We start from the raw sequence: 54,646 nt of genomic DNA, 5'->3' as shown, positions 1-54,646 counted from the left end.
CATCAGGTGTATTTTCTGGCAGGCTACTGGCTATCTTCTGGCACCTAGTGCTACATTACAGATTCCTGCCTTCTTTTTTTTTTTAAGGTTCTTTCTACACTTCCATGCAAATTACAGTATGTACTTGCATACACTAGTTAGTTGCCTCCTCTTCTTTTTCTAGAAACCAGTTTTTATTTACTATTTGTATTTGGGCATTTCACTGCTTTACACCCGTGTTACTGAACGTGCTATACACTGCCACAAGATAGGGGGAGGACAAAACAGCAAACACATTTCACATCAATAACGTTAATCATAGCCATGTTAGTGAAGGCATATACTGCATCACAGCATCTAGTTCAAAAGAGGGATCACGTCAATGCAAAAATACTGACATTGTCACAGCCGAGTGTTAGAGAAGGGTCCATATTACTGCTTCAGAGCATCTACTTCTAACACTTCTCAATGGAAAAATTACATCATTGCCATTGTAAATTGGCAATACCAGTGTGCAGTGTGTTTGTGGAAGGGGAGGGATTCTGGACATATTGTCACGGACGTACCGAGACACACGGATGTTCCCGCGACAGGCGGCGGGAGATCTGTGAGACTGGCAACACGTGGTTTGATCTGACACTTTTTCCTTTTGGATGAAATAACGTCTGTGTTGTTTCTGGTACTTGCCACACCTTCTTTTCTCAGGTGTGGCTATTGTGGTCATTTTACTTTCTCTATTTAGTGCTGTTTCTCCCACTATGCTGTGCGGTTTATACTTGTGGACTTGTGATTAGCTTGTGTTTGGTTCTCGGCTGAGTTCCTGGTGCTACTAAAGCTTCTTTGAAGATAATTGTTTCCTTTCCCTTTTGCATTTTGTTTATATATTTGTGTGTGTTGCCTTTCCCTGTTGTTTGTCATTAGGCCTGAGGGAGACTCCTGTTTGTCCTTCCCTTTGGAGGAACAGGTAGACTCTGTCCGGACATTAGTTCCAGGGTCCTATAGGGTGAGATAGGATTCTAGGTATCCGGTGTATGAACTTGCCTACCTTTGGGGCCTGTTCATACTGGTAGTCTGCCAGAACTTGAGTTAGGGTTTTCTCTAGGACAGGGGTGCACAACGTTTACTGGTCAGGGGCCACATTGCCAGACTGAACCAATGACGAGGGCCAAAGTTAAAATTTAAAGCAGAATTTATGGCCGATTGAACATACAGTATTTACCATTAATGTCTGGTTACAGTTCCGGGACTCCCATCTAATGGGAAAACTACATGCTAGCAGCCACAAGACATACATGTCTGTTACCAGATGGAATGGTATCAAGGGCCGAATGTGGCCCCCCTGCCGCAGGTTGTGCACCAGTGCTCTAGGAGGTGTCCATCTCCCTTCCCTAGTTTCCACGCCATATTCCAGTATCATCTTTCCCTCCTATGCTTGGTGTGGTGTTTTCCTCTCACACATGAGCGTGACACATATAATTGCATCTCTGTCTTTAAATTTAAAACAAAATTTGCAATTTTGCTAGTACCATTCAATAATCTGTGTGCGCCAAATTTGTGACTTTTCATTTAGGAAACCCATGACATTTAATTTATGGGAAACCAATACCCTTTTATTTAGTCATACTCAAAATGTCTGGAAAGAGGAAGAGTGCAAAACAAAAGACCTACAATGTATCCTCCGAGAGGCAGCCCTCCGGCCACTGGTACTAGTGCCACTCTGCTTACAGGATGAATTGGGTCAGAAATGGTGCAGGTTTTTTTTTGTATGTATTATACTGGATTTTATATGTTTCAATAAAGATGTATTTGTTTTACAATATCAATGACATTTCTCTTTTTCCGAGTCGCACTTGCAGCTGCGGTTGTGGTGATAGGGAGAGTGGTAGGAACAGTGGCAGTCAGGGCAAATACAGGGCAGGGAATCTGGAGGGGGACCAAGGTGCCCACAATGAAATATCACAGTGATAAAAGTGGCAGGGAGGGTGAGGATTAGGATGATAATTGTGTGTTGGACAGGACCGAGAAGCCAGATGAGGGGGGACATCAGAAGAGGAGGGAGGTGGCAGCAGCAATAAAAAGTAGACAATGTATGGCCAAAACCTCCCAAAAAACTGTCAGGGCCCGATCTGCTTCTGTTGTGGTCAGTTCAGGAACTGCTGATGCCGTGATAATGTGGGCGAAGGCTCAAAACATGGCAGACCTAAGCCAAGCTCAGCTGACTCACTCTGTGCGAGCAACTCCCATATGGCGTTTATTTTCTCGTGCAAGATCTGCAGAATAAAATAAGTCTTGGGTGAGTGCTCCTTTCTTTTCATTATACTGAGCATCGTCTTGGAAGTGCAGTGGTATCACAATTCGCTCCCTTCGATGGAATGCAAGGGAGATGACTGGCAGTGTAATGAAGAGGCAGTAGCTCTCGCACCAGCTTCGCCTCCTCTCCAAACATCATTCCAGAAAATGCTTTGTGTAAGTCGAGATGCTTGTTATTCTTTCAGACCTTTAGTCATGATAATATATGCCTTATGACCAACATATTATCATCTCAGAGAGGGCTTTCAGCACAGCAGGCATCTTCACACACAGCCGACCTCTGTCCTCTGCAAGTCTGGAAAACATCACATTTGTCAAAATGCATGAGGCATGGTGCCATGAGGATTCTCACACGCCTCCAGTGTAGGCTATTTATCGCTGGCCACTGCTGCTCTCTGCCTATCCATCATGCCCCATGCTGTATGGCAGCTGCTACTTCCCCTATTACCACTACTAGGACACCTACACAGCCACATATCTCCTGCCTTGCCTGTCAGGTTCCATACTGTGCTGCTACTGCTGCCACTACTACTACCCCATACACTGCCATATTTCTCCTCCCTTGTCCATTCCACATCCACATTCTACTCTGGATGATCCCAAAAATGGAAATATTTTTGGGTGCCGGTTCAGAACAAATCACAGTTTCTTCCAATATATAAACATGGGAAGGCATTTGCCTCCAATAAGGAAACATTTTTGGAATATTTATTTTTAATTAAAAAAAACTGAAATCTGAAGGTGTAATGTATTATTAAAAAGGCTTTTTTTTTTAACACCACTGACCATGCAGTTTCCTATAGCTATAGATGTCAGTGTAACTCTGACATTAATTATTATTGCTGTCTTTGTGTTTAACCCTTTCTACCCCAGCCCGGTTTACACCTTCCTGCCCAGGGCATTTTTTGCAAATCCGACATGCTTCACTTTATGTGGTAACGCTTTTATTTATCCAAGCCATTCTGAGACTGTTTTCTCGTGACACATTGTACTTCATGACCGTCAGAAATTTCTATTTCTATCATTTTGTAAATGTCATTTTATTTTTTTATGACGTTAGAAGGCTTAGGTAGGATAAAAATTTTTGCAGGATGATGTGACAGTTTGATTAGTACTATTTTGGGGGGCATACACTTTTTTAATCGCTTGGTGTTGCAATTTTTGTGATGTAAGGTGACAAAAAATAGCTTTTTTGGCATTGTTTTTTTTTTTTTACGGTTTTCACCTTATAGGTTAGGTCATGTGGTATTTTTATTTTTATAGATCAGGTTGTTACAGACGCGGCAATACCTAATATTAATTTATTTCACTTTAGCACAATAATAGTAGTTTTGAAGCAAAAAAAAATCATATTTTAGTGTCTCCATTGTCTGAGAGTCATAGCTTTTTTATTTTTTGACCGATTGTCTTAGGTAGGATCTCATTTTTTGCGGGAAGAGGTGACGTTTTTATTAGTACCATTTTTGGGTACATATGATTTTTTGATCATTCATTTTCACACTTTATGGGGCAAGGTGACCAACAACAAAAAATGATGTTTTAATGTCTCCATAGTCTGAGAGTCATAGCTTTTAAATTTTTTGACAGATTGTCTTAGGTAGGATCTCATTTTTTGCGGGAACAGGTGACGGTTTGATTGGTACTATTTGGGGGGCATACGCCTTTTTTAACGCTTGGTGTTGCAATTTTTTGTTATGTAAGGTGACAAAAATGGCTTTTTTTTATTCAGTTTTTATTTTTTACGGTGCTCACCTGAGGGGTTAGGCCATGTGATATTTTTATAGAGCTGGTTGGTACGGTCGCGGAGATACCTAATATGTATACATTTTTTATTTATTTTACTTTAACACAATAATAGCATATTTGAAACAAAAAAATTATGTTTTAGTGTCTCATGTTCTGATAGCTATAGTTTTTAAAAATTTTTTGCGATTTTCTTAGTTAGGGTCTAATTTTTTGCGGGATGAGGTGACGTTTTATTGGCATCATTTTGTGGGATATACGCCTTTTTGATCGCTTGGTGTTGCACTTTTTGTGATGTAAGGTGACAAAAATTGCTATATTTATACAGCCGGTCGTTATGGATGCGGCGATACCTAATATGTGTGTTTTTTTTTTTATTATAAAATCAGGGGAAAAGGGGCGTTTTTTTTTATTTTTTTACTTGAAACTTTTTTTATTTTATTAAAAACACAGGTTTTATCTTTTTTCAACTTTATTTCTGACTTTAACTTTTGGGGATCTAATCCCCTCTGCAATGCATTACAATATATCTGTATTGTAATGCATTGCCTGTTAGTGTATTACACAGAGTAATACACTAACAGGTTGCCTAGGAGACGGGCCTGAGGCTGGGTCTCCTCTGCACCTGTAGAAGGCAGGTCCCGATGCCAGGCAAGGCATTGGGCAGCCTCTGCACGGCATCAGGCTGCCTTCTCACCCATCGGGTCCCCCCCACAGCAGCACGGGGACCCGATGGGCTCCTTCACCTGCAGAAAACCCCTTCTATGCCGCGGTCAGTGCTCACCGCGGCATAGAAGGGGTTATCACCGATGCCGACGCATACAGCAGGGGTCCGGCTAATGGGAACAGCCGGTCCCCTGCAGATGATTGGGCAGGCGCAGCTCCTGCACCCGCCCGAAAAGCGGGGCGTAATAGTACGGCGCTGGGCGGCAAGTTATATCCCGCTGCGCCGTACTGTTATACCGCTGGTCGGAAAAGGACCTGATATCAGTGACTGACAGCTATCTCTGTATACACACTTACACAGAGAATACTATCACTGATAACACCTCCCTGTGTACAGATATCAGTGACTGACAGCTATCTATGTATACACACTTACACAGAGAATACTATCACTGATAACACCCCCCTGTGTACAGATATCAGTGACTGACGGCTATCTATGTATACACACTTACACAGATAATACTATCACTGATATCACCTCCCCGTGTACAACTATCAGTGACTGACAGCTATCTATGTATACACACTTACACAGAGAATACTATCACTGATAACACCTCCCTGTGTACAGATATCAGTGACTGACAGCTATCTATGTATACACACTTACACAGAGAATACTATCACTGATAACACCTCCCTGTGTACAACTATCAGTGACTGACAGCTATCTATGTATACACACTTACACAGAGAATACTATCACTAATAACACCTCCCCGTGTACAACTATCAGTGACTGACAGCTATCTATGTATACACACTTACACAGAGAATACGATCACTGATAACACCTCCCTGTGTACAGATATCAGTGACTGACAGCTATCTATGTATACACACTTACACAGAGAATGCTATCACTGATAAAACCTCCCTGTGTACAGATATCAGTGACTGACGGCTATCTATGTATACACACTTACACAGAGAATACTATCACTGATAACACCCCCCTGTGTACAGATATCAGTGACTGACAGCTATCTATGTATACACACTTACACAGAGAATACTATCACTGATAACACCTCCCTGTGTACAGAGATCAGTGACTGACAGCTATCTCTGTATACACACTTACACAGAGAATACTATCACTGATATCACCTCCCTGTGTACAGATATCAGTGACTGACAGCTATCTCTGTATACACACTTACACAGAGAATACTATCACTGATATCACCTCCCCGTGTACAGCTATCAGTGACTGACAGCTGTCTATGTATACACACTTACACAGAGAATACTATCACTGATATCACCTCCCTGTGTACAGATATCAGTGACTGACAGCTATCTCTGTATACACACTTACACAGAGAATACTATCACTGATATCACCTCCCTGTGTACAGATATCAGTGACTGACAGCTATCTCTGTATACACACTTACACAGAGAATACTATTACTGATAACACCTCCCTGTGTACAGATATCAGTGACTGACAGCTATCTATGTATACACACTTACACAGAGAATACTATCACTGATAACACCTCCCTGTGTACAACTATCAGTGACTGACAGATATCTATGTATACACACTTACACAGAGATTACCATCACTGATAACACATCCCTGGGTAAAACTATCAGTGACTGACGGCTATCTATGTATACACACTTACACAGAGAATACTATCACTAATAACACCTCCCTGTGTACAGATATCAGTGACTGACAGCTATCTATGTATACACACTTACACAGAGAATGCTATCACTGATAAAACCTCCCTGTGTACAGATATCAGTGACTGACAGCTATCTATGTATACACACTTACACAGAGAATACTATCACTGATAACACCTCCCTGTGTACAGATATCAGTGACTGACAGCTATCTATGTATACACACTTACACAGAGAATACTATCACTGATAACACCTTCCTGTGTACAGCTATCAGTGACTGACAGCTATCTCTGTATACACACTTACACAGAGAATACTATCACTGATAACACCTCCCTGTGTACAGATATCAGTGACTGACAGCTATCTATGTATACACACTTACACAGAGAATACTATCACTGATAACACCTCCCTGTGTACAACTATCAGTGACTGACAGATATCTATGTATACACACTTACACAGAGATTACCATCACTGATAACACCTCCCTGTGTAAAACTATCAGTGACTGACGGCTATCTATGTATACACACTTACACAGAGAATACTATCACTAATAACACCTCCCTGTGTACAGATATCAGTGACTGACAGCTATCTATGTATACACACTTACACAGAGAATGCTATCACTGATAAAACCTCCCTGTGTACAGATATCAGTGACTGACGGCTATCTATGTATACACACTTACACAGAGAATACTATCACTGATAACACCTCCCTGTGTACAACTATCAGTGACTGACAGCTATCTATGTATACACACTTACACAGAGAATACTATCACTGATATCACCTCCCTGTGTAAAACTATCAGTGACTGACGGCTATCTATGTATACACACTTACACAGAGAATACTATCACTAATAACACCTCCCTGTGTACAGATATCAGTGACTGACAGCTATCTATGTATACACACTTACACAGATAATACTATCACTAATAACACCTCCCTGTGTACAGATATCAGTGACTGACAGCTATCTCTGTATACACACTTACACAGATAATACTATCACTAATAACACCTCCCTGTGTACAGATATCAGTGACTGACAGCTATCTCTGTATACACACTTACACAGATAATACTATCACTGATAACACCTCCCTGTGTACAGATATCAGTGACTGACAGATATCTATGTATACACACTTACACAGAGAATACTATCACTGATAACACCTCCCTGTGTACAACTATCAGTGACTGACAGCTATCTATGTATACACACTTACACAGAGAATACTATCACTGATATCACCTCCCTGTGTACAGCTATCAGTGACTGACAGCTATCTATGTATACACACTTACACAGAGAATACTATCACTCATAACACCTCCCTGTCTAAAACTATCAGTGACTGACGGCTATCTATGTATACACACTTACACAGAGAATACTATCACTGATAACACCTCCCTGTGTACAGATATCAGTGACTGACAGCTATCTCTGTATACACACTTACACAGAGAATACTATCACTGATAACACCTCCCTGTGTACAGATATCAGTGACTGACAGCTATCTATGTATACACATTTACACAGAGAATACTATCACTGATAACACCTCCCCGTGTACAGCTATCAGTGACTGACAGCTATCTATGTATACACATTTACACAGAGAATACTATCACTGATAACACCTCCCTGTGTACAACTATCAGTGACTGACAGCTATCTCTGTATACACACTTACACAGAGAATACTATCACTAATAACACCTGTATATAGCTATCAATCTCTTATAACACATCCTCCCTCTACTGATAGCTCTTCACTGGAGGTGAAAAAAGCAAATCTCAGCCAGGCAGGACTCTACTCTTTTTGATACCTGTGTCTATACCATTGGGCACCTACATTCAGGAGAGCAGACTGTGCACTGTAGGGAGTGGCTGTCTCAATTGCACTTCCATCCTCCCACCTACTCCACAGCCTGCTCTGATTAGGTGGTACATATAGTTGAATTTGCTTTTTCTGTCACTGGATGCTTGAATGCACATAGAGGTAATCAGTAACAGCACAGAATGTGCAGGGTCCGCCATCCTGAATGTAGATTCCCAATGGCATAGACAGAGGTATCTGTAGCGAAAGCCACTTCGCCACAGTGTTTTGGAGGGGGCTGTTTGGCCGCCTCCTGCACCAGGATTATGGCCCATACTAACTTTGAAGGAGAAGACAGACCGGCCGCACAGCTTAAATCTGTGGAACTGTTTTGGGCAGGAAAGCCATGCTTGCGGTCGGCCAAATGTGACTTCCATGGAATTCGGGAACCCCTGCTCGGATCTGGGTGATTTTTGGATATGTTGTTCACCCAGATCAGAGCTATCTATGGATGTATACATTATGGGGATATGTGGGGTTTTGGGGTGTTTTCTGTGTTTGGGGGAAAAATGTGTGTTTTCTGTCTGTGAGGGATTAAGTTAGCCCATTACGTTTGGTATTTGTACACTGCTCAAAAGAATAAAGGGAACACTTAAACAACACAATGTAACTCCAAGTCAATCGCACTTCTGTGAAATCAAACTGTCCACTTAGGAAGCAACACTGAGTGACAATCAATTTCACATGCTGTTGTGCAAATGGGATAGACAACAGGTGGAAATTATAGGCAATTAGCAAGACACCCCCAATAAAGGAGTGGTTCTGCAGGTGGTGACCACAGACCACTTCTCAGTTCCTATGCTTCCTGGCTGATGTTTTGGTCACTTTTTAATGCTGGCGGTGCTTTCACTCTAGTGGTAGCATGAGACGGAGTCTACAACCCACACAAGTGGCTCAGGTAGGGCAGCTTATCCAGGATGGCACATCAATGCGAGCTGTGGCAAGGTTTGCTGTGTCTGTCAGCGTACTGTCCAGAGCATGGAGGCGCTACCAGGAGACAGGCCAGTACATCAGGAGATGTGGAGGAGGCCGTAGGAGGACAACAACCCAGCAGCAGGACCGCTACCTCCGCCTTTGTGCAAGGAGGAACAGGAGGAGCACTGCCAGAGCCCTGCAAAATGACCTCCAGCAGGCCACAAATGTGCATGTGTCTGCTCAAACGGTCAGAAACAGACTCCATGAGGGTGATATGAGGGCCCGACGTCCACAGGTGGGGGTTTTGCTTACAGCCCAACACCGTGCAGGACGTTTGGCATTTGCCAGAGAACACCAAGATTGGCAAATTTGCCACTGGCGCCCTGTGCTCTTCACAGATGAAAGCAGGTTCACACTGAGCACATGTGACAGAGTCTTGAGACGCCGTAGAGAACGTTCTGCTGCCTGCAACATCCACCAGCATGACCGGTTTGGCATTGGGTCAGTAATGGTGTGGGGTGGCATTTCTTTGGAGGGCCGCACAGCCCTCCATGTGCTCGCCAGAGGTAGCCTGACTGCCATTAGGTACCGAGATGAGATCCTCAGACCCCTTCTAATGCAAGACAATGCTAGACCTCATGTGGCTGGAGTGTGTCAGCAGTTCCTGCAAGACGAAGGCATTGATGCTATGGACTGGAACGCCCGTTCCCCAGACCTGAATCCAATTGAGCACATCTGGGACATCATGTCTCGCTCTATCCACCAACGTCACGTTGCACCACAGACTGTCCAGGAGTTGGCAGATGCTTTAGTCCAGGTCTGGGAGGAGATCCCTCAGGAGACCGTCTGCCACCTCATCAGGAGCATGCACAGGCATTGTAGGGAGGTCATACAGGTACGTGGAGGCCCCACACACTACTGAGCCTCATTTTGACTTGTTTTAAGGACATTACATCAAAGTTGGATCAGCCTGTAGTGTGTTTTTCCACTTTAATTTTGAGTGTGACTCCAAATCCAGACCTCCATGGGTTGAAAAATTTGATTTCCATTTTATAATTTTTGTGTGATTTTGTTGTCAGCACCTTCAACTATGTAAAGAACAAAGTATTTCAGAAGAATATTTAATTAATTCAGATCTAGGATGTGTTATTTTTGTGTTCCCTTTATTTTTTTGAGCAGTGTATTTTGTTGATTGCGTCTCAGACAATGCCAGTGTGTTAGTTAATTGCGTCTCAGACAATGCTCATTGTATTTTGTTGATTGCGTTACAGACAGAGGGAAGGGGATTTTGTGTACAATTGCTGGGAAGGTTTCAATACTGTACATGCATGTGATTGGCTAAAATATAAACTGTCACAGTCTTTTACAAGGGCCCCAGGGGGAGTGTCCCGTGCTAGGAGACCTGCATAAAAGGCTGAAAAATAACCCATTAAAGTGTTCTGCTTAACCCTCAAGCGAAGTGTCGTCTCGTTATTGGGGGAATTGGACTGTATGCTGATTGCCAGGAGTGTAAGCCGATTGTATGCTTTTCCTGTTCAGCTGTTTCCAGCCTTCGTGTGGTTTCCCTTTGGGAGTATGGAGTATTCACGTGCCTGCAGTTCTGGAAATTAGTGTTTGCATTAACTGCCTGTCAATCTGAAAGGGGAATATCGTCTGAACGGAGTTGTGTGCTGAACGGTCTGTTACAATTCGTGGCAAGCGACGGGATCATTCTCACAGCCCAGAAGGACAGCTACAAGGCAACGCCAGTTCCTGGATTACAAATTGAGGGCAACGCTAGTACCCGTACAGCACCCCTATCTACAAAGGAACCAAAATCAGCAGAGCAAGCATGGAGCCCTGCTACACTCAAGAGGAGTTTGATAGAGAGGTTAATGGGGTGCTGTCTCTCTTGGGACCCAACCCCGCGGAAAATCTTGTATAGATCGTGAAGTGGAGGATCAGAGAGTACCTGCAGGCCATTGCAGCGGTAGACAGAGGGGAGATACCCCAGCGGCCGAGCAAGTTCCCGGGAGCTGAAGGTGCCGTCCTTACTCCCCAGCTGCAGTGTGAGTTACAGGGAGATGAAGGTGCCGTCCTTGCTTCTCAGAGGCAGTGTGAGTTACAGGGAGATGAAGGTGCCGTCCTTCCCCCAACAGCCGAGTATTGTATTGGGAGCAGAGACAACCGGTCTCTCTCTCCAGCGGCAGTGTGTACCCTTAGGAGAGGAGAAAGTTGGTCCCTCTCCACAGCAGCCAAGTGAGCTGAAGGTGCTGTCCTCGCTCCCCAGCGGCAGTGTGTCCTGCAGGGAGCAGAGATAGTTGGTCTCTCTCCCCAGCAGCCAAGTGAGTCCCAGGGAGCTGAAGGTACCGTCCTTGCTCCCCAGCGGCAGTGTGAGTTACAGGGAGCGAAAGGTGCCGTCCTTTATCCCCAGCGCCAGTGTGTATTCATGGGAGAAGAAACAGTCGGTCCTCTCCCCCAACAGGAACCAGAAGTTCCTGGATTACAAATTGAGGGCAACGCTAGTACCCGTACAGCACCCCTATCTACAAAGGAACCAAAATCAGCAGAGTAAGCATGGAGCCCTGCTACACTCAGGAGTTTGATAGAGAGGTTAATGGGGTGCTGTCTGTCTTGGGACCCAACCCCGCGGAAAACCTTGTATAGATCGTGAAGTGGAGGATCAGAGAGTACCTGCAGGCCATGGCAGCGGTAGACAGGAGGGAGATAACCCAGCGGCCGAGCAAGTTCCCGGGAGCTGAAGGTGCCGTCCTTTTTCCCCAGTGGCAGTGTGAGTTACAGGCGATTTTGTGTACAATTGCTGGGAAGGTTTCAATACTGTACATGCATGTGATTGGCTAAAATATAAACTGTCACAGTCTTTTACAAGGGCCCCAGGGGGAGTGTCCCATGCTAGGAGACCTGCATAAAAGGCTGAAAAATAACCCATTAAAGTGTTCTGCTTAACCCTCAAGCGAAGTGTCGTCTCGTTATTGGGGGAATTGGACTGTATGCTGATTGCCAGGAGTATAAGCCGATTGTATGCTTTTCCTGTTCAGCTGTTTCCAGCCTTCGTGTGTTTTCCCTTTGGGAGTATGGAGTATTCACGTGCCTGCAGTTCGGGAAATTGGTGCTTGCAGTAACTGCCTGTCAATCTGAACGGAGCTGTGTGCTGAACGGTCCGTTACAGTATCAAATAGAGTAGGCTGTGGAGTGAGACCACCTTGGTGCAGGTTGGCGGGCACAGATGTGTTTTGATTAAAATATATTGGCTAAGAATCTCAGATTTTATGTCAGAATGAGGTTTTCGTCTATATATAATGTTTGTATCTATTATGTGAGTGTTTTCAGTGATTTCTCCTCTTTAATGTAGCCATGTACATCCGTGTTTTCATTTATCTATTATGCAGGATGTTTTCATCTTTTCCAGTGATTTTTTTTTAATGAAGTATCTTGGATCAGAGTGGAGTTGTGATCTATATGAGGAGTCAGGGGGCATGGTGGACACTTCATTTGTATAAGGTGTCTAGGGTCATGGTAGACTATCTACAACAGGCATCCTCAAACTGCGGCCCTCCAGCTGTTGCAAAACTACAACTCCCAGCATGCCTGAACAGCCTACAGGTATCAGCCTGCAGCAGGGCATTGTGGGAGTTGTAGTTTTACAACAGCTGGAGGGCCGCAGTTTGAGGATGCCTGATCTACAAGAAGTCCCTTAGGTCATAAACTCTTTATCCACATGACATGTCTGGGGTCATGGTGGACTCTTCTTCTACAGTATACAAGGTGCCTTAATCTATACTATGAGTGGAGAGGAGTCAGGAGGTGACTGTATACTGAGGTCCCTGTAAGGTTATGGGAAGAATGACTCCTTATAACATTGTCTTCACTCAGCTCTCATGTTTGACATATTTGAAGAAGCCATTAAATGTAAACATCTATAGAAGTGGGAGTGACTGAGGCCTCAGGTGGTGTGGATTTTTTTTGTTTATTATTCTTCTATATGGGGCATCTTGGTGGAATCTTCATCTACATGAGGTGTCTATGTGTCATGGCCGACTCTTCTGGATCATGATGGACTCTTCATCTATGTGAGGTTCATGGGGCCATGCACTCTTCATCTATATGTGGTGTCTGGGGTTATGATGGCCTCTTCACCTATATGAGATGTCTAGGCTTACGGTGGACTCTAAATATATGAAGTTCTTGGTTTACCATGGATACATGGGGTCACGGTGGACTCTACCTCTGTAAGGTGTCTAGATCATGGTGGGCTCTTCATATCGATGAGGGGTCTTAAATAATGGTAGACTCCATCTATATGAGGCATCTGGGGTCACTAGGGACTAGGGTCATGATATACTCATATAAATTAGGTTTCTAGATTGATGGTGGACTCTTCATCTATATGAGATGCTAGAGTGCTGGTAGATTTTTCATGTATATAATGTGTCTGAAGTTATAGTGGACATTTAATCTTTAAGGTGTCTGGGGTCATTGTGAACTATTCAGCTACATGAGGTGTCAGAGATCACGATGGACACTTCACCTATATGGGGAGTCTAGAATCACTGTGGAGTCTTCACTGACAAAAGGATCTGGAGTCACAGTCCGTGTCTGGGGTAATGGTAGGCTTTTTATCTATACAAGGTGTCTGGGATCATGATGGACTCATCTATATAAGAGGCCTGGAGTCATGGTGGACTCATCTATATGAGGTGCCTGGGGTCATGATGGACTCATCTATATGAGGTGCCTGGGGTCATGATGGACTCATCTATATGAGGTGCCTGGGGTCATGATGGACTCATCTATATGAGGTGCCTGGGGTCATGATGGACTCAGCTATATGAGGTGCCTGGGGTCATGGTAGGCTTTTTATCTATATGAAGTACCTGGGGTCATGATGGACTCAGCTATATGAGATGCCTGAGGTCATGGTAGTTTTTTTTTTTAATCTATAGTCATGGTGGACTCTTCAATCATATGAGGTGTCTGGGTTCACAGTTTTCTCCTCATCTATATACAATATCTGAGCAAAGTTGATGGGTCTATGTCTCTGGTCTTCACCTCAGAAAGGAACATTTGCTGTATGGATGTTACAGAGGATTCTGTGTCCCTGATCTATGGTAGAGGGATTTAGGAGACTGCTGCATATTACAGGGTTACTTTCTGCTCCATCAAGCAATGGTCTTGTGTAAGTTGAGGCTACTGGTGGTGGTGTCCATCTCTGTTCCCTGAGTCTCTCTCCTCTTTGTTCCTCTCAGACAGAGCGGCAATGGCTACACAGCAGTTTTGGCTAGAATTGGGGTAACACTTGCTACACTGCTGAAATTACTGGATGACATCTGGGCACCTCTGTCACAAGTGATAATCTGCCTCGTGGCGGTAATCTATGGACTGATAGCGGCTCTCCTCCCCGAGATCCACAACATCCCTCTGCCAGATTTCTTCGGTGACGTAGAAGACAGCAATTCAGTGGGCGGCCGGTCAGGTGAGACACATGCATAATGGTTCACATGACCTATAGTATAAGAAGTGTCCATCCAGGGTACAGACCAGTCACCAGCCCCTCCCCCATGTAGGATAATGACCTGGGACACATGACCTGTAGTATGAGGATGTCCTTGAGATATCAGCCAATCACTGATCTGTGGCTTGTAATCAGTAAAACAGGCCATTGTCTAATCTTCCTCCATCCTCCGCCTAGTTCTACAGCAGCAGAAGTCCTTCTGATGGCCGGCCCCCGAGGACTGCGCTACTGTGAGAGGACCCCTCCCAGATTAGCAGCGTCATTCATGGATAGTAAATGGAAATAGATTCCTGTCTGGTTATAAACTCCAGTGTGTGTGTGTGTCATAAGACAAGTAAAACACAAGACTCTAGGGGGCACCATGTCCAACACAAGACTCTAGGGGGCACCATGTCCAACACAAGACTCCATGGGGGCAACGTGTCCAATACAAGACTCCATGGGGGCAACGTGTCCAATACAAGACTCCATGGGGGCAATGTGTCCAATACAAGACTACCCCTTCAGCTCTGTATTCAGGTCCACATTACATCAGTATATGTCTCTTCCACTTTTGTGAGGTTTTCTGGTGCATCAAGTAGAAAATCCATGTTACGTCCACATTCACATTTCGTTCAGAGTCGACTGCTTTATTATGTATTTACTGCGCCCATTGTGCACGTGACTGGTATTCTTCTGAGAGCATAGTCCACAATCAGCACACAACGTTTCAAGGGTCACAACCCCTTTGTCAAGCTCCTGGGAGCACTATAGAGGGGGGGGCATTAAAACTACTGGGAGCACTATAGGGGGGGGGGGATTAAAACTACTGGGAGCACTATAGGAGGGGGAATTATAACTACTGGGAGCACTATAGGAGGGGGAATTATAACTACTGGGAGCACTATAGGAGAGGGAATTATAACTACTGGGAGCACTATAGGAGGGGGAATATCGGCGTAACACTGGCGCCCTCTATTATCTATGAGCGTAACGCTGGCGCCATCCATTATCACTTTTACTGTAATGATGTTTTATACGGTTGAGAAGTTTCGGATTTTATGATTTTCATCATGTGATTTGCAATTTTATAAATGAGGTAATGTGATGACGGCTGAAACGGTGCATGCTGCCCTGCTGATTGCGGACTAGGCTCTCAAGGAGGCGCAATGAATGCATGATAGAACAAGCAGCTCTGACCTAAGTGTGAACATGGACGGAACATGGATGGAAGGTTTTTATGGTTTCTCTGTTTTCCATTGTTCTGTGCGGAAGAAAACCTCGTAAATAAAAGATGAAATATACGGACGTCATGTGACCTGAATACAGAACTGAAGGGACGGCCTGTAGAGGAATGGTGGAGCTCTGCGCTGTACAAGACCACGACACACAGCAGACTGCAGGGGGCGCCACATCCAAAACAAGACCACGACACACAGGAGACTGCAGGGGGCGCCACATCCAAAACAAGACCACGACACACAGGAGACTGCAGGGGGCGCCACATCTAAAACAAGACCACGACACACAGCAGACTGCAGGGGGCGCCACATCCAAAACAAGACCACGACACACAGGAGAATGCAGGGGTGCCACATCCAAAACAAGACCACGACACACAGCAGACTGCAGGGGGGCGCCACATCCAAAACAAGACCACGACACACAAAAGACTGCAGGGGGCGCCACATCCAAAACAAGACCACGACACACAGGAGACTGCAGGGGGCACCACATCCAAAACAAGACCACGACACACAGGAGAATGCAGGGGGCGCCACATCCAAAACAAGACCACGACACACAGCAGACTGCAGGGGGGCGCCACATCCAAAACAAGACCACGACACACAGGAGACTGCAGGGGGCGCCACATCCAAAACAAGACCACGACACACAGCAGACTGCAGGGGACGCCACATCCAAAACAAGACCACGACACACAGGAGAATGCAGGGGGCGCTACACCCAAAACAAGACCACGACACACAGCAGACTGCAGGGGGGCGCCACATCCAAAACAAGACCACGACACACAGGAGACTGCAGGGGTGTCACATCCAAAACAAGACCACGACACACAGGAGAATGCAGGGGGCGCCACATCCAAAACAAGACCACGACAACACAGCAGACTGCAGGGGGGGCGCCACATCCAAAACAAGACCACGACACACAGGAGAATGCAGGGGGCGCCACATCCAAAACAAGACCACGACACACAGGAGACTGCAGGGGTGCCACAGCCAAAACAAGACCACGACACACAGGAGAATGCAGGGGGCGCCACATCCAAAACAAGACCACGACACACAGCAGACTGCAGGGGGGCGCCACATCCAAAACAAGACCACGACACACAGGAGACTGCAGGGTGTCACATCCAAAACAAGACCACGACACACAGGAGACTGCAGGGGTGCCACATCCAAAACAAGACCACGACACACAGGAGAATGCAGGGGGCGCCACATCCAAAACAAGACCACGACACACAGCAGACTGCAGGGGACGCCACATCCAAAACAAGACCACAACACACAGGAGACTGCAGGGGTGTCACATCCAAAACAAGACCACGACACACAGGAGACTGCAGGGGTGCCACATCCAAAACAAGACCACGACACACAGGAGAATGCAGGGGGCGCCACATCCAAAACAAGACCACGACACACAGCAGACTGCAGGGGGGCGCCACATCCAAAACAAGACCACGACACACAGGAGACTGCAGGGGGCGCCACATCCAAAACAAGACCACGACACACAGGAGACTGCAGGGGTGTCACATCCAAAACAAGACCACGACACACAGCAGACTGCAGGGGGCGCCACATCCAAAACAAGACCACGACACACAGGAGACTGCAGGGGGCACCAGATATAAAACAAGACCACGACACACAGGAGAATGCAGAGGACGCTACATCCAAAACAAGACCATGACACACAGGAGAATGCAGGGGGCGCTACACCCAAAACAAGACCACGACACACAGGAGACTGCGGGGGGCACTACAATGAGTACGAGACCGTTACATACAGGGATAGTGGAGAACTTTACTGTGTCTCAGAGCGGGACGTCCGGTCTCCCCGTTACAGGTGATACAAGTGATATATGAGTTATTATACGACATGTGCAAGTCGCAGTGTGGCTCCAGCAGGGGGAGCTCCTGTGCATATATATGAACTATAACTGAGGCACCGTCCACACCTCGTGCCTCCCCTGAATGCAGGTTAACCCCCTCCTCTCCAGGGGCTGCTGTCATCCGGCAGATAAGTTCAGGGAAGACGACAAGTGACATGAGCGCTGCCGATACTCCCACTATTATTCCATGAGGATCCACAGCCACCGATAGACTAACAGGTTCCCAGGGTGCACTGCATTCCAGCAGAGAAGGGTTAACAAGGAGGAACGGCAACTTCCAGAAAGATCTGTAAAATATCCAGAAAAGAGACATCACCATCTGTGACCACATTATACAATAACAGTGACATCATCACTCTCCAACTACTGGAGTGTTATACACCGCTCTCCAGATATCAATTATATTATACAGGAGGTGACATCACCAGTCTCCAGATATCAGTTATATTATACAGGAGGTGACATCACCGCTCTCCGGATATCAATTATATTATACAGGAGGTGACATCACCAGTCTCCAGATATCAGTTATATTATACAGGAGGTGACATCACCAGTCTCAAGATATCAGTTATATTATACAGGAGGTGACATCACCGCTCTCCAGATATCAGTTATATTATACAGGAGGTGACATCACCGCTCTCCTGATATCAGTTATATTATACAGGAGGTGACATCACCGCTCTCCGGATATCAGTTATATTATACAGGAGGTGACATCACCGCCCTCCGATATCAGTTATATTATACAGGGGGTGACATCACCGCTCTCCAGATATCAGTTTATATTATACAGGAGGTGACATCACCGCTCTCCAGATATCAGTTATACTATACAGGAGGTGACATCACCGCTCTCCAGATATCAGTTATACTATACAGGAGGTGACATCCACCCGCCCTCCAGATATCAGTTATATTATACAGGAGGGTGACATCACGCTCTCCAGATATCAGTTATATTATACAGGAGGTGACATCACCGCTCTCCAGATATCAGTTATATTATACAGGAAGTGACATCACCGCTCTCCAGGAATGGTCAGATGCCGTTACCTTATCACTTCTCGACCCGCGTCTCGTTTCCTATCAGAGGGTCGTACAGGTAACAGCCCACGGCCCCGATATTCACACCTGTGAGCAGAGGACAGAGTTCCAGCTGAAGTGGGAGTTGTAAGTTCTCGCCCAGATTTCTGCTGATTTAGTAGATGTACTGGGGCCCACACTGGACCAGTAAGCTGTGGTGGGCCGACATCTGCCTGGACACAGCGTACCGACACTCACCTTTCGGTCCAAAGAGATGCCCGTAGCAGGGGATATGGCAGTAAGGGAGGCCATCGTGCTACAAGGAGAGAAGCGAGCGTCAGATGGGGCGTCACTGAGCACCTGCGACGCTACACGTACCGCCAGCCATAACTAATAGGGGAGGTCGGCGGGGAGACGCCCCTCCCGGCGGGTTGCCCTCATGCATCGGCTGATACCAGAGAACAGCAGCCATTTTATAAAAAACAGGCTATAATCACCTCAGCATGGCCGCCCGCAGTCAGGGGTCTTGTTGCAGCGCTGACAACGGAGACCGGGCGATGCCAGTTCCTGCCAGTGACATCACCTTCTCAGCTGCAAAGACAAGCAGCCGTCAGGCACCGGGCGAATCTGGAACCACAACTCCCATCATACCCACACTCACCAAAGTAGACTGGCTCGCGGCAGCCTTGACACAGCGCCGTCTCCCCGCGAATGTACGTGTGTGCTCACAAACTGCAGGAAACGGAGAAGAGGAGAGTAACACTACTGTCAATCACTGCGCGCTGATAACAGAGGGCAATACATTACACCGCACGTGCAGAATGTGGGTGACCCCAGGAGTGGCCCAACCCCCCCCCCCCTCCCCCCGGGTGGGTCACCTCTGGGGTGCTCTGTCAAGTGAGAAGTTGGTGTGGGTATACCCAGAGGGTAGAGGTGGTCTCTCCGGAGCTCGCAGAGCCGTGTCATAGATGTAGGAGCCGGCGCCACCGATGTTCACACCTGGAGAAGACAACGACACCAGATCAGTGATGACGCGAGGCCCGATCCTGCGCCTCATACAGAGCCAGCGACCCATTAATATAGACGAGGGGGTGTAACTTAATGGTGAGAGGACCCCCTGCCCTTCTTCACACCAGCTTCTACTGGGATGTCAACATGCCCGATTCACCCCCCCCCCCCACCCATAATGGCAACGGCGCACAGCCCGCATACAGCGAGCGTGCCCGGGGTGCACAGCCCGCATAACGCTCAGGGGGCCCGGATTTCAGCTCTGAGCACAGGTCAGGGGGCCCGGCTTTCCGGAGGTATGAGGGTGGGAATACAGTCTCTGTGAGTGAAGGGAATTCCAGAGGCGCAGCAGAGTGGAGAATGTCAGGGGGACCGTCTATTATAAGCCGTGACCCTCCTTTACTTTGTGGTAGATAAGGTCACATTCTTTCCAGGCTACGGCAGAGTCAGGGGCTGATAACAAGGCTTGACCGGGGGCCACGAAAACTAAGCCTGACCTGAGGCATGGGCGCTAAAGAGATCACCCCCCCCACACACACACTGTTACATGCCTGGTAACTGCAGGCGCTACAGAAGAAAATAGCAGCAGAGACTGCACGGAACTTACCTTTAGGACCAAAGAGAACAGCATAGCAGGGTTTATGACAGTATGGCCGCCCATCGTGCTGGAGAAAAGACAAAAAACATTATATTCAGAGCCCAGGACACGGGAGAGGAGAGGAGAGCCAGAGCCCAGGACACGGGAGAGGAGAGGAGAGCCAGAGCCCAGGACACGGGAGAGGAGAGGAGAGCCAGAGCCCAGGACACGGGAGAGGAGAGGAGAGCCAGAGCCCAGGACACGGGAGAGGAGAGGAGAGCCAGAGCCCAGGACACGGGAGAGGAGAGGAGAGCCAGAGCCCAGGACACGGGAGAGGAGAGGAGAGCCAGAGCCCAGGACACGGGAGAGGAGAGGAGAGCCAGAGCCCAGGACACGGGAGAGGAGAGGAGAGCCAGAGCCCAGGACACGGGAGAGGAGAGGAGAGCCAGAGCCCAGGACAGGGGAGAGGAGAGCCAGAGCCCAGGACACGGGAGAGGAGAGGAGAGCCAGAGCCCAGGACACGGGAGAGGAGAGGAGAGCCAGAGCCCAGGACACGGGAGGAGAGGAGAGCCAGAGCCCAGGACACGGGAGGAGAGGAGAGCCAGAGCCCAGGACACGGGAGGAGGGAGAGCCAGAGCCCAGGACACGGGAGGAGAGGAGAGCCAGAGCCCAGGACACGGGAGGAGAGGAGAGCCAGAGCCCAGGACACGGGAGGAGAGGAGAGCCAGAGCCCAGGACACGGGAGGAGAGGAGAGCCAGAGCCCAGGAACGGGAGGAGAGGAGAGCCAGAGCCCAGGACACGGGAGGAGAGGAGAGCCAGAGCCCAGGACACGGGAGGAGAGGAGAGCCAGAGCCCAGGACACGGGAGGAGAGGAGAGCCAGAGCCCAGGACATGGGAGGAGAGGAGAGCCAGAGCCCAGGACACTGGAGGGGATGAGGAGAGGAGAGCCCAGGACACTGGAGGGGAGGAGAGGAGAGCCAGAGCCCAGGACACGGGAGGAGAGGAGAGCCAGAGCACAGGACACGGGAGGAGAGGAGAGCCAGAGCCCAGGACACGGGAGGAGAGGAGAGCCAGAGCCCAGGACACGGGAGGAGAGGAGAGGAGAGGAGAGCCAGAGCCCAGGACACGGGAGGAGAGGAGAGGAGAGCCAGAGCCCAGGACACGGGGGAGAGCACAGTACAGAGCCCACGGGGGAGTACACAGTTTGACTGACTGGGGGGGCAGCGGGTTGTTGCCTGCACATTCCTGACGTGGTTGCGCTCCTAGGCTTCATTACACCAGACAATGTCACGGGCGCACAGAGAATCAGGTCACTGGCAGCAGAATGATGGGGGGGGAATGATACCAAATGAGAGGCTGCTGACAGCGCGCAGCCTTGTGGGACACATCTGCACGGAGGGACAAGACACTGTCCTCAACTCCAGAATAGGGAGTATCTATCTCCAGAGGTCTGTGCCACATGGGCCCCCAGCCCTGGCATCCCATCCCCGGCAGCGGACATTCTCCCACATTCCTGCGGCCGGAGGGGGGGGGGGGGGGGGGCGGTTATTTTAAGTTCCTTCCTGAGTTGTCAGACTTCTACATTAATCAGGAATTTCCTGCATCAAGAGGAGCTCCGCTGCCAACAAGTCCTCACTGTTCTCCCCCAGCCCCCGACATCTCCACAGATGCAGCAGAGCTGAATAGCTCATTATAACGTAGTAGGTGTTACCTGCGCTCCCTCTACTCCACCGTCCGCACATCTCCTAGTCATCTTCCTGACATCCAGGGCTCCTAGACCGTACATGGTGCGCAGGAAGGGGTTAAACCATCCAATCCTTCTTTCCTTCATGAATTGCTCCGACCCATCACAGAAATCTGCACACCCCCCCCTTATACTCTGCACCCCCCCTTCTAATCTGCACCCCCCCCCCCTTCTAATCTGCATACGCCCCCCCTTCTAATCTGCATACGCCCCCCCTTCTAATCTGCATACGCCCCCCCCTTCTAATCTGCATACGCCCCCCCCTTCTAATCTGCATACGCCCCCTTCTAATCTGCATACGCCCCCCTTTCTAATCTGCATACGCCCCCCCTCTAATCTGCATACGCCCCCCCTCTAATCTGCATACGCCCCCCCCTTCTAATCTGCATACGCCCCCCTTCTAATCTGCATACGCCCCCCCTTCTAATCTGCATACGCCCCCCCCCTTCTAATCTGCATACGCCCCCCCCCTTCTAATCTGCATACGCCCCCCCTTCTAATCTGCATACGCCCCCCCCCTTCTAATCTGCATATGCCCCCCCCCCCCTTCTAATCAGAATTCCAATCCGGCTGCCACAAACTACACTGAAAACCGAAAAACTGCCCAAGCAAAGAAGCGACTTCGACTCAGAGGGAGCAAAACAGGCCTAAAATGTGCTATCTGCACTGTGGAGGAGATGACATATGGTATCTTCACTGCCCCTCACCAGTCATAGATTACCTGCAGTCCTATGTAAAACCACAGATAACACCGTGATAGCTCTCTGAGTACAGATAATGTAGTAGATGTCACCTGCAGTCCTATGTAACACCACAGATAACACAGTGATAGCTCTCTGAGTATAGATAATGTAGTAGATGTCACTGCAGTCCTATGTAACACCACAGATAACACAGTGATACCTCTCTGAGTACAGATAATGTAGTAGATGTCACCTGCAGTCCTATGTAACACCACAGATAACACAGTGATATCTGAGTACAGATAATGTAGTAGATGTCACCTGCAGTCCTATGTAACACCACAGATAACACAGAGATAACTATCTGAGTACAGATAATGTAGTAGATGTCACCTGCAGTCCTATGTAACCAGCACAGATAACACAGTGATAACTCTCTGAGTACAGATAATGTGTAGATGTCACCTGCAGTCCAATGTAACACCACAGATAACACAGTGATAGCTCTCTGAGTACAGATAATGTAGTATATGTCACCAGCAGTCCTATGTAACACCACAGATAACACAGTGATAGCTCTCTGAGTACAGATAATGTAGTAGATGTCACCTGCAGTCCTATGTAACACCACAGATAACACAGTGATAACTCTCTGAATCAATAATGTAGTAGATGTCACTGCAGAGATCCTATGTAACACAGTGAATACTGAGTACGCAGATAATGTAGTAGATGCACCGTGCAGTGCCTATGTAACACCACAGACTAAGCACAGTAGATATTCTCTGATACTAGATAATGTAGTAATTCACCTGGCAGTCCTCTGTAACACCACAGTTAACACAGTAATAGCTCTCTGAGTACAGATAATATAGTAGATGTCACCTGCAGTCCTATGTAACACCACAGATAACACAGTGATAACAGATAATGTAGGAGATGTCACCTGCAGTCCTATGTAACACCACAGATAACACAGTGGTAACAGATAATGTAGGAGTTGTCACCTGCAGTCCTATGTAACACCACAGATAACACAGTGGTCCTATGTAACACCACAGATAACACAGTGATAACTCTCTGAGTACAGATAATGTAGTAGATGTCACCTGCAGTCCTATGTAACACCACAGATAACACAGTGATAACTCTCTGAGTACAGATAATGTAGTAGATGTCACCTGCAGTCCTATGTAACACCACAGATAACACAGTGATAACTGAGTACAGATAATGTAGGAGATGTCACCTGCAGTCCTATGTAACACTACAGATAACACAGTGATAACTCTCTGAGTACAGATAATATAGTAGATGTCACCTGCAGTCTATGTAACACCACAGATAACACAGTGATATCTGAGTACAGATAATGTTAGTAGATGTCACCTGCAGTCCTATGTAACACCACAGATAACACAGTGATAACTCTCTGAGTACAGATAATGTAGTAGATGTCACCTGCAGTCCTAATGTAACAACCACAGATAAACACAGTGATAACTCTCTGAGTACAGATAATGTAGTAGATGTCACCTGCAGGTCCTATGTAACCCACAGATAACACAGTGATAACTGAGTACAGATAATGTAGGAGATGTCACCTGCAGTCCTAAGTAACACCACAGATAACACAGTGGTAACAGGATAATGTAGGAGATGTCACCTGCAGTCCTATGAACACCACAATAACACAGTGGAAACTCTCCTGAGTACAGATAATGTAGTAGATGTCACCTGCAGTCCTATGTAAACACCCACAGATAACACAGTGGTAACTCTCTGAGTACAGATAATCATAGTAGATGTCACCTGCAGTCCTATGTAACACCACAGATAACACAGTGATATCTGAGTACAGATAATGTAGTAGATGTCACCTGCAGTCCTATGTAAGACCACAGATAACACAGTGATAACTCTCTGAGTACAGATAATGTAGTAGATGTCACCTGCAGTCCTATGTAACACCACAGATAACACAGTGGTAACTCTCTGAGTACAGATAATGTAGTAATGTCACCTGCAGTCCTATGTAACACCAGGGATCTAGCCTTTGTCTTGGATCTGCAGCTCTTATTTGTCTCAGGGATAACGATCCTCCATTGTGTGGGTGCACAGGTTTCCACATGTATGATGGAGGGGGAGGAGACATCAGATGGGCCCCTGTACTCAGCCTGAAGGGGGGGTGGAGACATCAGAGGGGCCCCTGTACTCAGCCTGAAGGGGGGTGGAGACATCAGAGGGGCCCCTGTACTCAGCCTGAAGGGGGGGTGGAGACATCAGAGGGGCCCCTGTACTCAGCCTGAAGGGGGTGGAGACATCAGAGGGGCCCCTGTACTCAGCCTGAAGGGGGGGGTGGAGACATCAGATGGGCCCCTGTACTCAGCCTGAAGGGGGGGTGGAGACATCAGATGGGCCCCTGTACTCAGCCTGAAGGGGGGGTGGAGACATCAGAGGGGCTCCTGCACTCAGCCTGAAGGGGGGTGGAGACATCAGAGGGGCCCCTGTATTCAGCCTGAAGGGGGTGGAGACATCAGAGGGGCCCCTGAACTCAGCCTGAAGGGGGTGGAGACATCAGAGGGGCTCCTGCACTCAGCCTGAAGGGGGGGTGGAGACATCAGAGGGGCCCCTGTACTCAGCCTGAAGGGGGGGTGGAGACATCAGAGGGGCCCCTGAACTCAGCCTGAAGGGGGGGTGGAGACATCAGAGGGGCCCCTGAACTCAGCCTGAAGGGGGGGTGGAGACATCAGATGGGCCCCTGTACTCACCTGAAGGGGGGGTGGAGACATCAGATGGGCCCCTGTACTCAGCCTGAAGGGGGGGTGGAGACATCAGAGGGGCCCCTGTACTCAGCCTGAAGGGGGGTGGAGACATCAGATGGGCCCCTGTACTCAGCCTGAAGGGGGGGTGGAGACATCAGAGGGGCTCCTGCACTCAGCCTGAAGGGGGGTGGAGACATCAGAGGGGCCCCTGTATTCAGCCTGGAGGGGGTGGAGACATCAGAGGGGCCCCTGAACTCAGCCTGAAGGGGTGGAGACATCAGAGGGGCTCCTGCACTCAGCCTGAAGGGGGGGTGGAGACATCAGAGGGGCCCCTGTACTCAGCCTGAAGGGGGGGTGGAGACATCAGAGGGGCCCCTGAACTCAGCCTGAAGGGGGGGGTGGAGACATCAGAGGGGCCCCTGAACTCAGCCTGAAGGGGGGTGGAGACATCAGATGGGCCCCTGTACTCAGCCTGAAGGGGGTGGAGACATCAGAGGGGCCCCTGTACTCAGAAGGGGGGTGGAGACATCAGAGGGGCCCCTGTACTCAGCCTGAAGGGGTCATACAGTCAGTGTAGTCCGATTGGGCCCTGAGAAGCTCTTACCTCGGCGTGGCCCCCAGCTGACAGGATCTTACTGCAGAGTTCACATTTCAGGCAGAATCGGTGCCAGTTTTTCCCCAGCGAGCTGACCTTCTCGGCTGAAAACAGAGAGCAGAGGCTGATCAGACAGCGGGGTGAGGCCGACACTTGGGGTCCGGCTGTTGCAGAATGGAGACAGCTCATTTGACGGGAAATGCAAGTGGGTGGGGTCTGTAGACAACATGCTGTTAAAAGTAGGAGGGGCCACACCATGTGGGAGGAGCTGAGGGAGCATACCTTATGGTGAGGAAATAAAGGACCCACCCCCAAGGAGCGAGCACTGCCACCAGCACAGTTTTGTGAGGCGAGTGGTCTAATGAAGCAAAAGAAACCGCAGCCAGGTGACCGTAGCTTCAGAAGAACTGTCATCACCACCTCCACCCAAGCGGTGACTATGGACCAGAACTGCTCTGAATCTACTACACTGAAGAGCTGATATAGAGCGTTATAATGTCCCCGTAATATCATCATCAGGGGGGGGGGGGGCAGGGTTCAGCAGTGGAGAGGAGAAGTGGTGGTGAAATGCAGTGGCCAGGTTTGGGGTGGCCCCAGAGCTACGCTGGATCCCCCAGACACCGAATAAGGTGTCACCACGTGTTTCTGATCTCTGGAAGGGACGGTAAGACGTGGTGCACCCCAACGGGAATCAAGTCCAGAGAGTCGGGGTCGGCAGTAACCTGTCTGATCAGCGCCTTGATCTGCCACACCCGTGAGGTGGGATCATCTCGGCAGAGGAGAAGCGCTCCCTGACCCAGATCTAGACCGATGTGAACAGTATCTGAGAGTAACGGGTCTGTTGTGTCTGTAGGAAATGTGTCACATCTTTGAGTTCAGCTCCTGCAAAATGGGAGCAAAACCGAAAGTGTTGAGTTTATATTTTTGTTTCGTGCATTAGCACAGACCCGTCAGGAGCGGGGAGAGGACCTCTTTAAGGACACGGCCATTTTTAGCAAATCTGACCAGTGTCACTTTATGTGGTGACAACTTTAAAACACTGACTTATCCCGGCCGTTCTGAGACGGTTTTCTCGTCACGTATTGTACTTCATGACAGCGGTAAAATGGAGTCAAAATATTTCATAAAAAAAAAAAATTACAAAAAAATTGGGAAAAATTTGCAAATGCCTCCAAAAATAGTTATTACTTTACATTCCCCATATGTCTACTTCGTGTTTGGATCATTTTGAAAATGAAATAAAAAAAAATTGGGACGTTAGAAAATTTCCAAAACCCAATCTTTCCAGGACCAGTTCAGGTCTGAAGTCACTTTGCTTACATAATAGAAACCACATATAAATGACCCCGCTTTAGAAACTACACCCCTCAAGGCATTCAAAAATGAGAATTAAACGAAAATGGGAATAACATTTAACTTTTTTTTTTTTTATGTAGATTTGACATTTTAATCTATTTTTTATGCAACACATTAAGGGTTAACAGCCAAACAAAACTCCAAATCTATGACCCTGAATCTGGAGATTACAGAAACGCCCCGTGATGTCTGGGCGCACGGCAGGCTTCAGAGAGGAAGGAGCGCCACATGGCGTTAGCAGAGCTATGTCGCATATGAAGACACCCTGAGGTGGCCCTACAATGGAAACCCCCAAAAAGTGACCGTGGCGGCGTACACACTGGGCAAACACGCATGCGCGTGACTTCGACTCGGCCGCAATACTAGCATCTCTCGCGAGACGCGGTCGTGCGCCGCACCGAACTCCCACGAGCTGCACAGTTCGGGTGGTGGAGAATGGCAGCCATGTTTGTTACGGTCTCTCAGCTGCGACACTAAATTGCATTTCTCGCGGGAGTTCCTGCGGCGCATGACCGCGTCTCGCGAGAGATGCTAGTATTGCAGCGGAGTCGAAGTGTTTGCCCAGTGTGCACGCCGCGGCGGTCCAGTCGTCCATTTACCAGGTGAGAATGTTCTTTGATTTATTCATTTATCATTGACGGGTCTTTAATGCGTTTTTATGGTAATATCGGAAATACCCGTTTTTATATATTATATGAATCGTGTAGATTTGAATCAGTCGCTGGATTATTTATTGTATTCATTGTATCAGTATTGATGTAAACGAACACATTATATATGTATCACCTTGTTACACGTTTGTAGTGCTGACCCCGAATAAATCAGCGTTTTATACGCCACGTTGGAGCGCTGCCGTGCGCTTCTCCACACACAGTAAACGGAGCAGAGCGGATGTTACAGATCAGCGCTCAGCAGCAAAACCTGCAGGCGAGCGCAAGCGGATTAGGTCCGGATGCGTTCAGTGAAAAATGAGCGATTTTGCAAGCAAGGGCATTCCGTTTTGTCTGTGATCGCGTTCAGTTGTTTCGTGTTTTTTTTTCCGCGCGGGTGCAATGAGTTTTCACGCGCATGATAAAAAACTGAAGGTTTACAAACAACATCTCTTAGCAACCATCCGTGAAAAACACATTGCATCCGCACTTGCTTGCAGATGCGATTTTCACGCAGCCCCATTCACTTCTATAGGGCCTGCGTTGCGTGAAAAAATCGCAGAATACAGAACACGCTGCGATTTTCACGCAACGCAAAAGTGATGTGTGAAAACCAAAGCACATGTACACAGCCCCATTGAAATGAACGGGTCCGAATTCCGTGCGGGCGCAATGCGTCCGCATCACACATTGCACCCGCGCAGAATACTCGCTCGTGTGAAAGGGGCCTTACACTACCTAAAATTGAGTTCTAAATTTATTTATTTTTTTACACAAAAAAAAAAAAAAAAAAAAAGCACCACAAAAGCGACCAGGGGACGCCAAACTGGCAGGGGACGCCAAACACTGGAGTCCCCTCCCTGACCTCGGAGGAGACCGGTGCTGACTAGTTCAGCACCGTCACCTCCCTATGACCCCCCTCCAGCTTCCTTCTGTTTCTGCCGCTGCGATGTGCCGGTCTTCATTGACCGGCCAATCACAGCGCTTGGAGCTGCAGGGGGGCGAAAAGACATCATGCTGCCCTTACCCGGCATAGATGCCTGCCAGTAAAAGCAGCCATAGAGCCACGATTCCCCCGCGATCCTGCCAGATCACCCGGCGGGCCTTGCGCCGTACATGTACGGCGCTGGTCCTTCAGTCAGGTCCATCTGCGCCGTACATGTATGGCGCGGGCCCTTAACGGAGAAGAAGTGGTGGTGAAGGACCTGTGATGTCATGTGATCAGAGCAGGAGGGGGCAGAGCTCAGCAATGGAGAGAAGTGGTGGTGAAGGACCTGTGATGTCATGTGATCAGAGCAGGAGGGGGCAGAGCTCAGCAATGGAGAGAAGTGGTGGTGAAGGACCTGTGATGTCATGTGATCAGTGGAGGAGGGGGCAGAGCTCAGCAATGGAGAGAAGTGGTGGTGAAGGACCTGTGATGTCATGTGATCAGAGCAGGAGGGGGCAGAGCTCAGCAATGGAGAGGAGAAGTGGTGGTGAAGGACCTGTGATGTCATGTGATCAGTGCAGGAGGGGGCAGAGCTCAGCAATGGAGAGAAGTGGTGGTGAAGGACCTGTGATATCATGTGATCAGTGGAGGAGGGGGCAGAGCTCAGCAATGGAGAGGAGAAGTGGTGGTGAAGGACCTGTGATGTCATGTGATCAGTGCAGGAGGGAGCAGAGCTCAGCAATGGAGAGGAGAAGTGGTGGTGAAGGACCTGTGATGTCATGTGATCAGTGCAGGAGGGGGCAGAGCTCAGCAATGGAGAGAAGTGGTGGTGAAGGACCTGTGATGTCATGTGATCAGTGGAGGAGGGGGCAGAGCTCAGCAATGGAGGAAGTGGTGGTGAAGGACCTGTGATGTCATGTGATCAGTGCACAAGGGGGCAAAGCTCAGCAATGGAGAGAAGTGGTGGTGAAGGACCTGTGATGTCATGTGATCAGTGCAGGAGGGGGCAGAGCTCAGCAATGGAGAGAAGTGGTGGTGAAGGACCTGTGATGTCATGTGATCAGTGGAGGAGGGGGCAGAGCTCAGCAATGGAGAGAAGTGGTGGTGAAGGACCTGTGATTTCATGTGATCAGTGGAGGAGGGGGCAGAGCTCAGCAATGGAGAGGAGAAGTGGTGGTGAAGGACCTGTGATGTCATGTGATCAGTGCAGGAGGGGGCAGAGCTCAGCAATGGAGAGGAGAAGTGGTGGTGAAGGACCTGTGATGTCATGTGATCAGTGCAGGGGGGGGCAGAGCTCAGCAATGGAGAGGAGAAGTGGTGGTGAAGGACCTGTGATGTCATGTGATCAGTGGAGGAGGGGGCAGAGCTCAGCAATGGAGAGAAGTGGTGGTGAAGGACCTGTGATGTCATGTGATCAGTGGAGGAGAGGGCAGAGCTCAGCAATGGAGAGAAGAAGTGGTGGTGAAGGACCTGTGATGTCATGTGATCAGTGCAGGAGGGGGCAGAGCTCAGCAATGGAGAGGAGAAGTGGTGGTGAAGGACCTGTGATGTCATGTGATCAGTGCAGGGGGGGGCAGAGCTCAGCAATGGAGAGGAGAAGTGGTGGTGAAGGACCTGTGATGTCATGTGATCAGTGCAGGAGGGGGCAGAGCTCAGCAATGGAGAGAAGAAGTGGTGGTGAAGGACCTGTGATGTCATGTGATCAGTGCAGGGGGGGGCAGAGCTCAGCAATGGAGAGGAGAAGTGGTGGTGAAGGACCTGTGATGTCATGTGATCAGTGCAGGGGGGGGCAGAGCTCAGCAATGGAGAGGAGAAGTGGTGGTGAAGGACCTGTGATGTCATGTGATCAGTGCAGGAGGAGGCAGAGCTCAGCAATGGAGAGAAGAAGTGGTGGTGAAGGACCTGTGATGTCATGTGATCAGTGCAGGAGGGGGCAGAGCTCAGCAATGGAGAGGAGAAGTGGTGGTGAAGGACCTGTGATGATGTCATGTGACATGAGAAGAAAGTGGAGTAGAACTTTGAGAACCAGAGAAATGCTGGGAGTTGTAGTTCTCTCATCTTAAAGGGTTTCTACCTCCACATTTGGACCTATTTAGCTGTCAGACACTAGCGATCCGCTCTACCTAACCATGCTATTCTAATCCCTTTCTCTGCAGAGGTTACCCTATAAAAACATAGTTTTATTGCTATGCAAATGAGCCTCTAGGTGCTATGGGGGCGTCTTTATAGCACCTAGAGGCTCCGTCCACTCACCATTTCTGCCGCCCAGTGCGCTCCAGCCCGCCGCACTCCTCTAGATTGACAGCCTACTCGCGCCTGCGCCGTGTGCTTCTGTATTCGGGGCAGTGACTGTCTCCCTGCGCCGGCATCTTCACTGCACCTGCGCTGATTACGGTGCAGGGAGCAGTCCAACGGTCACTGCGCCTGCGTCGAACACAGAAGGACACGGCGCAGGCTTGAGTAAGCTGTCAATCTAGAGGAGAGGGACGGGCTGGAGCGCGCTGGGCGTCGGACATGGTGAGTGGACAGAGCCTCTAGGTGCTGAAGAGACGCCCCCATAGCACCTAGAGGCTCATTTGCATAGCAATAAAACTACGTTTTTTAGGGTAACGGCTGCAGAGAAAGGGATGACAATAGCACGGTGAGGTAGAGCAGACGCCAGCAGATCACTGGTGTCCGAGAGAAAGGGGTGACAATAGCACGGTGAGGTAGAGCAGACGCCAGCAGATCACTAGTGTCCGAGAGAAAGGGTGACAATAGCACGGTGCGGTAGAGCAGACGCCAGCAGATCACTAGTGTCCGACAGCTAATTAGGTCAAAGTGTGGAGGTAGAAACCCTCTAAGTCCCCTCCCTGCCTAGAGGAAGACCGGACGATCTGTGGAAGGGGCTGGGCCATTCTAGTTTCTGGGGGCTCCACAGGACGGATTATAACTGCAGGGGGCATTACTACTGGGGGCACTATAGGGGGCTTATTACTACAGTCAGCATTACTACTGGGGGCACTATAGGGGGCTTATTACTACAGTCAGCATTACTACTGGGGGCACTATAGGGGGCTTATTACTACAGTCAGCATTACTACTGGGGGCACTATAGGGGGCTTATTACTACAGTCAGCATTACTACTGGGGGCACTATAGGGGGCTTATTACTACTGGGAGCATTACTATTGTGCAGACCAAGGAGGTGGGGGCACTGTTACTATTGGGGGGCTATCTGTAAGACACTATTATTCCTGCAGGATAGTATTTGGGGGCGTTGCGGAGCACAGTGGGCACGGTATTGGGGGTCGCAGTGGGATAACACCGTAAAAAAAAAAAGTCAAAGTCAAAACGGATCCGTCCTGACTTACACTGAAAGTCAATGGGGGACGGATCTGTTTACAATTGCACCAGATTGTGTCAGTGAAAGTCCCCATGGACTTACATTGTGTGTCAGGACGGATCCGTTTGGCTCCGCATCGCCAGGCGGACATCACAACGCTGCAGGCAGTGTCAGCCTCCAGAGCGGAACGGAGGCTGAACGGAGGCATTCTGAGCGGATCCTTATCCATTCAGGATGCACTGGGGCTGAGCCCTGAACGGATCGGACAGGCGGACCCAGAATCGCCAGTGTGAGAGTAGCCGGACCCTCACAGAGATGAGGCTGGCAGTGGTCATGGTGGTCTGGGCTGTATGGAGAAGGTCTACATCGGAGGGGACACGGACATCGCTGGATGGGAGAGGCACGCGGCGCTGAACGCTCCATTATGTCTTATCGCACTGCATGTAACGTCCATCTCAGCGGTCTGTAGCCGTAGGGGGGGGGGGGGGGCGGACGCCATTTTACTTTCACCTCAGGCAGCAGAAAAGCTAGAATCGGCCCCGGAGTCAGCGAGATGGAGGCGGCAGAAGAGAGTCTCCTCCCTGTGAGCGGCTAAGTGTTAAGCTGATTGGTGGAGCAGGAAGCCCCGCCCACTGCGGCTCCACCAATCAGCTGTGTGACGATACATCAGTGAGCGGATTACTACACGGACGGCGGATTTATGGAGAGGTGCGCGCCCGACTGCAGCGACTTTATATAGCGCCAAGATGTTCTGCAGCGCCTTACAGTCACAGCAAACCTCCGCCATAGAATCTGGTGATGGCCGTCAGATGGTGTGGATATGGGGGGTGGGGGCCTCCATACACAGTCCCCCTATATATCCCCCCCCATACACAGTCCCCTAATCCCCCCCATACACAGTCCCCCTATATCCTCCCATACACAGTCCCCCTATTATCCCCATACACAGTCCCCCTATATCCTCCCATACACAGTCCCCCTATATCCCCCCCATACACAGTCCCCCTATATCCTCCCATACACAGTCCCCCTATATCCCCCCCCATACACAGTCCCCCTATATCCCCCCCCATACACAGTCCCCCTATATCCCCCCCATACACAGTCCCCCTATATCCCCCCTATACACATTCCCCTATATCCCCCCCCATACACAGTCCCCCTATATATCCCCCCCCATACACAGTCCCCCTATATCCCCCCCATACACAGTCCCCCTATATCCCCCCTATACACATTCCCCTATATCCCCCCCCATACACAGTCCCCCTATATATCCCCCCCCATACACAGTCCCCCTATATCCTCCCATACACAGTCCCCCTATATCCTCCCATACACAGTCCCCCTATATCCCCCCCATACACAGTCCCCCCTATATCCTCCCATACACAGTCCCCCTATATCCCCCCCCCATACACAGTCCCCCTATATCCCCCCCCATACACAGTCCCCCTATTCCCCCCATACACAGTCCCCCTATATCCCCCCTATACCATTCCCTATATCCCCCCCCATACACAGTCCCCCTATATATCCCCCCCCATACACAGTCCCCCTATCCCCCCCATACACAGTCCCCCTATATCCCCCCCATACACAGTCCCCCCCCCCCATACACAGTCCCCCTATATCCCCCCCATACACAGTCCCCCTATATCCCCCCCATACAGTCCCCCCCATACACAGTCCCCCTATATCCCCCCCCATACACAGTCCCCCCCATACACAGTCCCCCTATATCCCCCCCATACACAGTCCCCCCCATACACAGTCCCCCTATATCCCCCCCTATACACAGTCCCCCTATACCCCCCCCATACACAGTCCCCCTATAATCCCCCCCCCTTACACAGTCCCCCTATATCCCCCCCCCTTACACAGTCCCCCTATATCCCCCCCCTTACACAGTCCCCCTATATCCCCCCCCCTTACACAGTCCCCCTATATCCCCCCCTTACACAGTCCCCCTATATCCCCCCCCTTACACAGTCCCCCTATATCCTCCCATACACAGTCCCCCTATATCCTCCCATACACAGTCCCCCTATATCCTCCCATACACAGTCCCCCTATATCCCCCCCCCATACACAGTCCCCCTATATCCTCCCATACACAGTCCCCCTATATCCCCCCCCCATACACAGTCCCCCTATATCCCCCCCCATACACAGTCCCCCTATATCCCCCCCATACACAGTCCCCCTATATCCCCCCTATACACATTCCCCTATATCCCCCCCCATACACAGTCCCCCTATATATCCCCCCCCCCTTACACAGTCCCCCTATATCCCCCCCACACCCCGTCCCCCTATATCCCCCCCATACACAGTCCCCCCCCCCCCCATACACAGTCCCCCTAATATCCCCCCATACCAGTCCCCCCCCCCCATACACCAGTCCCCCTATAATATCCCCCCCATACAGTCCCCCAATACACAGTCCCCCTATATCCCCCCCATACAGTCCCCCCCCCCATACACAGTCCCCCTAATATCCCCCCCATACACATTCCCCCCTATACCCCCCCCATACACAGTCCCCCCTATCCCCCCCCCCTCCTACAACAGTTCCCCCCCTATATCCCCCCCCCCTTACACAGTCCCCCCTATATCTCCCCCCCCTTACACAGTACCCCTATATCCCCCCCCCTTACCAGTCCCCCTATATCCCCCCCCTTACAACAGTCCCCCTATAATCCCCCCCTTACACAGTCCCCCTATATCCCCCCCCCTTACACAGTCCCCCTATATCCCCCCCATACACAGTCCCCCTATATCCCCCCCATACACAGTCCCCCTATATCCCCCCCCATACACAGTCCCCCTATATCCCCCCCATACACAGTCCCCCTATATCCCCCCCCCATACACAGTCCCCCTATATCCCCCCCCCCATACACAGTCCCCCTATACACAGTCCCCCTATATCCCCCCCATACACAGTCCCCCTATATCCCCCCCATACACAGTCCCCCTATATCCCCCACATACACAGTCCCCCTATATCCCCCCCCCATACACAGTCCCCCTATATCCCCCCCATACACAGTCCCCCTATATCCCCCCCATACACAGTCCCCCTATATTCCCCCCCCCCCCATACACAGTCCCCCTATATCCCCCCCCCCATACACAGTCCCCCTATATCCCCCCCCCATACACAGTCCCCCTATATCCCCCCCCCATACACAGTCCCCCTATATCCCCCCCATACACAGTCCCCCTATATTCCCCCCCCCCCCCCATACACAGTCCCCCTATATCCCCCCCATACACAGTCCCCCTATACTCAGTCCCCCTATACTCCTCCCCCATCCCCCACTCACCGAAGTAGACCGGGCACAGACAGCGGGGACACTTCGCGCTCATAGCGGGACCAACACCTTCCAGCTCCGTCCGCTCACCGACTGCCAAGCAGCGCTCCGCCCCGCCTACCTACGCTATAACCCCGCCCGTCACATCCACAGCCCCGCCCTACGGCTGTAAACCCCACCCGCCACCATCATAACTCCGCCCTACAGACGTAAATCACGCCCCCACCAGCATTACCCTGCACCTGCCAAGTAGAGTCTCCGTCTAGACTCAATTATCCGGTCTCCGCCCCCCCCAGTATAACCCCGCCTCCAGTCATTAAATGTCCATGAACACGCCTCCATAACCTCCAGGCCCCGCCTCTCGTTCGTGTCTCTCTTCTTTTCAGTTCTCGCGCTTCAACTCTTTTCTGAGGGGCCCCTGAGGGCCACAGAGGACAGCTGTCCTGTCACCTCGGGTGCTCGATAGCAGCTAGCCTGCTGGAGAGACCGGGCTCTGCCATGTATCTAATAGCCCCTTGCTGTCAGTGAATAGAAATGTTCAGGAATGAATCCAGAGCTGATACTGCTCACAGCTGAGGGTTTGTTACAGTGTATGTGAGAAGTCTGCTCCATGTTTCAGGGAGGGAGTAGGAAAACAAAGACATATCGGACCCTGAGAAGAAACTGGACCCCGGAGGAGATACCGGACCCTGAGGAGATAGTAGACCCCTAGGAGAAACAGACCCCCGAAGAGAAACTGGACCCCGGAGGAGATACCGGACCCTGAGGAGAAACCGGACCCTGAGGAGAAACCGGACCCTGAGGAGAAACCGGACCCCGGAGGAGATACCGGACCCTGAGGAGAAACCGGACCCTGAGGACATACCGGACCCTGAGGAGAAACCGGACTCCTGAGGAGAAACAGACCTCCAAGGAGAAATAGGACCCCTGAGGACATACCGGACCCTAAGGAGATAGTGGACCCCTAGGAGATATCGGACCCTGAGGAGAAACCGGACCCTAAGGTGAAACCGGACTCCTGAGGAGAAACAGACCCCGAAGAGAAACCGGACCCCTGAGAAGAAACTGGACCCCGGAGGAGATACCGGACCCTGAGGAGATAGTAGACCCCTAGGAGATATCGGACCCTGAGGAGAAACCGGACCCTGAGGAGAAACAGACCTCCAAGGAGAAATATGACCCCGAGGACATACCGGACCCTGAGGAGATAGTGGACCCCTAGGAGATATCGACCCTGAGGAGAAACCGGACCCCTGAGGACATACCGGACCCCTAGGAGATATCGACCCTGAGGAAAAACCGGACCCCTGAGGACATACCGGACCCCCAAGGAGAAATTGGACCCCATGGAGATACCGGACTCCGAGGAGAAACTGGACCCCCAGTAAGATACCGGACCCAGAGGAGATACCAGACCCCTGAGGAGATCCCTGACCCCCGAGGAGAAACCGGATCCCCGAGGAGATACCCAACCCCCGAGGAGACAGCGGACCCCTGAGGAGATACTTGACCCCGAGAAGATACCAGACCCCCGAAGAGATACCGGACCCCAAGGAGATTCCTGACTCCCGAGAAGATACTGGATCCCTGAGGAGATTACTGACTCCAATTGCCCCCCCCCCAGGTCATTCCTTGGCCTGCCCTCCCTCTTGCTTGGTTTGCGCCCAGCCCCTCCTCAACCTGTCCCTGATACGGTAACTTAGGGGTATCAGGGTACATTATTATAGAGGGGTAATATAACTCAGGAGGCCTATCAGGCATTATACGGTGGTAATATAGCTTACATTACCCCTGTATAATGTCCCTGATAGCCCTCCTCAGTTATATTACCCCTGTATAATGTCCCTGATAGGCCTCCTCAGTTATATTACCCCTGTATAATGTCCCCTGATAGCCCTCCTCAGTTATATTACCCCTGTATAATGTCCCCTGATAGCCCTCCTCAGTTATATTACCCCTGTATAATGTCCCCTGATACCCCTCCTCAGTTATATTACCCCTGTATAATGTCCCCTGATACCCCTCCTCAGTTATATTACCCCTGTATAATGTCCCCTGATAGCCCTCCTCAGTTATATTACCCCTGTATAATGTTCCCTGATACTCCTCAGTTACATTACCCCTGTATAATGTCCCTGATAGCCCTCCTCAGTTATATTACCTCTGTATAATGTCCCCTGATACCCCTCAGTTATATTACCCCTGTGTAATGTACCCTGATATCCCTATATAATATAACTAAGGGGTATCAGGGTGCATTATACAGGGGCAACATAACTGAGGAGTGCTATCCTATCAGGGACGTAATACAGGCGTAATGTAAGCTATATTACCCCTTTATAATGTCTGATAGCCTCCTCAGTTATATTACACCCAATGTACCCTGATACCCCTTAATTATATTACCCCGCGCCAGGGGCGTAGCTGCAGGGGAAGCGGCTGCTTTAGTATTTTTCAGTAGTATGATTAGCTGGTGAAAATTATTAGTGCCCCCCCCCCCCATTTTTGACTGTGTATCTTCTGTGCCCCCCCCCCCCCTATATATTGATCCTAGAGTCCCCACTGCCCCTGACGAGATACCCGACCCCTGAGGAGATACTGAACCCCCGAGGAGATACTTGACCCCGAGAAGATACCAGACCCCCGAAGAGATACCGGACCCCCAAGGAGATTCCTGACTCCTGAGAAGATACTGGATCCCTGAGGAAATACTGGACCCCCGAGAAGATAGCAAACCCCTGAGGAGATACCAGACCCCTGAGGAGATACCAGACCCCTGAGGAGATACCAGACCCCCGAGAAGATAGCAAACCCCTGAGGAGATACCAGACCCCTGAGGAGATACCAGACCCCTGAGGAGATACCAGACCCCTGAGGAGATACCAGACCCCTGAGGAGATACCAGACCCCTGAGGAGATACCAGACCCCTGAGGAGATTCCTGACTCCTGAGGAGATTCCTGACCCCTGAGGAGATATCTGACCCCTGAGGAGATACCAGACCCCTGAGGAGCACTTGGATACCTCTAGTTTGTTCAGAGGTTTGTATGTGTTCTGTGAAAGGCTCCATAATTAAAGCAAAATTCAAAAGAGATAAGGGGTATCCCTGCCTGGTTCCATTTTTAATTTGGAAAGGAGTGTATAAGATCCTGTATGTGCAATCTGAGGCACTAGGGACCGTATATAATGCCATTATGGCTGATAGAAAAAGGCCAAGTATGGATAGAGTTGCTCTAATAGATCTCCAATGGACCCTGTCGGACGGCGTCTGAGAAAAGATGAGTCCCGTTCCTAAAATGGAAAAAAACCTAAATAACAACAAAAAAGGTGATCAACAGGGACCGTAAAGTAGAGAGACCAACGTGTTGGGGATCACTACGCAGGAGAGCGAGGTAACAGTATGGATTACGGACAAGAAAAATTATAGTAGGATGAGACTGCGCCTAGGTCACAGAATATATATATATATATACAGTATCTATATAATAAAGAGAAGGAAAAAGACTATAAGTCCTCCAGGACTGTCTGGGGAGAGAGGGCTCTCAACGATTGTCCCACCCTACAGGTGCTTAGACTTCAGCTGGAGGAAAGCTTGGGTAATCGCTCTTGTTCGCCTGTCATCCTTCCACGGCAGCACAATAATCTGTCCATCTGTCTAGTGACCGGCATCTTCCATTGGAGGAATAGATGAGACAGACTTCTGGGGTCATCTAGGAAGAGTCTGCTCCTGCTTGAATCCATTCATGAGTCAAGGTTGCAGGTTCTTTCCTTGAGGAGTCCTCCTTGTCTTTACCTTTTGTCCCCATCTTGTGGCAGAGCAATATTCCATCTGGACGGAGCATCAGCAGCTTCAGCTGGAGAAGACAATATATGTTTTATGCTGCTTTCACATTTGTGGTATCCGGAACAGCCTGCCGGATCCATGCTGCCGCTAGTCCACCGTGCCGCTGGAGTCCGCCAACCCGGGAGGGCTGCTTTTGGGTGAAGGGGAGTGTTGCAAGGATCCTTCTTTGGGTGGGGATTTACCTGACGAGTTGTTGCTCAGGTCTGCAGAAGTGGGAGAGGCGCTGCCTGACCGGTGGCATATGGTGCCATCTTGGAATGCAGTTTTGCTGGACTGGCGCCCTTCCTCCTTCCTCTGGTCATCTTCAGGGGTTTCTCAGGTAGATGGTCCAGGGAGGTGATACAAGGCAGATGGTATGCTGTTGCTTGGAGCCCCTTGTGACCGCTGGCCCAGAGCTCTAGTATCACTTCTACTTCTCCCAGCATCCGGCCATCACTTCTATGGTTCTATGTGGTGCCGTTCCTCTATTATTTCTACTAGAAGTTGAAGGGGTTGTCTGGCCGTTAATATTGATGACCTATCATCTGGATAGGTCATCAATATCTGATCGGCGGGGCTCCGACACCCAGGACCCCTGACGATCAGCTGTTTGATGAGAGTGCCGCTACCTGGTCTTCACGCTACGTCTGGTCTCCAGTGGAGCGGCGGCGCGGTGTAATCACAAGCATGTCAATGGAGCGCTCGCAGAGAGAGTCATCTCCTCTTCTAACAGCTGATCAGCGGGGGGACAGGTGTCAGACCCCCGCCAATCTGATATCGATGACCTATCCCGAGGATAGGTCATCAATATTAATGGCTGACCAACCGCTTTAATGAATGGTCAGCAGCTTGCAGTGAAGGCACATATGGGGGGGGGTGTCCCTGCCAGTCTGATACCAGTCAGACACACCAGCTACTGGTAACACAATGTTAACCCCCTCAGCCCCCAGTGCTTAAACACCCTGAAAGACCAGGCCACTTTTTACACTTCTGACCTACACTACTTTCACGGTTTATTGCTCGGTCATGCAACTTACCACCCAAATGAATTTTACCTCCTTTTCTTCTCACTAATAGAGCTTTCATTTGGTGGTATTTCTTTGCTGCTGACATTTTTACTTTTTTTGTTATTAATCGAAATTTAACGATTTTTTTGCAAAAAAATGACATTTTTCAGTTTCAGGTGTAAAATTTTGCAAAAAAAACGACATCCATATATAAATTTTTCTCAAAATTTATTTTTCTACATGTCTTTGATAAAAAAAAAATGTTTGGGTAAAAAAAAAATGGTTTGGGTAAAAGTTATAGCGTTTACAAACTATGGTACAAAAATGTGAATTTCCGCTTTTTGAAGCAGCTCTGACTTTCTGAGCACCTGTCATGTTTCCTGAGGTTCTACAATGGCCAGACAGTACAAACACCCCACAAATGACCCCATTTCGGAAAGAAGACACCCTAAGGTATTCGCTGATGGGCATAGTGAGTTCATAGAACTTTTTATTTTTTGTCACAAGTTAGCGGAAAATGATGTTTTTTTTTTTGTTTTTTTTTTCTTACAAAGTCTCATATTCCACTAACTTGTGACAAAAAATAAAAAGTTCTATGAACTCACTATGCCCATCACGAAATACCTTGGGGTCTCTTCTTTCCAAAATGGGGTCACTTGTGGGGTAGTTATACTGCCCTGGCATTCTAGGGGCCCAAATGTGTGGTAAGGAGTTTGAAATCAAATTCTGTAAAAAATGACCGGTGAAATCCGAAAGGTGCTCTTTGGAATATGGGCCCCTTTGCCCACCTAGGCTGAGAAAAAGTGTCACACATCTGGTATCTCTGTATTCAGGAGAAGTTGGGGAATGTGTTTTGGGGTGTCTTTTTACATATACCCATGCTGGGTGAGATAAATATCTTGGTCAAATGCCAACTTTGTATAAAAAAATGGGAAAAGTTGTCTTTTGCCAAGATATTTCTCTCACCCAGCATGGGTATATGTAAAATGACACCCCAAAACACATTCCCCAACTTCTCCTGAATACGGAGATACCACATGTGTGACACTTTTTTGCAGCCTAGGTGGGCAAAGGGGCCCATATTCCAAAGAGCACCTTTCGGATTTCACTGGTCATTTTTTACAGAATTTGATTTCAAACTCCTTACCACACATTTGGGCCCCTAGAATGCCAGGGCAGTATAACTACCCTACAAGTGACCCCATTTTGGAAAGAAGAGACCCCAAGGTATTCGCTGATGGGCATAGTGAGTTCATGGAAGTTTTTATTTTTTGTCACAAGTTAGTGGAATATGAGACTTTGTATGAAAAAAAAAAAAAAAAAATCATAATTTTCCACTAACTTGTGACTAAAAATAAAAAATTCTAGGAACTTGCCATGCCCCTCACGGAATACCTTGGGGTGTCTTCTTTCCAAAATGGGGTCACTTGTGGGGTAGTTATACTGCCCTGGCATTCTAGGGGCCCAAATGTGTGGTAAGGAGTGTGAAATCAAATTCTGTAAAAAATGACCAGTGAAATCCGAAAGGTGCTCTTTGGAATGTGGGCCCCTTTGCCCACCTAGGCTGCAAAAAAGTGTCACACATCTGGTATCTCCGTATTCAGGAGAAGTTGGAGAATGTGTTTTGGGGTGTCTTTTTACATATACCCATGCTGGGTGAGATAAATATCTTGGTCAAATGCCAACTTTGTATAAAAAAATGGGAAAAGTTGTCTTTTGCCAAGATATTTCTCTCACCCAGCATGGGTATATGTAAAATGACACCCCAAAACACATTGCCCAACTTCTCCTGAATACGGAGATACCAGATGTGTGACACTTTTTTGCAGCCTAGGTGGGCAAAGGGGCCCATATTCCAAAGAGCACCTTTCGGATTTCACTGGTCATTTTTTACAGAATTTGATTTCAAACTCCTTACCACACATTTGGGCCCCTAGAATGCCAGGGCAGTATAACTACCCCACAAGTGACCCCATTTTGGAAAGAAGACACCCCAAGGTATTCCGTGAGGGGCATGGCAAGTTCCTAGAATTTATTATTTTTTGTCACAAGTTAGTGGAAAATGATGATTTTTTTTTTTTTTTTTTCATACAAAGTCTCATATTCCACTAACTTGTGACAAAAAATAAAAACTTCCATGAACTCACTATGCCCATCAGCGAATACCTTGGGGTCACTTCTATCCAAAATGGGGTCACTTGTAGGGTAGTTATACTGCCCTGGCATTCTAGGGGCCCAAATGTGTGGTAAGGAGTTTGAAATCAAATTCTGTAAAAAATGACCAGTGAAATCCGAAAGGTGCTCTTTGGAATATGGGCCCCTTTGCCCACCTAGGCTGCAAAAAAGTGTCACACATCTGGTATCTCCGTATTCAGGAGAAGTTGGGGAATGTGTTTTGGGGTGTCTTTTTACATATATCCATGCTGGGTGAGAAAAATATCTTGGTCAAATGCCAACTTTGTATAAAAAAATGGGAAAAGTTGTCTTTTGCCAAGATATTTCTCTCACCCAGCATGGGTATATGTAAAATGACACCCCAAAACACATTGCCCAACTTCTCCTGAATACGGAGATACCAGATGTGTGACACTTTTTTGCAGCCTAGGTGGGCAAAGGGGCCACATTCCAAAGAGCACCTTTCGGATTTCACTGGTCATTTTTTACAGAATTTGATTTCAAACTCCTTACCACACATTTGGGCCCCTAGAATGCCAGGGCAGTATAACTACCCCACAAGTGACTCCATTTTGGAAAGAAGACACCCCAAGGTATTCCGTGAGGGGCATGGCAAGTTCCTAGAATTTTTTATTTTTAGTCACAAGTTAGTGGAAAATTATGATTTTTTATTTATTTTTTTTCATACAAAGTCTCATATTCCACTAACTTGTGACAAAAAATAAAAACTTCCATGAACTCACTATGCCCATCAGCGAATACCTTGGGGTCTCTTCTTTCCAAAATGGGGTCACTTGTGGGGTAGTTATACTGCCCTGGCATTCTAGGGGCCCAAATGTGTGGTAAGGAGTTTGAAATCAAATTCTGTAAAAAATGACCAGTGAAATCCGAAAGGTGCTCTTTGGAATATGGGCCCCTTTGCCCACCTAGGCTGCAAAAAAGTGTCACACATCTGGTATCTCCGTATTCAGGAGAAGTTGGGTAATGTGTTTTGGGGTGTCTTTTTACATATATCCATGCTGGGTGAGAGAAATATCTTGGTCAAATGCCAACTTTGTATAAAAAAATGGGGAAAAGTTGTCTTTTGCCAAGATATTTCTCTCACCCAGCATGGGTATATGTAAAATGACACCCCAAAACACATTGCCCAACTTCTCCTGAATACGGAGATACCAGATGTGTGACACTTTTTTGCAGCCTAGGTGGGCAAAGGGGCCCATATTCCAAAGAGCACCTTTCGGATTTCACTGGTCATTTTTTACAGAATTTGATTTCAAACTCCTTACCACACATTTGGGCCCCTAGAATGCCAGGGCAGTATAACTACCCCACAAGTGACCCCATTTTGGAAAGAAGAGACCCCAAGGTATTCACTAATGGGTATAGTGAGTTCATGGAAGTTTTTATTTTTTGTCACAAGTTAGTGGAATATGAGACTTTGTATGAAAAAAAAAAAAAAAAATCATCATTTTCCACTAACTTGTGACAAAAAATAATAAATTCTAGGAACTTGCCATGCCCCTCACGGAATACCTTGGGGTGTCTTCTTTCCAAAATGGGGTCACTTGTGGGGTAGTTATACTGCCCTGGCATTTTCCAGGGGCCCTAATGTGTGGTAAGTAGGTAAATGACCTGTGAAATCCGAAAGGTGCTCTTTGGAATGTGGGCCCCTTTGCCCACCTAGGCTGCAAAAAAGTGTCACACATGTGGTATCTCCGTATTCAGGAGAAGTTGGGGAATGTGTTTTGGGGTGTCATTTTACATATACCCATGCTGGGTGAGAGAAATATCTTGGCAAAAGACAACTTTTCCCATTTTTTTTATACAAAGTTGGCATTTGACCAAGATATTTATCTCACCCAGCATGGGTATATGTAAAATGGCACCCCAAAACACATTCCCCAACTTCTCCTGAATACGGAGATACCACATGTGTGACACTTTTTTGCAGCCTAGGTGGGCAAAGGGGCCCAAATTTCTTTTAGGAGGGCATTTTTAGACATTTGGATACCAGACTTCTTCTCATGCTTTGGGGCCCCTAAAATGCCAGGGCAGTATAAATACCCCACATGTGACCCCATTTTGGAAAGAAGACACCCCAAGGTATTCAATGAGGGGCATGGCGAGTTCATAGAAAAAAAAAAATTTGGCACAAGTTAGCGGAAATTGATTTTTTTGATTTTTTTTCTCACAAAGTCTCCCTTTCCGCTAACTTGGGAAAAAAATTTCAATCTTTCATGGAGTCAATATGCCCCTCAGCGAATACCTTGGGGTGTCTTCTTTCCAAAATGGGGTCATTTGTGGGGTGTTTGTACTGCCCTGGCATTTGAGGGTCTCCGCAATCATTACATGTATGTCCAGCATTAGGAGTTTCTGCTATTCTCCTTATATTGAGCATACGGGTAATGAGATATTTTTTTTCCGTTCAGCCTCTGGGCTGAAAGAAAAAAATGAACGGCACAGATTTCTTTATTCGCATCGATCAATGTGGATGAAAAAATCTCTGCCAAAAAAAGAAAAAGGAGGGGAAAGGCGTCTGCCAGGACATAGGAGCTCCGCCCAACATCCATACCCACTTAGCTCGTATGCCCTGGCAAACCAGATTTCTCCATTCACATCAATCGATGTGGATTAATAAATCATTGCCGGGATTTTTTTTTTTATATATATACAAAGTGTTTGCCAAAGCATATGAACACCGCCACCTCCTCAGCTCATATGCCTCGGCAAACATATCTTTTACTGCAGAGGAGAAATCTCGTCTTGCAGCGCCGCATACACCGACTTGCGTGTAATCTGACAGCAGCGCAATGCTTCTGTCCGAATGCACATCAGTGCTGCAGCTAGTCGATCGGTTGGTCCACCTGGAAGGTAAAAAAAACAAAACAAAAAAGAAAAAACCAGGCCGCAAAGCAATAACTTTATTAACTTTTGAACAGAACGTATTAAACTTTTTTTAAACTTTTTTAACTGAACATTAACTTTTTTACTTACCGGTATTTTTTTTTTTGTTTAGTTTTTTTTACCTTTATAGAACAAACCTCTCCTTCCCCATGGGACAATGTGCAAAGCGCAAATGGCCCAAAGATGTGGCAAAGTACGTTATGCACTTTATCCCAGGTGAAAGGAGAGGTTTGTGGCAGCTCTGTGTGTAAGGGCCCTAATAGCCCTGTGTGCCTGTCCTGTGAGATGCAATCCCTATGCTAGGTGTACCTGTGTGTGGTACTTCCGGAAACACTCTCCATTGCATAGGGCAGGGTGGTCAGGACAGAAATAGCGGGTGTCACGCCTTATTCCACTCCTGCTACAGACACGACATCTTTTTCGGGGTGACGGTTGGGTTGAGGTACCAGGAACGACACTGGGGAAATGTCGCTCGTGTAGACCGCTAACTACACTGGTGGATGGGGCCACGGAACCTCTTGGATAAATGAGGTTCTCGATGATCTCTTCCTGGAATTTGAGGAAGGATCGTGTTCTCCCAGCCTTACTGTAGAGAACAAAACTATTATACAGCGCCAATTGAATTAAATATACAGACACCTTCTTATACCAGCGTCTGGATCTGCGGGAAACTAAATACGGAGACAACATCTGGTCATTGAAGTCCACCCCTCCCATGAGCGCATTATAGTCGTGGACACAAAGGGGCTTTTCAATGACACGGGTTGCTCGCTCAATTTGGATTGTCGTGTCTGCATGAATGGAGGAGAGCATGTAAACGTCACGCTTGTCTCTCCATTTCACCGCGAGCAGTTCTTCGTTACACAAGACAGCTCTCTCCCCCCTTGCAAGACGGGTGGTTACAAGCCGTTGGGGGAAGCCCACGCGACTAGTTCGCGCGGTGCCACAGGCGCAAATCCGTTTCTAGAAACAAATGCCTAAAGAGGGCCACACTTGTGTAGAAATTGTCCACATAAAGATGGTACCCCCTTGCCGAATAAGGGTGACACCAAGTCCCAGACTGTCTTCCCACTGCTCCCCAGGTAGTCAGGGCAACCGACCGGCTCCAGGGTCTGATCTTTTCCCTCATAGATCCGAAATTTGTGGGTATAGCCTGTGGCCCTTTCACAGAGCTTATACAATTTGACCCCATACCGGGCACGCTTGCTTGGGATGTATTGTTTGAAGCCAAGGCGCCCGGTAAAATGTATTAGGGACTCGTCTACGCAGATGTTTTGCTCGGGGGTATACAAATCTGCAAATTTCTGGTTGAAATGGTCTATAAGGGGCCGAATTTTGTGGAGCGGTCAAAAGCTGGGTGGCCTCTGGGACGGGAGGTGGTGTTGTCGCTAAAATGCAGGAAACGCAGGATGGTCTCAAATCGTGTCCTGGACATAGCAGCAGAGAACATGGGCATGTGATGAATTGGGTTCGTGGACCAATATGACCGCAATTCATGCTTTTTAGTTAGACCCATGTTGAGGAGAAGGCCCAAAAAAATTTTAAGTTCGGAAACTTGGACTGGTTTCCACCGGAAAGGCTGGGCATAATAGCTTCCCGGGTTGGCGGATATAAATTGTGTGGCATACTGGTTGGTCTCTGCCACGACTAAGTCCAAGAGCTCCGCAGTCAAGAACAGCTCAAAAAATCCCAGGGCCGAACCGATCTGAGCCGTCTCAACCCGAACTCCAGACTGGGCGGTGAAAGGGGGAACTACTGGTGCGGCTGAAGTTGGTGACTGCCAATCAGGGTTTGCCAGCACCTCAGGGACTCTAGGGGCTCTACGGGCCTGTCTGTGCGGTGGCTGCGACGTAGGTAACTAGTGCACGTGCCACCGTACCAGCTTCAACTGCCCTTCTGGTGCTCGCCACGTCACCATGTTGTACGGCAGTGCTGGTACTAGGTCCAGGGAGGGCTGCGCTGCTGGTGTATGCCTCACCACGTGATCCGGCAGCGACAGCCCCACTTTGCTGCCCTTGAAACGGATCCTGCGTAACCTGTGGTCTAGCGACACGGGGCCGGGTACGCCTGGTGCTATCAGGGACCTCCACCTCCTCGTCCGAACTTTGGGTCAGAGAGCCACTGCTTTCCACAGGTTCATATTCTGACCCGCTAGATTCATCAGATGAGGGTTCCCACTCCTCATCCGACTGGGTCAGAATCCTGTAGGCCTCTTCAGAAGAATACCCCCTGTTTGACATTTTGGACTACTAAATTTAGGGGTATTCCCTGAGACTACCCAAGAAAAAAAGCAAGCCTGTCTTACAAAGGGGAGGCTAGCGAAGTACCGGAGGCCGCTGCGGTTGATAAAAAATATCAAACTGATTTTTTTATCGCCGCAGAGCGTGTAAAATGAATGTGCAGTGATCAAAAAATATATATTTTTTGTCACTGCGGTGGGGCGGGCGTGGGTGAACGCACGTGTGGGCTGCCCGATCAGGCCTGATCGGGCAAACACTGCGTTTTGGGTGGAGGGCGAACTAAAGTGACACTAATACTATTATAGATCTGACCGTGATCAGTTTTGATCACTTACAGATACTATAAAAGTACAAATGCTGATTAGCGATACGCTAAACAGCGAATAAAAGTGACTGCGGTGCGGTGGGCTGGGCGCTAACTGACGCTAAACTACCTAACCAAGGGGCCTAAACTATCCCTAAAACCTAACAGCCAATACTAGTGGGAAAAAAAGTGACAGTTTACACTGATCACTTTTTTTCCTTTCACTAGTGATTGACAGGGGGCGATCAAGGGGTTAATTGGGGTGCAGGGGGGTGATCTGGGGCTTAGGTGTAGTGTTGGTGTACTCACAGTTCAGTCTGCTCCTGTGCTGGATCCAACCGACGGAAAGGACCAGCACAGGAGCAGAGAAGCCATATAACAGATCATATTTACTAATATGATCTGTTATATGACTTGTGATTGGATTTTTTGAAAATCGCCAGCCTGCCAGCCAATGATCGTTGCTGGCAGGCTGGTGACGAACTTCTTCTTTAACTTTTGCCGGCCCGCGATGCGCATGCGCGGGCCAGCTTGGAGCGAAATCTCGCGTCTCGCGAGATGACGCGTATATGCGTGACTCTGCACAGTGCTGCCACCTCCGGAACGCGAATCTGCGTTAGGCGGTCCGGAGGTGGTTAAGCTTCTAGCAGGAATAATTCAGGAACGACACGACATAGTAATAAGACTAGATGGTTGGTATTACGTGGGGGATGGAAGTAGTTACCAAACCAGAGATGTCAGGAGGGGATGGGGCCTCTTTAAAGCCAGAATTAAAGATCAAGATCATGGTTGACACTGGAGCGGAAATATCCATTACCAATATCAAACATGATTTACACCCAAAACCCCTCAATGTGCGGTGACCAGATGTCATCACCAACAAGGGGGGTGAGATCCCACAGGGCAGAAGAAGTGGTGATTCAGGGTTTCAGACACAAGACCCCGATGTGGTTACCCCCGGTTCTGATAATATCATTGGTACCGATGTGATGAAACTAAGCAGATGTACCATCAAACGGCATGGTGTGGAAGGGACTTGGACAATCAAAGGTGTGTCCTACAGTGTCCGGGTCCACCCCAACCAGCTTCTGGAAATTCCACTAAGAAGCTGGAAGACGAATGGGCAGATGCCTCACCCAATACAGACCTTGGACCTAATGAGTATGAACATTAGTGATGGCCTTGCGGTTTGCCCGGCGGTCGGTTCACGGCAAACTTTGCTTGTTCGCAGTTCGGCGAACATATGGAGATATTCGCGCCCGCCGTATTCTTTTACATTGTGAAGAACTTTGACCATGACACATCCATCAGGTGGTACAGGACGGCCAATGGAGACGTTTCAGCACATGGACATACCCTTTACCTATAACAGAACCCGATCTGGCCGCCATTTCACATTCAGTCTTCTGCCAGTGTAGGGAGAGGTTGCTGTGTGTAGCAGGGACAGGCTGTTAGGGGCACCAAACGCTGGCTAATAGGGCCACAAAAGTCCTTGTAAGGACTGGTATAGGTGTGCTATCGATAGGTGTGACATACTGAGGGGTGCGATATACTTATAATATACTTCTAACATAGACGGTGTATTATAGTGCATGTCTATGCTTCAGAGGCCGGCCGTATCTCAGGATGTCGATGAACTGGGTGCCTTTATAATGAAAGTTAAAATGTAACTTTTATTTATTCCTGATAAAATAAATGAGACACTAGATGAAGTGTGTGACTGCACTATTTACAGGGGAGCAAAGGGTTATTGTCACGGATAATGAGGCGGGGACTCTCAACCTATGAACTTTCCCTATATCAACTAGTCAATGGCTGTAGTCGGAGCCCCCGCCCCAAGAAGGGCGACCCCCAGCCTTTGGAACCTCGGGCCTGTGCTAAAATTCCCTAAAAGCTTACCCCCCTAGTAGATCTGTTCCATCAGCCGAAGATTGGCTCTTCAGGGGCGTGGATATGTTGGTGTCGAGAGCGCTATGAGCAGTGGCAGAGTATTCACTTACTGGTGTCCTTTTTATGGCTCCACCTATCAGCTTTACCAACCAGTGGGCATGGTCGGTGTGCCGCACACAGACTACTCCCACTGACCTGCCCACCAATTCCGCACGGAGACGCGCCGCCTACTGCGCTCCGAAGTGACGTGGTCTATGGGGATCTCACACCGCGTCCCCCGGCTGATTCCAGCCTCGGCAAGTCTTTGATTACGATCGCGTTGTATCAGTGTCAGAGGATAAAAGAAAAGGAAAAAAGAAAAAAGGTATTCTAACAGGCTGAAAGGAAGCCGCATCTCATTAACCCTGTCTGTCCCGGAGAATAAATCGGGTATATTACTGAATCTGTACAGATATTCTAGCCAGTTGCTGGTTGTTACTATTCATCAGCATCATTTAAGGAAGGCAATCCTTCAGGTGGCGCTGATAGGATATAAATCACAGCACCACATTCAATAGTATCTTATTGGGTATTAGAGATAGAACAGACGGGGGATACAATTGTTGCAGATACTCATTTTACTTTTTAGATGGATATTTACCAAAAAAGGCTTCTATGACAAATATTCATTTAACCATTCGGTGTCACGGAGTTCCATCGGTGTATCCACCTTGTTTCTGCCCTTCGGATCATTTTATCCCAATCTCCACCTCTCCTTCATTTAGGGACCTGTTGAATGACAAGTCATATCCCCACCGTGACACTGGATTATACGGCGTGACACTGACGTATCTTTTTCATTCTGAACATCATTTACATGGTCTCTAATGTGGCGCCTAAATTCTCTCTTCGTTTTACCCAGGTCATCGCTGGGGCACGAGCATTGTGCCAGGTACACTGCACTGCAGTTAGACAATTCACAAATGACGAATAAAATACTCTCTGTTGGTATTGGAGCCGGTGAAGTCTTAGTTCTCAATACCGGGCTACAGGCCGCACATTGACCGCATTTAAATGTTCCTAGAGGTCTCCTGGATTCTCTGGGGGCTGGTAATGGCGATTTACTAGTCTGTCCCTTAAGCTTCTTCCCTTCCTGTATGTTATTTGTGGATAAGGCCCCAAGATCTCATCAAGATCCGGGTCCGCTTTCAGTATATCCCAATACTTGGACAGCACTTGCCTCACTTTTTGATGTGCATCATCAAAAGTACTTATAACACGGATATATCAGCTTCCACAAAATAGTGATTGAGGTTTTCCATATACCTGCTTCCACAAAATACTGCTCTTCTCAAAGGGTCATTTTGAAAATGACAGGCAGAGGAAGAGGCCGGCGGTCCGCAGGGGTGGTAGGGGTCGGTCAGGAGCACCAGGCGGAGCCTCAGTGGGAACTTGGAGAAAGTGCGTGCGATTACGTCAAAGGGACGCACCATAGTTGGTTGAGTGGCTCACTCAGTCTTCAGCTTCTGCACCCTCCTCATCCTCTGTATCTGCACCCTCCTCATCCTCTGTATCTGCACCCTCCCTCATCCTCTGTATCTGCACCCTCCTCATCCTCTGTATCTGCACCCTCCTCATCCTCTGTATCTGCACCCTCCTCATCCTCTGTATCTGCACCCTCCTCATCCTCTGTATCTGCACCCTCCTCATCCTCTGTATCTGCACCCTCCTCATCCTCTGTATCTGCACCCTCCTCATCCTCTGTATCTGCACCCTCCTCATCCTCTGTATCTGCACCCTCCTCATCCTCTGTATCTGCACCCTCCTCATCCTCTGTATCTGCACCGATGTGCAGCCATTCTTGTCATCGGATCAGGAAGAGGAGGTAGCAACAGCCGCCACCCAGCGGTCTGACGACAGCACCCAGATCAGCCCAAGGTGGGTGGAAATATTTCTCCACAAGGGCATCCCAGAGCTATATGGTCACGTTCAGCGGCAAGTGAATATATCTCACAGTGTCGGTGCCAAGATACATCTGACCCCAGACACGGGGTCTAGCAAACACGGGCAGGGAAGGTCCATAACTTTTACTGCCCACTGGGTGAACCTTCTGACGGCCGTCAAGCATGCAACCCATGGCACCCGTGTGGATTTGGTGCTATCGCCACGGATTGCATGCAGGCCTGCCTCTTCTTCTCCTCCTCCTACTCCATCCTCCGTCTCCTCCTCGGCTGACTCCTCCTTTTCCGCTGCTACTGCCTCTTCCGCTGCGCCCCCAAGCTCCCCAGAACCTATCCGACGTGCCAGGTGAGACGTTGCCATGCTGTGCTGCGTCTGTTGTGCCTGGAAGCCAAGAGCCACAACGGTCCTGCATCCTTTCAGCTCTGCGGTCACAGGCAGATCAGTGGCTGTGGCTCAATTTGACAGTTGGTAAAGTGGTGTGCGACAACGGTGCCAATCTGCTGAGCGCGCTGAAACAGGGCAAAATGACACACGTGCCGTGCATGGCACACGTCCTGAACTTAGTCGTGCAGCGATTCGTTGCCAAATACCCGGGGTCCAGGACGTCTTGCGGCAGGCCAGGAAAATCTCTGGCCATTTTAGAAGATCTTACACGGCCATGGCTCGCCTTGCTGACGTTCAGCGGTGACACCACCTGCCGTCAGACGTCTGATTTGTGCTGGAACTCCACCGTGTATATGCTCGATAGGCGGCTCAGCAGAAAAGTGCGTTAATGGCTGCTCATGCGCGACGCATGCAGACTTCTGCGGCCATTTGATGTGATCACCAAACTGGTCAGTCGTAGCAGGGCGCCATCAGTGACATCGTACCCTTACGCCTTCTTTCTGGAGCGTGCATTGCGTCATGTCATTCATCAAGCGCCGAGGAGCAGGAAGATGAGGAAGTCGCAACGCTGGATTCACTGTGCTGTTCGGTAGAACGCCTATTGGCTAATTTTCTGGGGCCTGTATCCGGTGTTAACCGGTCACTGTACAGAGGTAGTATACGGTCACTGTATGGCGGTGGTATCGGTCACTGTACGGAGGTGTTATCCGGTCACTGTACGGAGGTGTTATCCGGTCACTGTACGGAGGTGTTATCCGGTCACTGTATGGCGGTGGTATCCGGTCACTGTACGGCAGTGTTATTCGGTCACTGTACGGAGGTGTTATCCGGTCACTGTACGGAGGTGTTATCCGGTCACTGTATGGCGGTGTTATCCGGTCACTGTATGGCGGTGTTATCCGGTCACTGTATGGCGGTGTTATCCGGTCACTGTACAGAGATGTTATCCGGTCACTGTACGGCAATGTTATCCGGTCACTGTATGGCGGTGGTATCCGGTCACTGTATGGCGGTGTTATCCGGTCACTGTACGGCTGTGTTATCCGGTCACGGTATGGCGGTGTTATCCGGTCACTGTACAGAGGTGTTATCCGGTCACTGTAAGGCGGTGGTATCTGGTCACTGTACAGAGGTGTTATCCGGTCACTGTACGGCGGTGTTATCCGGTCACTGTATGGCGGTGGTATCCGGTCACTGTACGGAGGTGTTATCCTGTCACTGTACGGCGGTGGTATCCGGTCACTGTATGGCGGTGTTATCCGGTCACTGTACAGCGGTGTTATCCGGTCACTGTATAGCGGTGTTATCCGGTCACTGTATGGAGGTGTTATCCGGTCACTGTATGGCGGTGTTATCCGGTCACTGTATGGCGGTGGTATCCGGTCACTGTACGGCGGTGTTATCCGGTCACTGTATGGCGGTGTTATCCGGTCACTGTATGGCGGTGTTATCCGGTCACTGTACGGCGGTGTTATCCGGTCACTGTACAGAGGTGTAATCCGGTCACTGTATGGCGGTGGCATCCGGTCACTGTATGGCGGTGGCATCCGGTCACTGTACGGCGGTGTTATCCAGTCACTGTATGGCGGTGTTATCCGGTCACTGTACGGCGGTGTTATCCGGTCACTGTATGGCGGTGTTATCCGGTCACTGTACGGCGGTGTTATCCGGTCACTGTATGGCGGTGGTATCCGGTCACTGTACAGAGGTGTTATCCTGTCACTGTATGACGGTGTTATCCGGTCACTGTATGGCGGTGGTATCCGGTCACTGTATGGCGATGTTATCTGGTCACTGTATGGCGGTGTTATTCGGTCACTTTACAGAGGTGTTATCCGGTCACTGTACGGCGGTGTTATCCAGTCACTGTATGGCGGTGTTATCCGGTCACTGTACGGCGGTGTTATCCGGTCACTGTATGGCGGTGGTATCCAATAGCTGGATGGCCATAACTTTATCCCTTTCCCTGCCCATGCCATCCTTTTTTAGACCTGGCATGAGCAGGAAAAATATGCAGATTGCGGTGTTAAGGACCTTTGCGCCACATCTGTGTCAGAAATACGCCTAACAGACGTATTTCTATATAATAAATGAACCCCTAATTGTATTATTATTCGGG

General features: G+C 49.0%; 1 protein-coding gene and 1 long non-coding RNA gene across 2 annotated transcripts; both read right to left on the bottom strand.

Moving 5' to 3' along the window:
* Positions 1-13,923: 13,923 nt before the first annotated feature.
* LOC120997577 lies at positions 13,924-15,120 on the bottom strand. Its single transcript, XR_005778197.1, has 2 exons — positions 14,112-15,120; positions 13,924-14,074 (listed from the first exon to the last, which is right to left on the bottom strand). It is a non-coding gene; the product is annotated as an uncharacterized LOC120997577 (long non-coding RNA).
* A 2,657-nt stretch (positions 15,121-17,777) lies between these two features.
* Positions 17,778-35,966, bottom strand: CRIP3 (cysteine rich protein 3). Its single transcript, XM_040430868.1, is given in 9 exon segments — positions 17,778-18,166; positions 18,939-19,016; positions 19,167-19,224; positions 19,406-19,482; positions 19,485-19,499; positions 19,570-19,632; positions 20,515-20,581; positions 26,291-26,385; positions 35,873-35,966. Coding segments are annotated over 8 exon segments (492 nt in total). The 5' UTR covers positions 35,916-35,966; the 3' UTR covers positions 17,778-18,166; positions 18,939-18,942.
* Between the last annotated feature and the right edge of the window lie 18,680 nt (positions 35,967-54,646).

The sequence above is a fragment of the Bufo bufo genome, chromosome 4 (genome assembly GCF_905171765.1).
Source record: "Bufo bufo chromosome 4, aBufBuf1.1, whole genome shotgun sequence".
Taxonomy (NCBI): domain Eukaryota; kingdom Metazoa; phylum Chordata; class Amphibia; order Anura; family Bufonidae; genus Bufo; species Bufo bufo.
The sequence above is the reverse complement of the archived record's forward strand: the minus strand, read 5'-3'. Positions and strand labels throughout refer to the sequence as shown.